Source organism: Cupressus sempervirens, chromosome 6 (genome assembly GCF_028749045.1).
Source record: "Cupressus sempervirens isolate cs-2001-9-10 chromosome 6, ASM2874904v1, whole genome shotgun sequence".
Lineage (NCBI taxonomy): Eukaryota > Viridiplantae > Streptophyta > Pinopsida > Cupressales > Cupressaceae > Cupressus > Cupressus sempervirens.
Genome location: NC_143123.1, coordinates 411,422,987 through 411,495,075, shown reverse-complemented (window position 1 = coordinate 411,495,075; position 72,089 = coordinate 411,422,987).

The window sequence follows — 72,089 nt, the reverse complement described above, 5'->3', positions numbered from 1 at the left end:
GAGAAAGAAAATGAAGAAGTTGCAGTGGAGAAGGAAACACAAACAGGTGATATGGCAATAGCTAAAAAGCAACAACAAGAATAGAGTGTGCAAGACACACAACTACCACCACCTATTACTCCACATGAAAAACCTACATCTACAAAGACAATTATTGTGAAGGATGTTCCTAGCACCTCTGGTTAGAACATTAATCCATTAACTACAGAGGATCTCAAATCACCAAACCACATTACAAGAACAATTGTGTACTAATCTAGTTATGGTGAGTGTATAAGAATTATAGAAGGTAGTAGCTGATATTACCAAGGAGAAGGTGAATCCACAAGAACCACCTTCACAAATTCCAACAGCTACAAGTGGTCGACCACAAGAGCAAGCAGCACAAAATTTATCTGCTAAGGTTGACACTATAGTTATAATGACTTCAACTACTGAGGAACAAGAAAAGGAGCAAATGCGATAGAAGGATGTCTCTAATCCTACAACACAGAGTCAATGTGCACCTCCTCTAATCACTATAATTGACCAAGGTAGAGTTGAAGAGAACAAGGAAGAGGAGAGCCCTATGGGGAAGGAACAAGAGGCAATCCAAACATTAGTCAATTTTCCTACTAAAGGAACTCCTACTGGAACAATGGAGCAGCTAAGCACTGATGCAATACCACTACAAATATCAGCACCAAGCTCAAGTTCTACCAAGGTAGCAAGGGTACTTCACTATGGAGACCCTGGACTTGATGAGGAGATAGTCATACCAAGCTATGACTACAAAGTAATGAACATAGAATAGATCAATGAAGTTAAGAGGCACTAGAGAAGAAGAAAAAGTAGGAGATACTTAGGAATGAGTATAGATAAAGGCAAGCATTAATTGAAATCAAGGACATATTTTTAGATTCTTTAGCTTGCATGTACCTAATGAGACAAAGCCCATCATGGAGCAATTATCCAACATAGTGAGCCAGGTACAAAATGAAGACCTAGACACCAATGTCAAATTACTAGAATGGTCTAAGAAGAAATTTTAGATGAAGGTAAATGAGAAAATATCTGGTGAAATAGCACTCTCTTAAGTGGAACTAGCTAGGAAGATAGAGAAGGTGAAATCAGTACTTGAGAATATATTCTCATTATACTCCAAATTGTATGATTCCTCATACTTCACACAAGAAACAAGCCAGAGGATATTGAGCTTGGAAAGGAGCCTCAAGGTATCTAGAACATAGCTACCAAAGGATCCAACTCAAAGTGAGAAGCATTTTGCTACAATGTTTCACACCCAAAAAGAATTAGTTGTAATCATAGCACATGAGGCTAACACCAAAGCCAAGTTGATACAGATCTAGTCTGCCATAACCCCTCATATGGAAGTTTTTCATAAAGAAATGGCCTATGCAAAGAATTTTTTAAAGAAAGATCTCAATATTTCTATACTAGAAGGCCTTATACACCTTGCAACAAAGACAACCATCCAACTCAAAGCATTGGAAATTACATTAAACAATTGGGATGCTTCTCGAAAGATCATTATGGAGGTAAATAAATCTTTTTTGGCTAAATATTCAATTCATTCATAGGACCCTTTGACATAAGTGTCAAAAAGGGGGAGAAATACAGTTTGAGATACCCAAAAGGGGGAGATACTAAATGAGACCCAAAGGGGGAGATAATAAAATTTTGATTTTTCAAGAGTGACAAGAAAATAAAGCCAAAAAGATACAAAAACTAGAAGGAAGATGTGTGAAAGGGGGAGCAAAAACAGAGCAGATAGAAATAGAGTAGAAAAGGAAAGGAATGAAAAGGCAGAGATAAAGAGTATTAGATTAAGAAGCATCAGAAGGATCCAACATAAGGAATTTTGGATACAAAAAAGGCACATCAGCTCAAGGGGAGTTACAATTTTTTGAAGTTTATAGTCTTCTACAAAATTTTGAACAAGTTTTTGAAGTTTTGTACATATGCTGAACAAGATATATATTGTACTCATAGAGATCATATTCATAATTCTTACTTAAGTTTTTTTGACACTCATGTCAAAGGGGGAGATTGTTGGTCTTAGATTAGTTTTGACAATTGAGTGTCAACACACTTAAGAAATTTCTAAGTTGATGTTGAGTACAATATAGATGTCGAGCTATAGTATGTGCCAAGCCAAAAATTCAACAGGTGTTGACTGAATATTAGGAGCTGAGCAAGTTTCAAGTGCCGAGTGATAAGTGATGCCGAGTCACTATAGGTGCCAAGAAAAGTAGAGATGCTAAGAAGGATAGAGTTACTATAGGAGTCAAGGGAGACAAAAATCCTATATGTGTTGAGCATTAGCAATCAGTAAGTGCTGAGTAACATGGAATCAACATATGAGTTTGTGCCCTCACAAACTTAGATGTAAACCATTTTTGAGCTGACTCAAGGTGAATCTCGAAGGATCTAAAAGATAAGATTGAATCTATTATATTCCCTATGTAATCAACATGCAACCAATTAGAAAAATGGAGAAAGCATGCAATCAATAGGAAAAGTATAAAGATTTCAGTAGGAAAAGATGGATGAATTTTGATCATAGATTCATACCAAACCCTAAGTCTCAAAGCCTTTATAAGAAGGTCAATACCCTATAATTCAAAGAGTTTGAGTCAAGAGGAAGAGTAAGAGATCATGTGGAATGCATAAGAGAATACTAGTGAAGTTTTGAAAGGGGTGAAAAGACTTAGAGGAAGAACAACATTGTAGAATTAGTTGGTCAAGAATAGAATATTAGCACTATGAGTAGAGAGTTATTAGATCAAGAAGGACCAGATCAGATTGGACAGAACAAAGGTCTAAAATTAGCAATTGAAGATTGTAAGTCATCAAATCAATACATTCTACTATACTTTCTAACCATTGTATTAGGAGAATGAAAATCCTATGATGATAGGTTGGTTTAGTAACCATATTGTAGATCCTTGATAAGATTGTAAATCCTTTAATAGGGTAACATTCCAAGTGAGTATTTGTAAATCCTTTAACTAGGTCACTTTTAACAAGGTGTAAAGCCTTTAACAAGGTAGGCCTTTCATAGGACAAACCATTGTTGATGGTCAAACTTTGTAACCTTACTAGTTACATATTGTTGCAATGATAATTTGTGGGTGTCATCCCCACCCCAGTTTTACCTTCTCATTTTGGAGGGTTTCTATGTGACCAAAATCTTGTGTTATCTATTTTCATGCATATCTTTACTTTCATGTTTTTTAGAAGATGTTAGATGCATGTGATTGATATCAATTAAAAATTTTAGAGGATAAAATCTGTTACTTATGATACACCCAACCTCTCAGAAGTAAATCTTCCCACTTGTAAATTCCAACAACTGGTAAAGGCATGTATTATCCTATATTATGTGAATGTCCCTTAGCCACTTGATAGGTTCTACACCTTGCCACATAATTAGTGATGTTATCTTGGGCCAATAATACTTATCTTCAATCAAGTGTAGTGTTTATTCTTTTCAAAAGTGACCAACTAGTCCACCACTATAAAATTTCTCGATAATATTTTCCTGCATAGATCCATCTAGTATACATAATTGTTTACCTTTAAAGAGGTAACTATCCTACATAAAATAGTTACCTTTCACATATCTAACTTACTAGAAATTTAAATCTTTACTATTCTACAATTTCCCAAAAAATTGCACCAGTCTCATATAAAGCCATAATAGAGTCAAAACTAGTAACTTCAGTTTCCATGGTGTTTAATAGTGTAGCACAGCTTCTCAAGGCATCATCAACCTAGTTTTGTTTTCCAGACTTATGTTTAAGAATGAAGGCGTATGCCTATAAAAAAGAGACCCACTTGGCTTGTCATCTATTCAACTTCTTTTGTGTGTTATTATGATTATTAAATAACAAAAACTCTAAAAAAAATACAAATATTATTAAAGAAGCGTTTTAGGGGTGTAAACATATTTTCTAGGATATTAACAATAAATTATGCTAGACACAATGGAGTAGATTTGAATTGGAAGTCCACCAAACTCCTACTAATGAAGCTACTATAAGAAACTAAGAGAAAACCCAAGTCTGAGTCAAAATTTATGACCCTTGGAAGTTGATGCATAAAAAAGAGAGACCTCCTTAAACATAAGAAATATATGTGAACAAAATCTCTTTGAAACTATTTATGATTTCCCCCTTGAAGGCTAAAGAGTACCCTTAACTAGGTAAAGTTTCTTCTCTATAAAATTGGTTGTGGTAGTACACGAATAGCATAAAAACATAACTATAGGCAAGAACTATCAAATTTAGTTTTGAAAGGAAACTAAGGTCTTGAAGTCAACTTAAGGAGATATTAAATAAAGTATCATATTAATATTAAATTAAGGTTCATTATCATAAAAATCAATTATGAGCTCAGTTATGAACTTATACATATGAATTTTCTCTTTACATTTTTTAATGATGGAAATTGAGAAAAATAAAAGTCTTCAAAGAAATTGTGTTAATACATAAGAAAGAAAATTTCAATGGCTTTTACCTTTGGTGAAATGATGGGGCGTCTTGCTTGTTGTGCCTACAATCAAGGTTCAAGTCTCTACAAGGTTGCTCTCTATTGTGGTTCTTAATTGAGAGTTGTTGACTTTGACCCTTGATGAAACACTAGGGCTTCTTTCCCATAGTGCTTACAACCAAGGTTTAAATAACATCATTAGTCTTGGCTTATCACCCTAATTTTTTAAAGGCTTATTCCTTTTGTGAAATGGTGGAGCCTCTCTCCTATATTGCCTACAACCAAGGTTCACGTCTCCACAGGGTTTCTTTCTTAGGATGTGAAATCCCTCCCTCCCATAAAGAGGCATGTAAAATTTTACTCTTGATCAATCAATGATTTGGCTTATCAAAGCTGATCATTTGCAACAACAACACATCGTTTAGCATTTATTGTAAACCTTACTTGGGAGAAATAGATAGCAATAGATTTTATCTTACCAAAGATTTTATCACCCCTCAAGCCCTTCTAAGATCCCTTAATATTCTCCCCCTTTTGGCTCCCCTGATGAATCTATTAGCATGAATGTTTTTGGCATTCCTTTGGAGAAGTATCATAACCATTGAAGAGTTGGTTAGTGTGATTTACATGTTTCATTAATGAGTATATGTGTCATTGATGTCAATGTAGTAATATTTCTATGAAGATTGAAAGAGTAGAAGATAGAGAATGGGGTCATACAAATAGTTGGTTGAAGTTAGATCAAGTACATTTAGGGATATATTCTACATTGTGTCTTGATGAAGTAGACAGGTTTGCATGTAGAGAGTCAAAGATATGTAAGAGTTATGCAAGGATTGCATAGGATAATGTGTAGATAGAGTACCTGACAAGTAGTTTATGATGTTTGGGTTGTATCACTTAACAGTGATAGAATCATGGTGAGAAAAGTTACACAGTGATAATAGACAACCTAATAACGATGTCAAAGAGTGTGCAAGGTCAAAGGTTTCATGTGTAAGAATTTATATAGACTATAAGACAACAATATTTTTTAATGAATTCTAATATTTTAATGAGGTCCTATTATAGTTAATTGGAAAATCCTCAAGACCAACTCAAGGAATTATTTTGAGGATATGGGATAAAGGAAGTTTATTTTTCTTGTGGTGAAGTGTGTAATTCATACAAGTGAAAATTCTATTGTATGTGAGAAAGTGATATGCAAAGTTAGTAAATGTATGTAAGTGATCAAATGAATCAATATAATGCAAGTCCAAAGATCTAGTATTGAGATCAGAAGAGGTTTGGTCCAGTCAAGAAGAAAGAGGAGTTCAAGTTATTAATTTCTATTATTCTACAAGGAATAATGTAGACATCATTTGGATAGTCTGTCCTTCTTCTTGATACAACTCCTAATAGGGATTCCAAGTCTCCTAATGGGGACTAATAATTACTGGATTTACTTCATTGGCTCCTAATAGAGTCAATCCTCTTACAAGACTTTTTTATATTAGTACACCTTTCTATGGGTACCATCCCTACTAAGTTTTTCTCTCTAATCAAGGGTTTCCCTAGTTGAGATATTTGGTATTATTGTGCATTTGTATCTTCTTATGGTTTTGGGTTATATTGCTGACATGGTTAAGGATTAAGAAGGTTGATAAATTTTGTAATAGTTGGATAACATATTCAACCCCACACCACTCCACCCACCCTCCACCCCAACACCCCCCCCCCCCCCCCCCTACACCCAATTATCTTGGTGAACTTTACTTTCTACTATAGTCCCAAATTAATACCCCTTTCATAGGATACTAGCTTGGATCAGAATGTTCACATTGACTAAGAAGAACTAGAGTTATACCCATCCTTGCCTTGTCAAACCTTTTCCCACCTATTGATGAGCCTCTAAAAGGCCATTATTTTGAGATCCTTTTTATCTTGATTTTAGATAATTATCTTGTAGAAACTTTTATGACTCTATGGTTTTAAGTAAATGAACTAATACTTTTAGGAATATGTTATATGTATGTTAAGACATAAATTTGAAGAATAGATAGTTTAGATATGCTATATTTTCTTAGGTTTATGAACTTCTATTGTATAATGAAGGAATGTTGCATGCTAATAAATGTTTCCTCATCCATGCTTAGTTTTGGGTAGATTCCTTCCTATAACTGTAGAATTTTCAAAGAGTTATAGTTTGAACATTATACCTTTTCTAATGTTGATGATGAAATGAATATATGTATGTGTAAGTTGTATACATGTAATGATTTTTAGGTACTTGCAATGCATATTCAAAGTCATCACTTCAATGCTAAGTCAAATCTGACCATATTGTTGAATCATCATAACAAGTACAATATTGTGTGATTTCTATTATGGAAGTGCACAAATATAGCTCCCTGAACCTGCTATATTCTTGGAGGAGTTAATCGCAATTAATGATATTTTTGTTGTAAACTTTATGAACTTGTAATTGTTCGTCATTGATGGATTGATCATATAGTTAGGAAGTTTTTGTATTTTCCCTTTAAATAATGCCCATTGTAGCTTTGAAAGAAGTTTTTGGAGAGAAAAGATAGAATAGATTGATTTCCATAACAATAGTGTGTGATCTTAGTTTTAATCAGATGTAATTTCTTACCATGAATGAATAGAATAAAAATTTTAAGTTTCCATCTTCTATATTGATTGTCTTTTCTATTTACTCATCCAAGGGGGCCCACTTGGTGAGTGAACTGCTTTGTTAGAATAGATTTCATTTCCTTGTTTGTTTCTTCACAAGGAATAATTTTGTTGTTCCCATAATCATTGATAACAAAATAAATGAACTATTCTTATAGCATAGGTGTATATAGAGATTTATTATTTACAACACTACTTTAAACTCTAAGATAGGATGTTGTTTCAATTCCTAGCTTAGTCTCCTTTAGCATTTCCTTTGTTTTAGTTGTAATGACTTAAAGAGGAATTAGAGCATATACTTTGTAGCCACCCTCTGATGCTTACACTCTCAAGTTGAAAAAGGAAAATGAAGTTAATATGTTATCCTTTAGGAAAATACATGATTCTATCTTGATGGGGACACCACCCAAGCACAGAATGGACATAACAGGAAAGGGAAAATTCTATTAACTATGTAAATATGCTATTACATTTAGTACAAAGAAAATAGACTTCAAAACATGCCCTAAGGGCTTACAATAGTATAAGTTTGGAGATAATTTCTCCTTTTAGTACCTCCTCTCAAACTCCACTCCGAACTGCCTTTTACAATGCCAGAAATGTTCTTAAATAGACCTCAGAGGGTTAAGTATTAGGAGTACATTCTAAAAAGTGCTAGTTGGCATCCACCGACCAAATATGAGGCTCCAGAAGCTGCATTAGAAATTGACACAAATCTAGAAGAATCCAAAAATGGTAACCGAACTTTCGAGAGGCATAACTTTTGAACCGTAGCTCCGATTGATGAACCGTTTATAGTTTTGGAAAGCTCTCAAAGTGATCTATAGCCCTATGGACCAGCTTCACTTGTACCCCATTTTTTGGCCCATTTAGAGGTCATTTAATGACCCTAACCTAACTTTGAAGCATTCTTAGGAGGTCTCCAAAAATTGAAAAATTGCAATAACTTTCAAACTGTGGGGCCTTTTGACCTGATTCTTTTTCTAGAATGCTCTAAATTATAATTACATTCATCTAGCCAATTTACACCTTCTAGTTAACCAAAATCATGGCTCAATTACATACTCCTATTTTTTTGGCATTTACACGTATCCCAAGGTGTTCAAATACTCTATCCTAGAACACTGATAGTGGAACTGTGAGAGTTGGAACCTTTATTTGACCCAAATGGGTATCCAAAAATGAAAACATAGTATTGCCCTTATACATCTGGATGCTCCTACATTAAACACCCAGGGTAGATTGAAAAGTGATCCTATCACTTTATGAATGGTATAGGAAATCCCAAATGGGAAACCTCAGCTGTTGATATCCAAGTTGAGTCCTCTATCGGCCGTCCTTTCCACTTGACCAAATACTCTTCATACTGCTTATTTCTGGTACTCCTACCCACATGATGATCTCCTCCTTCTTAGAAGTAGGAATTGGACATGGCTCTAACATCAGCTCCTCATCTGCACCATCATCATGATACTTTGTTAAGTACTGGATGGAAATTTTTCTTTCTGTAAGTGTACCATGACTATATCCCCTACTTGGAATTCCTTATGTCTTCTCCTTTGCTCAGCCCTAGCTTTATAATCTTGATTCATCTTTGTAATGTGTACCTGGACCTCCTAATGTAGAGACTTGATATGTTCAGAAAATTCTTTAGCTTCAACACTTTTCCTTTCTCCTTACTCTATCTTCCTCAACTTTGGTGCAGTCCTTGGGCTACTTCCATATACAATTTGGAATGGTGATCTACTAGTACTCCTATTTATAGAGTTATTGTAAGAAAACTCTACTTGTGGTAGAATCAAATGCCACCCCTTGGGCTTATCCCGAACTAAACATCTCATCAAATTGCCCAGACTTCTGTTTACCACTTCTGTTTGGCCGTCAGTCTGTGGGTGATGTGTGGAACTGAATTTCAAGTCCGTTCTCAACTTCTTCCACAATGTTCTCCTAAAATACCCTACAAATTTAGTATCTCTATCAGAAACTATACTCCTTGGAAGACCATGTAGTCTTACCACCTCTCTGAAAAACAAGTCTCCAATATGAACATCATCATGAGTTTTGTCGCATGGAATGAAATGTGCCATTTTGGAGAACCTATCAACCACCACAAATATTGAGTCATTACCCCTTTGTGTTCTTGGCAATCCAAGAACAAAATCCATACTTATGTCTTCCCATGGCTTTGATGGAATAGGCAATGGCTGATATAGTCCAGTATTGTGACTAAACCCCTTGGCAACTTGACAAATTTGACAACTATGTACAAACTTCTTCACATCCTATGACATTTGAGGCCAAAAATAATGTTCTTTGAGAATGGAAATGGTCTTATCTCAACCAAAATGTCCTTCCATCCCTCCATTGTGTTTCTCCTTAATTAGATTTTCCCTCATGGAACTCGTTGGAATGCATAATTGATTTCCCTTGAATAACATACCATCCTAAATTAGATAGTCTAACCACTTACTTCTGTCTATAGCAATGGGCTCCTTACGAGCTTTCCATGCTTTAGCAAAATTAGGATCATCAGGGTATAGATTCTCGAGTTCATCAAACCCAACTACTTCAACCTACATTACTGTAAGCAACAACTGTCTCCTACTTAGTGCATCTGCAACCCTGTTAGATTTTCCACTTCTATACTTCAACACAAATGTATAGCTCTGCAAGAACTCTACCCACTTCATATGCCTCTGATTCAATTTACCTTGTCTATTTAGGTACTGTAATGCCTAGTGATTAGTATATATAAAAAATTCCTTTGGCAATAAATAATGCCTCCATTTCTTTAAGGCTTGAACTATTGCATAGAACTCTTGATCATAAACAAAATACTTCCTTTTTGCATCATTCAATTTTTCACTAAATTATGCAATAAGCTTACCTTCTTGGCTTAATATAGCCCCAATAGCACTGCCACTTGCATCACAATCCACCTGGAACACCTTTCTAAAATTTGGAAGTGCCAACATAGGTTGTTTTTTTACCTTCTTCTTTAGCAATTCAAAACTTCTGGCAGCTGTTGCAGTCCATTTGAACTTTTTTATATCCCCTCTTATTATGTCAGTCAGGGGTACACATATGCCACTGAAATTCTTAATGAACTTCCTGTAAAAACTAACTAGACCATGAAATGATCTTACCTACCTCAGTAGCAGACCTTGGAGTAGGCCATTCCAAGATGGCTTTTACCTTCTTTGGATCCATTTTGAGACCTTCAGGTGAAATAACAAACCCCAAGTAGACTAACTCCCTTTTTGCAAAGATACACTTCTTCAGATTAATTAACAATTTCGCTTCCCTTAACCTTTCAAGGACATTATGAATATGCAATAAATGTTCTTCCAAAGTCTTGCTGAAAATTAAAATATCGTCCAAATAGACAATAGAAAATTTTTCCAAGAACTTCTCAATACCTCATTCATAAGCCGCATGAAGGTGCTCAGGGTGTTCATCAATCCAAAGGGCATGACTAATCACTCATAAAGACCCTCCTTGGTCTTGAAGGCTATTTTCCACTCATCTCCTTCTTGTATCTATATCTGATGATAGCAACTCTTGAGATCTATCTTTGTGAATTACTGAGGTCCACTCAAGCAGTCCATAAGATCATCCATTCTTGGCAAAGGAAACCAATACTTGATGGTTATCCTATTTATAGCTCGAGAGTCTGTACACATCCTCCACTCTCCGTCCTTCTTTGGTGTGAGTACTGTAGGTACTACACATGGACTCAAGCTCTCCCAAATCAAGCCCTTCCTCAATAGCTCCTAAACCTGTCTATTTAGCTCCTCAATTTCAGTAGGAGTCATCCTGTAAGCAGCCTTGTTAGGAAAACTAGCTCCTAGAATTAAATCTATTTGATGACTGATTTACCTTACTGGTGGTGATCCTTATGGAACATTATCAGAGATAATATCTCCAAACTCACCTAGTAAATCTAAAACTTCAAGTGGTATTTCACTACTACCTTCTTTATCTTTTCGAGGAATCAAAGCATAGCACATATGCTGATGTTTCATGCCATCAAAAAACTTCCTTCCATCAACAAGACAAATCCTAGCATTGCTACATACCTTTTCACCTTCCTTTTTCATGGGCTTCAGTTTGTGGTAAACTCCATCTTTTGTTAGAGAGTATGTGTTTTCATGGCCATCATGTACTGCATGGCTATCAAACTACCACAGTCTTCCCAACAATAGATGGCAAACATCCATTGGAATAACATCACAGAGAACTTTATCATGGTAACTCCCAATTTTGAATTTCACTAAACATTATTCACTTACTAGGACCTTATGATCATCTTTCACCCAAGCAATCTAATAGGGCTAGGGGTGTTTCTCCCTCTTGAGCTTTAGCTTAGAGACCATCTCCTCTAATACCAAGTTATCAATGCTACCACCATCAATGATCACATCACAACATTTATCCTCACACTTGCACCTGGTAAAGAATAAACTCCTCCTTTGTTCAATTTCAATCTCACCACTTAGTAGGACCCTTTCATTTACTAAAGCCTCTCCTCTTCCTGCATCCTCTGAATATGATGATTGTGCATCCTCATCCACATGAGCAACCCTAGCTTGACCCTCAGCTCTCCTATCTGTCCTTCCTTGTCATTGAGGGCATTCAAAGGAATGAGGACCTTCTTCATTGCAATAGAAATAGGCACCATTGAAGCCTCCTCTTCCTTGTCCACATCCTCTACCTCTTCCTCTCTGATTTCCAAAGTCTTGATCTTGGGAGTGGTTGAAACCCTCATTCCTCTGGTTCCTACTAGTACCCACATCTTCATTTTTATTTTGGGTTTCATTTTGGCCTCAAGATGACCTACCACTACCCCTTCCTCCTTGACCACACCCTCTTTGTCTCCCTTCAAACCTCTTATTTAGCTTCTCTTCAACTCATAGGGAAAACTGGTATGCCTCTTCAACGCTAGTCATTCTTACCAGACTTAATTCCTCCTGGATGCTAGGTCACAACCCACTGATATAACGAGCAACCTTCTCCTTATTTTCTTCTGCATGCTCTGCTCTAATCAAAAGTTGGTAAAACTCCTCTATATATTCTTGGACTAATTTTCTTACTTTCTTTAACCCATGCATCTTCTTAAACAAATCAACCTCATAATCAACAGGAATGAATTGCTTCTTCAATTTGTCCACCATACGATCCCACCTTGTGATCTTCTCCTTTCCTCTTCTATTTCTTTCCGATTGAACCTCTTGCCACCAAATTTTGGCATGGCCTTTTAATTTGGCCTTTGCAAACTTAATCCTATCTGGATCCCTGATATCCTCATACTCAAAGTACTCTTCCAGTTCATTGATCCAGTCGATCAACTCATCTAGTTTCAAATTTCCTGAAAATATACCCACATCAATTGTAGGTCTTTTTCCAAACTTAGTAATGGCCCTAAAAAGCCTTTCCTTTGCCTAATTTAGAACTTCTCTATCAAATTCCCCTTCTGTTCCAATTTCTTCTTCTTCATTATCGTCCTCACTTTCGTCGCCTATGGCAACATTTGTTCCTCTACGGAGCTCCTCCTACAATGCTTGTACCTACCTTTGGAGGGCTCTAACCTCCTCAAGATTAATAGCTCTAGCCCTTCCACCATGCTCTCTTTATAGAGGCATCTTCTTAACTCAAACCCACAACCACATAGTCTTGTTCCAAACTACCTCACATTCGGTGCTCTGTCTACACACTCAGGAAAACCAGCTTTGATACCACTTGATGGGGACACCACCCAAGCACAAAATGGACACAACAAGAATGGGAAAATTGTATTAATTGTGTAAATATGCTATTAAATTCAGTATAGAGAAAATAGACTTCAAAACATGCCCTAAGGGCTTACAACAGTATAATTCTGGAGATAATTTCTCCTTTTAGTACCTCCTCTCAAACTCCACTCCGAACTGCCTTTTACAATGCCCAAAATGTTCTTAAATAGACCCCAGAGGGTTAAAGATTAGGAGTACATTCTAGAAAGTGCTAGTTGGCATCCACCAACCAAATAGAAGGCTCCAGAAGCTGCATTAGAAGTTGACACAAATCTAGAAGAATCTAGAAATGGTAACCAAACTTCTGAGAGGCATAACTTTTGAACTGTAGCTCTGATTGATGAACTGTTTACATTTTTGAAAAGCTCTCAAAGTGCTCTATAGCCCCATGGACCAGATTCACTTGTCCCCCATTTTTTGGCCCATTTAGAGGTCATTTAATGCCCCTAACTTGACTTTGAAGCATTCTTAAGAGGTCTCCAAAAATTAAAAATTTGCAATAACTTTCAAACCATGGGGTCTTTTGACCTGATTCTTTTTCTGGAATGCTCTAAATTACAATTACATTCATCTGACCAATTTACACCTTCTAGTTCACCAAAATGATGGCTCAATTACATACTCCTATTTTTTTGGCATTTACACATATCCCAAGGTGTTCAAATACTCTATCCTAGAACACTGATAGTGGAACTGTGAGAGTTGGAACCTTTATTTGACCCAAATGGGTATCCAAAAATGAAAACACATGAAATAAAAACTGAGTCTAAGTACATTTTTTGGTTGACACAGGATTGCCCTTATACCTCTAGATGCTCCTGCATCATATCTAATCATGGAGTCATTGTGAAAGGATTTCCAATCCCTTATTTCTAAGGTACTAAGTTGACTAACCAGTTTTGGCACCATTGCCAGGGAAGATGTTAATCTAATTCAACCTTGACATCATTATGTTAGTTTAGATTTTGCATTATTTTGCAAACATAGAAGAAGAGACCTCCTTGGGAGATTTATTCCCCATAATACTTAGGAAAACATTTTTAATCTTGAACCTAAAGAACTTTATAGTGAGAATGAAGAAGAACCTTTTGAAAATCCATTCACTACTAATTAAGAATGAATACCCTCATCCTCTGATGAATCCTTGCATTTGAATGATCTCTTTGCTAAACCTAAATACCAAGATAATCCACTTGCCCTCGTTATCTATCAACCACCACTACTACTACCTCCTCTAGCAATGGTTCAACCTCAACCTACATTTCCTTTCCCTATCCCTCCTTAGTAGGGTAACCAAAATTTGAAGAACATACCTATTGTTGCAATTCCCAAGTTTTATGGCCTGATCATTGAAGACCCTAAAACCTTTCTCTTTGATTTTGACATACTTTATAGAAGTTATGACTATACAACTGGTGCCCATAAATTGAGGTTGTTTCCTTCTACCCTAAAAGAACCTTCTCTAAGATGGTTCATGGGGTTGGGTGTCAATGTTGTAATAGATTGGCCTACAATGAGAAACTTATTTCTCATGAAGTATAAAGAATACTGCAAGGGTTGAGATTTGAAAGGGGATGACATTTTCAAAATGTCCCAAAAGGATGATGAAGCCTTGGAAGATTATGTTTGTTGATTCTTGTTCAACTTGTAGTATAACACATAATATCAATTGAATGAGGAATCAAAGAAACATATTTTTCTAAGAGGCATGAATAATGGAAGTATTGAAGCTCTAGACCTTATGGCAGGAGGAGATATCACTCAAAAGACTTGGACTAATATACATAATATATGCATGAATTATTCTAGAGCCACTATGAAGAAAGGTAGGGGACTTAGAGATCTACCACACAAGTCCAATGGTAGTTTAGGAGTATCCATGATGAAATTATCTAATTTACTATCAAATTTCAAATAAGATATCATTAATGATGTAGCCACTTAGCTAGACACAATGCAAGCAAGAAGGAAGAAGATGAATTTAATGCCATGTTGATTGAATATTATCCACATTGTAGAGAAAAGAAAAGGCACCATAGATGTAAGTCTATTGCAACTTATTGATTTTATAGTCATTGATAAAAATGGAGAGGTTATTTATGTTTCTCAACAAAGGCCATTGGCTCAAATATAAGGTATGCCACAAGATCCTCTTCAAAGTTACAATAATAGCAATCAATGACAAAATTCTCAAAATACTTGTTTTAGTGGAAACAATAATTGGCAACAACCCTAGTAGAGTTGGCAACAACCTCAGTAGGGTTGGAAGCAATCTCAACAAGGTGACAAAAACCCCAACAAGGTTGGAAACAACCTCAATAGGGTTAGTAGCAACCTTAGTAGGGTTGGCCACAAACTTAGAATTAGAATACCCAACCTAGTCAGCAAATCCTATTGCTACCAACTCAGTAGCAAGCCTTAATGCCTCCTCTTTTAGCCACTAATACTCCTCCCAAGTAGACCCAACTACAAATTCAGCCTAATCCTAATTCAAACAATACTAAAATATAGGCTCAAAAACAAAGTTATGCTATCTCATTAAATGATATTCACTTAAGGCCAGACACCACTCTTCCTACACCTGAAAAGCCTATAATAATTGAGGTTGAAGATCCTTCGACTGAGCTGACAGATGAATCAAATTAGAAGACCTCTCCTATAGCCAAAGAACCTCCATACCCCCATAGGTTGATGGAACAAAGCTATCCCACAAAGAACCATGTAGTCATTGATTTTCTTAATCAGCTAAAGCAGATGATAGTAAAAATACCATTATTGGATACTATTGAGGAAGTCCCTACCTATACTAAAGCTATTAAAGAAGTATGCATCAAACAACTAGGAAGGAAGAGGAAAGATCTAAAAACCATTCATATCCTAGGAGAGTTGTCTAATTTAATGCTAGAGAAATTAACTATACCTAAATACTCTAACCCTGGGAGTCCTATAGTTACACTCACTATCCATGGGATCCAAGTTCAAAATGCTTTAGTTGACATAGGAGCATCTATAAATGTCATTATAAAGGAGGTGTTGTCTAGGCTACATATCATTGGCCTCAGGGAGACCTCCACTATACTTTAGCTTGCTGATAGAAGATGTGTATTCACCTTAAATTCTTAGGATTATCTAGTTGATTTTTTTATTCTCTCCCCTAAGGCTAATATGGGAGGATATCCTATAATTTTAGGAAGACCATAGTTGGCCACTGTAGATGCCTATATAGCTTGCTGATCTAGAAAGATGACAATATCCAATGGTATATATACCAAGAACCTAAATTTATGCTCCCCTACTCAACCATTGTTACTAGATGACCAAGTAATCTGTCTAGACTTGGGTGATGATCTAGAATTTATTTCCATCCATTAGTTGATGATAATAGGTAGATAATCATTCATAGCTTCTCAATAAGAAGATGAAATGATATCACCCATTATTCTGAATAAATATGAAATAGAGTCTCAAGTGTGTCCTCAAGATGAATGTATCTTAGGGACTATATTACCATCCTTGAATTCACCACATTATTTAGAAGCTTCACAATTTTTGCACTCATTATTACCTCATGAGATGGATTATTCTCCTATTGCCGAATTGTTCATGGTAGATAAGGTTATTAAGCTAGAAATTAGTCCAAGAAAAGAATTGAATGTAAACAATGCCTTATCACCCTCCCAATAGAAGATTATATTATAGTTACTAGAGGAGTATCAAGAGCTTTTTCTTGGGATTACATGGACATGAAAGGATTAGATACTATACTTTGCACTCACAAAATTTACAACAGCCCTAATTTCAAACCCGTTTGATAGCCTTAGAGGAGAGTTAACCCTATTTTAAAAGATAGATAAGAATGAATTTTAGTAACTACTAAGTGATGGTTTTATATACCTCCTCTCTAATAATCAACGAGTCTCAACCCTAGTTATAGTACCTAAGATAGGAGGAAAATGGAAAGTTTGTGTAGATTATGGGGAGCTCAATTCAGCCACTAATAAAGACCATTTTCCTTTGCCATTCATAGACCAATTCCTTGACAACCTAGCTGGAAAAAAGTATTTTTCTTTTCTAGATGGCTTCAATAGTTACAATTAGATACAAATAGCCCTTGAGGATCAAGAAAAAATAACTTTTACCTGCTCATGGGGAACATCTTCCTACTCATTTTTTCCTTTTGGCTTGCACAATGTCCCAACCACATTTCAAGGAGCTATCATTAGTATCTTTTCATATATCTCTGCTGACTATATGGATATCTACATGGATGATTTTACTATTTATGGTGCTGCTTTTAAGGAAGCAAAAGAAAACTTAGAAATGGTACTCAAAAAGATGTAAAAACTATAACGTTTCCTTAAATAATGAAATTTTTTTTATGATGATGGAGGAAGGTGTAGTGTTAGGTCATTTCATCTCATCTAAAGGCATATAAGTAGATCAAGCAAAGATTGAAGTTATCAATACCTTGCCTATGCCAAAGAAGTAGAAGGATGTATGAAGTTTTTTGGGATATGTTAGATATTATAGAATATTCATTAAAAAATTTAGTCAACTTGTAACACCCCTCTACAACCTACTCAAGAAGGATTCTAATTTCTTTTCTTTTCTTAGAACTCTTATTGTGCTACATCTTTCCTACAAGTTAAGGAAGTTCTTACCACAACACCTATCCTGAGAGGACCCAATTGGGGACTGCATTTTCACATTGATATAGATGCCTCAAACTATGTTATAGGCATTATTCTAGGACAAAAAGTAGACTCAGTTGAACATGCCATTTATTTCATCAGAAAGAATTTGTAAGGTATAGATTTTAACTACATAGTCACTAAAAAAGAATTACTTGTAATTATTTATGCCCTTAATAAATTCAGGCATTAAATTATTGCCTATGAAATATTTGTCCATACTGACCATTCTACTATAAAATATTTGGTGAACAAGCCTATAATATCAGGAAGATTAGCTCATTGGCTATTACTCATGCAAGAATTTAATATCAATGTACTAGATAAAACTAGAAAGATAATTGTGGTAGATAATTTTCTCTCTTGGTTACATTTCCTTGATGATCCTTTAGCCATCGATGATAGTTTTCTAGATGAACACCTTTTTCTATTATTATCAAAAAATCCATGGTATGTAGACATTGCTAACTTTCACACATAGGTAAAATGCTAGTTCACTTCTCTGCCAAAGCAAGAAAGTTACTAGTAGAGAAGAGCTTTAACTATTTATGGATTTCTAGATTTATGTTCTATAGTAGACCTAATCAAGTCATCTATTAGTGTCTAAGAGAGGATGAAACATATGATGTCTTAAACGAATATCATAATGAGCCCTATGGAGGCCACTTTGTAGCTAAAAGAATCACTTTCAAAATCTTGACAATTGGGTATTATTGGCCAAGTTTGCACAAGGATGCAACTAGATATACAAAAAAATTTGACAAGTGTCAATGAATGGGAAGACCCAATAAATCATATGAAATACCCTTGCAGCCTCAAGTATTTGTTACACACTTTGACAAATGGGGGATTCACTTTGTAGGACCTATTTAACTTTCTTCACAAGGAAAATCCTACATTCTAGTTTGTACTGACTATGTAACCAAAAGGGAAGAGGCTAAACCCATGAAATACCTAAGGGATACCAATGTGGCAAAGTTCTTGTATAAATCCATCGTTACATAGATTGGAGTCCCTAGGGAATTGACATCTGATTAAGGGGCCTAGTATACATCATGTTTGATAACTACTCTTATGAAGGAGTATACTATTAGGCATGGTAAATCATCACCTTATCATCCATAGGCTAATGGTCAAGTAGACATTACTAATAGAGAGCTGGAATCCATCCTTACCATGATAGTAGCACTCCATATGAAGGATTGGGCCACACACCTTCCTGAAGCTCTCTGGGCTTATAGAACCACCTAGAAATCCACAACTGGTTTTACTCCCTTTGATCTTGTCTATGGTAAGTCAATATTAATTCCTATAGAATTTGAATATAAAACATTGAGGACTTCCTTCGAGCTCGGTATGAAACTCACTATTACACAACATGACTGAATCTTGAGTTTAAATGGTCATAATGAATGGAGGAAATCTACATTCAACAACACTAAACTCATTTAGCACCAGAGAAAATAGTGGCATGACAGATTTATTAAAGAGAAAATGTTTAATATAGGATATTGGGCACTCCTTTATGACTCAAAGTACTTGCATAATCTAGGAAAGTTTCAAACAAGTTGGTTAGGACTGTATGAGATTGTTGACATATTTACAAATGTTTTAGTTCAGTTGTCTACCATTGATCCTATCCACTTCAAGTTACTTCTCAATGGGCATTGCCTCAAGCTTTATAATAAACTAGTTAGCTATGAGGATTTCCTGCAACAATTCCAACACAATGAGGATATTCTCATTCCTGTAGCCGAAGAGTCTAGGTCTCCAACCCTAACTCTTGATACTTCTTGACTGTATTCAAGGCATTCATAATAATCACTTTCTTCACCATCCACTCTACTTCACCTTCTCTCTTTCCCATATTACTACTCCATCCCATCACTCTATCAATTCGAATGATCTTTCTAGAACATCATTCCTGTAGCACCCATGCCTTTTCATAGTTTGGGGGAGGGAAATACTTAAGTATTTTTTTTCAAATCTCATGTAACTTTAAAAGTTCATTGAAATAGTTGGAAGTAATTGAATGCTTAATGTCACATGTTGATGACTTGTCCTTCTATGATTTTGTCATTATGAAATTAAGGACATTAAAAGTAGTTACTTAACTTTGAATGATAATTTTCAACATGTTTGGGTAATGAACCTATACATGAGAAGAATTATGAAACTTGGCGCAAAAAAGATATTATGAGATATAGAGCATTAAACTCTCCAAGTACATGCCATTTTTTTTGAGTTTTTCTGAAATAACCAGTGGCATAATATTGCAAACTTTGATTTATCAAGCTCTAAAACATCAAGATTGTTCCAAAATTCTACCAAAGAGAACAATGGGTGGAGGTCTCTAGAGGAATGAGCCAGTTGATCACTAGGTTGTTTCAGGTGATGTAGTCACATGTGAAATGTTTAGAAGAAGGGGATGGTTGGATTATTTTCTTAGTTTAAAAGGATTTGATGAAGAGGTCACTCTTCAATTCATGAGAATCTTAAAGGATGGAATTGTAGTAGTTAAGTGCCTAAGAATTGAGTTCACACAAGACATGATAGCCGAGGTCACTAGGTTACCCCAAGATGGTAAAAATTAGGGAAAAGAGTTTGACTTAAGGATAGCTAGGGAACAATTTAGAGTACACTAGGACCGTCCATTAGAGATTGACGAGAAACAAGGTACTTCTAGATTATCCTTACGAATGGATTTTATTTAGCTAGTAGTGTTTAACATCTAGTGCTTCACATGTGGGGGACATTATAAATATCTACATGCCCTACATTGCAAGATTTTGGCTCACCTACAACATGATTACAGATAGGTAGACCTTCCAAATTTTCTATTTAACATTGTTAAGAAGAAAGCTTCTTTAGTATAGTTAGGAAAGGATCAGTCTGTCTCTCACCATTTCTTAATAAAATTAATCATAGAAAGGGAGTTGAATAAGCAAGAAATTGGGTCATGGGAAGAGTTTTTGTAGTTGAAAATCATCTACTAGTTTCTATAAAGTTGTTCCCAGGGCTGAAAATGTTCTTGAAGCCTCTCCCTCTAGTTCTAGACCAACTAAGAAGAGGATTTACAAAGTTGAACCCTCCATTGCTAGCAAAAAGAGAAGCAAAAATAGAGAAGTTTCTAGTACCCTTGAGACCCCATCGTCTACTAAGAATAGGTCTACCATTAAGAAAGGTAAAGATAGAACTATGGAACCTAAGGTAGAAAGGGTAGAACAACAACAAAATGAGGAGGGTAACATTAATGAAACCTTGCACCCGCAAGAGGAAGAAGATTGAAAAAAACCTTTTGAAGCACCTACAGTGGAAATACCTATAAGAAAGAGGAAATGAAATAATCATCCATGCTTGTCAACACCACCCATGAGGTGAAGTGCCAAGATTTCCAAGGGTAGGGTATTTGAAGCCTCTATTCCCATACTTAACCTTGAGTTTTCTAAAGGTGAAAAGGAGTCCTCTCTAGAGGAAATATTGCAGAAAAATATAGCCGATGAGAATGAGTACCAATCCCATAATTTGCAATTGGAAGTTGAATGTAGTCTTCACTATGTGCTTATTGACATTGATAAAGAGTCTAGTGAGATTGAAGTATCTGAGGAGTTTGAAGAAAGCTCTAATATGCAAGATATTGGTGAAAATATTGTAGAGTTTCCTTCAAAAGACTATCCAAAATTTAGACAATAAGTTGTTGAGGAAGTAATGGAAAAACTTAACCAAGATGGATTAGACACATTAGTTGCAATAGCTACTAAATCCAATAGGGAAGAAAATATGGTGACAATAGTTGTCATAAGGAAAGGAGAATGCTCCACACCATAGAACATGACAAAACTCCCCATTTGGGATTTGAATGGATAGACCTATTTAATCAAGAACCATTTTCACCACCCAATATTTCTACACCTTTGTCTACAAGAATTAATTTATTTGAATAGTTACTATTGGAGAGAGCTCAATGGAAGTTGGAGAAAGAAAAACTAAAACATGTTATTAATGAGTAGAGCTACCAGTTGAAATAGAGGTCAAATAAGAATGAAGTCTTGAAAAGAAGAATTGAGCATATTATAGGATTGATTCTTGAATTAGTAGAATGTAGGTCACCATCACTAGTGTATGCCTTGTTTCATAAAGACAAATTTTCAAATTTTAAATTCACTAGAATTGTGGAAGGTCTTAATCCCTCTATTTCCACCTCATATGAGTTTTATGACCCATATCAATCTATTCCCATTGCTTTGAAATTTTTTTTGTGTGAATTATATCTCCATAATTTAGTAGTACTTAATGACACAGAGTGGAACTCACGCATGTATGTGGGGGATGTGTAGTTAAGAGTACTAATGTCATGGATATGAATGAAATAAGTAGAGAACATCAAGATGCACCTTACAGGGAGAGTGAAATCACACCACCACTATTCATGAGACTGAAAGTTCAACATTCTAGATGGATGTATCTAGATTAGATTTTTATTCTGGGAAATCTTGTAGGATCTAGTAACATCTATTCAATTAGAGAATGAGCCTTTATAGACTAGGAATAATACTCATCTCAAGATGTTGAGAAAATTTTTTTTGCCTCAAGGCAGTGATGGATTAGGATGCCACATGACCTAAAAATAAGAAAGCCCCACTCTCCTTAGAGTTTGACTCTTGCTACTATTAGGGTTCCATGGTATATTGAGTTGAGGAGAAATAAGTGCAAACATTGGTTGTCGTTAAGGTGTCAACCCCCCATTCTCCTACAACCACTATTAGCAGTAAATAACAATGTAGAGGATCATGATATGACAAAAAAAGTATGGCACTGGAGAAGTCTCAAGGTGAATTATGGGTACTTTGACTATGTGAAGAATGAGCCAGGGGAAAGGACACCTAGTTATTGGCAAGTTGGGGCCCAGATCAGGAACTTTATGATTGCTAGGGACCAACAATAGATCATTTGGCAAGAATGATGAGCCTCTAAAAGGCCATTATTTTGAGATCCTTTTTATCTTATTTGTAGACAATTATCTTTAAGTTTTAAGTAAATGAAATTATTTTTTTATGAATACATTATCCATATGTTAAGACATAAAGTTGAAGAATAGATAGTTCAGATATGCTATATTTTCTTGAATCTATGGAATTCTATGGTATAACAAAGGATTGTTATATGTTGATAAATTTTTCCTCATCCATACTATGTTTTGGGTAGATTCTTTCTTGTAGCCATAGGATTTTCAAAGAGTGATAGTTTGAGCATTATACCTTTTCTAACATTGATGATGAAATGAATATATGCATGTGGAAGTTGTAATTATTCAATGTTTTATAGGTACTTGTTGCACATATTCACATTCAACACTTCATGACTAAGTCAAAGATGACTAGATTGTTGAATCACCACAACAAGAAAAATATTGTGTGATTTCTATTATGATAGAAAAAATATAGCTCCCTTAACCTTCTATATTCTTGGAGGAGTTAATTATAGTTAATGATATTTATCTTGTAAACTTTATGAACCTATAATTGATCCTTACTGAAGGAGTGATCGTAGAATTAGGAAGTTTTTGTAGTTTCCCTTTAAATAAGGCCCATTGTATCTTTTAATGAAATTTTTGGACAAAAAAGATAGAATAGATTGATTTTCATAATATTATGTTGCCCCACTTTTCATCCTGTACCCATTATGCAAAGGGAAAAATGGTCTTGTGTCTCAATTACGTTTAGGTATGTCTAAGTCAGTTTCTTTTCCCCAAGTGAAAAGTCTCTCAATCAAATTTTCACCTTCTTCCTTCTCCTACATTACATAACTGGGTGGGTTTCCCTTATTGTCATGAGTTTTGTGGGTAGTCTAAGATCCTTTCCAATGGAGATTCTTATTTTGTATGATGATCTTCACAAAGTCATTTCCAAGAAAGAACTTTCTCATGACTCATTATGTTTACACATAAAGAAAATGAAGCCTATGGAAAACCTAGCATCAACTTCTCCTTCATGGATTTTTGCACCATGTAGGTGATTTTTTGCAGAGGCCAACAAAAGAGGAATACAAGCTAGAACAAGGAGGAAATGAGTCATTTTACGGATGGATTATTCTTACATTGCATTATTATACCTTGGGAGTTACTCAAAAATCATTAGAATGATTAGAATAGCGTCTAGTAGAAAATCCTAAAGTAGCCTCTCCATTGTGGGTTTTCAACTCAAGAAGTCAATTTTTTGACAAAGGTGTTTGTAAGAGAGAAAAGCAAGTAAGCGGTCTCCTTTTTAACTTTCATAGCTCTTTTGAGACTTTTTGAAGTCTAGAGATATATTAACTTAAAAGGTTAAGTGAAAATAAGAACAAGGGCAAAAAAATAGAAGTTGCCTTCTCTGTCGCAGGTTTTCAACCCCTTGAAATGATTTTCCACATCCATTGAAAAATCACTTCTGCAAACATGTTGAGCTCACAGATCAATCACAAGATGCTTAAAAAAGATAATGGAAGCTAGTTGATCACATTTAGGAATGATTCTTGAATAAAATTTGGTTGGGCAGATTTTTCCCCACGGAGTACTCCATTCTTAATTCTCTACAACTTGGTGAAAAATTGGAAAGTAAGTCTATAATAAAGGAAAGTAATCATTGGGCCAATGGGAATAGTGAAATGACATGCAAAAATCTATTAGAAACCCCCACAATTAATGATCTAATGTATTTATCCTTTAATTCACTTGTGTGGTGTAGATCTTGAAGATTAACAGGTGGATTGAGATTTCTATATAAAGATGAACATAACTAATTTTTAAACTATTGCTTTCTTATTTGAACTATTATGCTATCAAATTAGAAAGTGATTTTAAAATTCTCACAATTAGAAGGCCCTACTCTCTGTACTATTTTCAATTTTAAAAGTTATAGTCTGTCTCTGTCTCAGTTAAGATGGTAACAAGATTCACTAGTTTTGATGGACTGGGTGGGATTAAGTCAACATTGCAAAATGTTACAGATACTTCACTCTACCTCTTTGACATGCAAGATTTCCAAACAAGGTTGAAGATGGAACCAATCCACCCAATAATAGAGAAATTCTAAGGAAGAAAGTTAGTGGAAGCAACTGAGTTTCCAATAGCAATTCAAGCCCCTAAGTTGATATAGTTTTAATATCAATTGACCAGCAAACTCTAGTCGATTGCCTCTGGATTCCAGAACAGGAAGAATTTTCTGAATTAACCATGGGAGGAGCCATGTCCAAGTTTTCCTTGAAGAAGATGGTGTGGCAGAAGGAAATCATGAGACCTGGTTCCAAAAACCATGAGGACCAAAGAGTAATGTTCCTAAGACTCTTTTTGGCACTGATCTTAAGCTCAAAATTGTGGACATCCTAGTTCTTTCACATCAGTTGAAAGGTGAGGTAGAAGCACTCAATTTTGTAGAATAATATTTCTTTTTAGTGCAAATCATCTATTTAGACACACATTATGTTGATTGGGCATATGAGGATAGTAAAAATTTGTCCAAAGCTTTGAGTGCTACAAAATTCTACAATGCCTTCTACATGTCCTCTTTCCTAATTTATATGTTGGCTTCTTTAGAAATTGTGGCCAAGCCTCCCCAGAATAGAGGATTTTCTTGATGATGTAAAAAGTTATGAATTTTATCAATGCATGTAGTTACAGCATAGTTATGCAGAATACATCAAGGTTGATGAGTCTTTTACAATGAGGATTTGTAGGGAGCTATAATGATTCCCAGAAAGGAGATTTATCAAAGAATTAATGATAGCAATTAGCTAGTTTAGTAGCTATTTCATTAAACTCTCATCCTTTTCATATTTTCATCTTGCAAATTTTGACACATTTCCTTTAAAGCTACCTAGATACCCAAGTGACATGATCGTTCTCATAGAGATCATAAGACAAGCTATCCAAGTGAATGTGCTAAGTGCTAGTCTAAGGAAGAAGGGATACGAGTTCCTAATGAAGGTTGGGGCTTACAGTTGTGATTCTTGGTCTGAGGCTAAAAACATGCTCAAAGCATTCGAGAGTAAGTAAAAATTGGAGGAATATGAAGTTATGAGGCCCATGTTCAACCCAAATGGATATGCAAGGGAGGTGCTTCAGATTGCAAGTGTGACCAAACATGTCACCACTCTGGAATATTATTGGGTAGATTGCAGAGATGAGTTGGAAATCCATGATCGTGCATTCACCAGACTCATAGTGGAACAAATAAAGACATATGGTGTTGATCTCAACGTAGAGGAATTAGAGGATGATGGTCAAAATATGTATACCAATGCATATCTTACTAAATTAAGAGGAATTCCTATCAGTTCTGAGCCATATGTGGACATGGAGGAGAGTCTATATTTAATGATGGTAAGGATAATCAAAAGAACTGGGAAGTGGGTTGAGTGGATAGCCAAAAAGATTTAGAATAAGGGTGCAGCCACACAAGCCTCTCCAGCAGCTACAATGCCTACTTCATCTTAGAGTGTTATAATGAGTGTGACCATAGCTTGCACCTAAGGACTAGATCAACCTATGGGTGGAGGTGATCAACCCCTAGACAAGAATGTTCCTATAGCCCAAACATGTCATGATGGATCCTTGCCAGTTATAGGAACCCAGACTGGCACTAAAGAGAAGAAAGTAGAAGAAACAAATGGCAGTGCTCCTTCCCCAGTACCTTCCCCACATACTACTCCTATTCCATCTCCTCATACTACCCCTATTCATTTTCTACATATCACTCCAATCCCATTCCATCATCATAGCCCCATGCCATCAGCAAGTGCTCCCTTTTTGAGACTAGGTGGTGCCCCCATATAGATAGTGGACTTAAGGGATGGGAAAAGTAGCACTAGTGAGTCAACAAAATCAGATGAAGAGATGAGGAATATTTTAGAGATGGAGAAAGGCCAAGCTTCTTCTAGACTCATCTCCAAAGATTAAAAGTATCCTTTCTCTTCAACTACTATGGCCATGACTCCAGTGAAGAAGAAGATGTTCAACATCAAATCACTCGAAACAGCTTCCAAGGTGATAGGAACTGACTCTTGGCTAGAAGATACTTTGGAGAGGAAAAGAAAGAGAAAAGATGAGGATGTTTCTACAAAAGACACTATGACCCTCGCAGTTTATTTTGGGACTGTATTGACAAAGGTTAAGAAGCAGAAGACTTTGTCCATACTTGGACAAGATCCAAAAATAGGGCACCTGACAATGGAGATAACAAAGCCGAACAAAGGTGGAACAATTGAGGATATGACTCCTGAGGATTTTACTTTGCATTCAATAGACCTTGGGGAAGCTAGACATGATATAAAGGTTGGCTTATGGAGATCAAACAATGAAGTGATAGAAGGACAATTAGAGAGTCTCAAATTGTGCAAGATCAAGATGAAGGTAGAAATAGAAGATTTGAATAAGTTCATTAGGCAGCTAGACACTCCACTAACAACTATTTTTGGAATGTCTATGACTCAGACTCCTAGTGTAGCCAAAGTGCAAGCTCTCATTTCCCAGCTCCAGGAAGATAGGCACTATGGCCAAATCGAAAGAGAGTGGATTGAGAAACTCAAGTTAGAGGGAGTTTCTCTCATAGATCAAATTGAAAATGTTATCCTCAAATTGGAAATAGAGAAAGATAACATATTATCTAACAGTAACACTCTAGCCAAAGAAATAGTCAGGTGTGATGAATATCTCTCCCTCTTAAAGATGATCATGCAGATGAAATCCATGGAAGCAGTCGAAGCCAAGATTCTAAAAAAGGGTAATGAACCTTTGTGTGAATGGTTCCAAAGTATGCAGTTTAAGCTTGAAATGATTCGAGAAGCTAAGAAAGGGCTCAGAGAGATAGAAGATTAGATAAAAAAAGACCCAAGATAGAGGATTTGAATTGATGAAAGGGCTACACACTGACTCTCAAACTAGTTGTTAAGAAAAAAGACCTCATTATAGTGGAAGTGATGAAAAACAACTTCTCAACCTTTTTGGATAATTTGTCCATAGTGGCATCTAGTAACCAAAACAAAACTAAAGAACTTCAGGCACTTAGTGGATGGATACATGTGGCTATGATGGAGTTTCTAGATCAGTTGAATAGTGTAAAAGATTCGGCAAGGGAACATGGAAAATGGCTTTTGAGATTCACCAATATACACGTGCCCAATCATGAGGAACTAATCCCAGTAATGGTTATTGCCAATTCACATAGAGAGAAAATAGAAAAGGGAAAGAAGCCTACATGATTCATATGATGCCCTCCTTTTGTTTTCTTTCATAATTTTTTAATATGACAAACTAACATCTTGCCATTTGTCACCCTCAGAAGATCAACTGATTAAACTTCCATTGTAACGGTCATCTCAAAAAACTCTATATGTATGAATCGAAAAGATTAATAAAAGGTTGGCATATTTTTGGTGTGAAGTTTTTTTTGTTGCAGAGACAATTGAATGGTATTTTATGTCAATTATTTTCTATTCCATTAGGTATTGTATTTAGTTCATGTTTCTCTTTCCGTTTTACTGGGAATAAAGGAAGAACAGAGCTTCCCCCCTATTTTGAGGGAATGGATGAGTGTGATAAGTATTGTTATAGTTTCATTCGAAAAAGAGATTTTGTTAGTATTCTAGTTTATTAGTTATAGTTTAGGTTTGAATTTTCTTAGTTCAGCATCAGTTGATTATGTGGATGAGATTTACGAACTCATAAGATGTGTGGGTACATGAATCTATTCTAGTGTTGAGAAGTTTTTATTTGTCTGAGTTAAACTTTATTTAGGTCTAGCTCAATCATCCCTCTACTATTCTTGGGTGAAGAACATACCCCAAAGTAGTTTAGGAAGAAAACAAAATTCATTGCAAATTTATTTTAGGGGGCTACACCTACCAATTCAGAAGAAAGCTAGTACATTCACAAAGATCTTTCCAACTATTTGTGATCAGATATTGTTTCGAATTGGGCATTAAAGAGTGATAATCTAAAAGAACAAATCTATTTACCAACATATTTTTGGTGACTCTGCTAGGGAGAATGAACAGTCACTTGATAAAAAAGCCTATGTCATGAGGTAAAATGGTACTACCTCATGAAAATATAATTCCAGTGCTCCAACCTAACCTTGGTTTTTAGGATGACCAAGAGGATATAATTTCATCCCTTGAAAAAATTGTTCGGAGACATAGAAGGAATATTGGACATTACAGGAACACTAGTTTGGTATTATAGGAAGAAGAAAGAAGAGCTAAAGCCTTGGAGAGAGCTATTCAAAGGAGAGATATCTAGAGAGCAAAAAGACAATTGAGACAAGTAGCTCAGAGGTAAACTAGATCTAGCATCTTGGAATAGTTTAGATTCCTTAGAAGTACCAAGGAATGGGGTGTGCAAGATCCTATCTTTGATAAACTCACAGAGCTCAATTTTCCTATTTTAGATGTCCCAAAGTGGAAAGGTGAAGGTAAAAGTTAGAGAAGACCCCCTTCCCCTATTTGAAATCAAGATCCTAGCACTCGACATTCCATGTGTCAAATGTTAGCACCGCATGAAGCAACTGCCCCTCTAGTTGTTAATTTCCTGCCATAAAATGCCAGGACAATCATGGTTGCTCCATGGGCTATGAAAATAGGACCTTTAGCATTAAATGCTTATCATCCACTTTCGGCCAATTCAAGGAATAATTTCCCTAAATTCTTAGGTGATGAGAAAGTCACTATGATGAACACATTAAATATTTCTTTGCAACCACTCATATCTTAGGGGTGGGACTTCAATTAAGAAGCAACCAACTATGAGCATGAGGGATTTCATTTCCAAATTCAATAAGATTATCAGTAGAATTCTAGTTGTTGATAGACCCACACCTAGTAATTTGAAAACTTTCTTTACTAGTGCAATGCCTCTAGATGTCAATTATGATTTAAGGAGGGCACATCCCATAGATCTAGCTAATGCACAAAAGAAGGTGATTGAATGTGAGGATGATTTGATTTCTATGGGAAAATGGCAACAAGAACTTCAAACTAAAGGAAGTTCCAGTAATACCACATCATCAAAGGAGATGATTCAAAAGTTTTCTAATGAGCTAGTAGCAATGAAGAAGCAATTACCCATATTCAATAGCTCTTATCAATAGAACTATCAAAATTCACCAGGAAGAAGCAATGAAAGTAGATTTTCGCAGCTTACAAGTTCACAACCTAGGTTACAAATTGAGGTAGCACCAAAAAAAGGAAATATGCGCATCTTTCATTTGACCATAGATCATGATAGTGAGAGCTGCTCGGAGATAGTCTGCATGTTGCAATTGTCATCCACTAAAAAATTAAACACTAGGTCTCCTTGTTTAGAACAAGATTCCTATCCAAGTGGAAACTTTGGAAATTTATTCTTGGAATACGAATTGGATTCTAAATCAAAAGGTGAGTGTTATGCAACCATTGATGGAACTTCATACACAGTGCTTACCCATGGGGAAAGGTTGAAGAATCAATCCTCTAGTCATATTCACAAAAATGATTCCAGTCCTTTAACAAGTAATACACATACTGATCAAGGAACAACTACTAAACAAATCGAAAAGGATAAGAAATCCTTTGATTTCATTCAATTTTTTGAAGAGTCAAAAATTCAAATTTCCAGTATTGATTATTTAAAGTCACATCCTTTTGGGTTAAAAAGATTGGTAGACTGATGTAGAGGAAGTACATTAGATGCAAATTGCAATGTAATGGTTGAGAAGGAGGATGAAACCTTGACATCTAGTTTGTTTAACCAAGAAGACTCTATAGTTCTAGTGACATCCCCAGGGCAAAAACCTGAGCCTTTTTATATTTCATTGTATATTAATGGATGTAAACTTAGTAATTGTATAATAGATTTAGGTGCATTAGATGATTTTATGCCTTATTCTATAGCCAAAGCCTTGGGTTTCAATCTCACTAAATTTCATGGAAGGTGCTACTCGATGGATGCTAAACAAGTTCCCCTACTTGGGTAGATTAAAGATGCTCAGTTAGCTTTAGCTTATCACCCAAAAAAGAAGCTCCTATTAATAATTCTGGTAGCTGATATTCTAGCCAGTTATGGACTCCTTTTAAGTAGAAGTTTTTTCTAGGACTTGGGGGGAGAAATAAAGCTAGAGTGGTCTTAGGCAGCGATACCTATTGGGAATAAAAAGGTCAAATTAGAACTTGAGGAGAAGGAAAAGTTCATAGTTTTGAAATTAGATGACCCCAAAGCTCAGATTCTCTATCGAGAGCTAGAATTTAGCAACTATATGTTATTTACTAAAGAGAGCCTGGATGGACAATTAGATGAGAGTCAAAGAAAGGAAGTTCTAAAAGGAAATAGAGATGCATTGAGTATATAGACACTTGAATTTGATGGAAGTTGTGCCACCTTTACATCTGGAGCAGGTTTGGTATTGATATCTCTAGAAGGAGAACCTAAGCCTATGGCTTTAAAATTAGAATTTAGGAACAAAAATAACACCTCCGAATATGAGGCCTTATTATTGGGAATAATAATACCAAAAGAAAAAGGGATAAAGGTTTTAAAAGCTCAAGGTGATGTAAAGTTTGTTGTAAAATAGGTAAAAGGATGGTATTTTGTTAAAAATCACAAGCTAAAGAATTACACAAACAGAGTCTGGGATGATATTGAAGGTTTCGATGCCTTCTTTATTGAAGTAGTCTTGAGAGAGAAGAATACCAAAGTTGATTCCTTAGCAGTCTCTGCCACCCTATTACTTCCTCACCCAGATTTCAAAGACAAGAAGTACCAGATTGAAATTGTATATCAATCTGTCATTCCAAATAACACAAAATCATGGCAAGTCTTTAATGATGATAAGAGTTTGTAGATGTTCCTTTAGAATGACAAGTCTAGTTTCAAGCATGAATCAGGCAGAAGTAATCATGAAAATTCTTGTGTAGATAGGGAAAATAATCAAAATGGAGAAGTTCATCTAAAAGGTAACATTATTCCTCCATATTTCATAGCTTTAGAAAAACTATTTAATAGATATGATGCTTACATAAAGCAAAAGAGAGCAGAAAAGGGGCCAACAATGGGTGAATCTAAAGGAGTTAACATTGGAGATATTCATAATCCCAAACTAATTAACATCAAGAAGTGTTGTTTTCCTGAAGAGAAAGAAGCTGCAAAGAATCTATTTATGGAATATAGAGATGTTTTTTCTTGGAGCTATGAAGATTTGAAAAGTTATAGAGATGGGAAGGTAAAACACCAAATCCTACTGAAGCCAAATGCAGTTTCTTTCCTATAGAAACAAAGGAACTACAATCCTAAAGTCACTGATGCCATTTTCTAAGAAGTAGATAAGATGTTAAAAGCAAGAATTATTTATCCCATTCATCATTTCACCTAGATAGCCAATATAGTACCCGTCTAAAAGAAGAATGGAGAAATAAGAATTTATGTTGATTTTTGCAACCTAAATCAAGCATCCCTGAAAGATAACTTTTCCCTTCCTAATATGGATTATTTATTGCAAATAGTGGTAGGATCTGAAATAATGTCTATGCTTGATGGCTTCTTAGGTTATAATAAGGTCAAAGTAGAGGAGAAAGACCAGCATAAGACGATGTTCACTACCCCTTGGGGTACATTTGCATATCGTAGAATGCCTTTTGGACTTATCAACACTAGTGCTACATTCCAAATGTGCATGAATAAGACATTCACTAATTTGAAAGACTAAATCATAGTCATATACCTAGATGACCTCACCATGTTCTCGCGAAAAAGGAAAGATCATATGGAAGATTTAAGGAAAGTTTTGCAAAGATGCTGAGAGCATGGAATTTCTCTCAATCCCAAGAAGTTGATTTTCTATGTAATGGAGGGGAAACTCCTAGGTCATATAGTGTCCTAGGAAGGCATTAGGATCGACCCTGAATGGGTAGAGGCTATTGAAAGATTGAGCTTGCCTTCAAATAAAATCCGAGTTAAATCTTTCTTTGGATAGGTAAATTTCCTCAGAAGGTTTGTGCCTAATTTCATGGAAACAACCAAACACATAGTGGATATGATGAAAAGAAGTTCAAGTTTCAAATGGAATGAGTTAGGAAATTGAGCCTTTCAAGATATAAAGACTGCTATTGCTAATACCCCAATATTATGTCATCCAAATTATAAATGAGATTTCATCATCTATTGTTATGATTCTAAACACACCCTATTAGCCATACTTATGCAAGAAAATAATGAGGGTGTACAAGCCCCAATATCTTTCATGAGCATACCTTTGAAGAATCATGAATTGAAATATTCACAGATTGAAAAGCATGACTTTGTAGTAGTTAAAAGTGATTTTATATCTTGAATTCACATTTTGTGATCTTTGTATTAGATGTAGTAGTGAAGAGTGTATTGACATAGCAAGATGTGGGCTATAATGTCAGAGGAGCATGGGTGGAAAAGATACAGGAGTATGATATAGAAATAAAACCTACTAGAATAATAAGGGGAAATGCTTTGTGCAAAGCAATTGCAGAAAACAAGATAACTAAAGAATCAGAAGAATTGGGGGAGAAGCAGTTGGTGTTGGCTATAGGCCTTTATGATTCATGGTTTGAAAATATTTCTTATCTGTTGACATATGGTGAATGCCCAAAAGGCTTAAATGCAAAACAAAGGCAAGATCTCAAATTGAAAGCAGCTAAGTATGTGATTTGGGATGGTAAGCTATTCAAAAAAGCCATTGATGGAAATTTCCTTAGGTGTGTAGAAAAACAACAACAAGAAAAACTATTGAAAACATTTCATGATGAGGCTTGTGGAGATCATTTCTCATCTTTAGTCACTGATTTTAAGATACTAAGGTAGTGTTATTACTGGCTTAGGATGTTTAAAGATGTATACGCTTGGGTAGCAAAATGCGAGAAGTGCAAGATGTTCTCTAGACGTCCTCAATTAGCCACTCTACCATTGAGACCTATTATCATTGAAGGACCTTTTTAGCAATGGGGTCTCAATTTTATTGGTCTGATTAGTCCTACATCTAGTTCCAGTCACCAATATATGATGACTGTGACTGCCTATTTTACAAAGTGGGTGGAAGCTAAAGCTACTAAGAAAACTACTTCTGAAGTGGTGTGTGAATTCATAAAGGTGAGCATATTGGTCAGATTTGGTGTTCTTATTAAATTGGTGATGGATAATGCATCTTATTTTTCTTTGATTTAAATTACTAACTTCTTCTTTGAGTACAGAATCATCATGTGTCATTCATCTAACTATTTTCCCCAAGGAAATGGCCAAGCTGAGTCAAGTAATAAGAATCTAATGAATATTGTTAAGAAATTGGTTTTAGATAATCAAAAGAATTGGCACAAAAAGATTCATGAGGCATTGTGGGTAGATAGAGTGACACCTAAAAGGGTAATTGGAATATCTCCCTTCAAATTGGTTTATGGAACTGAAGCTAATCTTCCCTTACCTTTAGAATTAGCCATGAATAAACTAAGAACAATGATCAAAGATGATGTTTTCAAGGACAGTTTAGAAAAGAGGATCTTGTACTTGAGTAAACTTGAAAACGAAAGGGAGGAAATTGTAGACCACATCACACAACACTAGATGCAAGTGAAGGATCTCTTTGATCAGAGAACAAGACCATGAAAGTCCATGGTAGGAGATAGTGTGTTGCTCTGGGATAAGCAAAGTGCTCTGAAAGGAATGCATAAGAAGTTTGATGATCTATGGAAAGGTCCATTCAAGAATCATCAAGCATTTGAAAAAAATTCTTTCAAATTGGCATATGAAGATGGCGAAGTACTACCCCTAACCTATAATGGTCAAGATTTGAAGCTTTATCAAATTGCTAACTGAAAATAGGTAACCCTTGTATTTTATATTATATTTAGGCTTAGTATCTCCTTATGTTTCCTAGTTAATCCTTTCCCTTTGCTTTTGTTTTCCTATTCTTTGTTTTGCTATTTTTTGTTGTGTTGCAACATTTTTTTAACCTTTTTTGCGAAACTAGAGATTTTGAGTTTCTTGCTTGGGTATGATCAACCCAAGTACACAGTCAGAGCCAACTGTTGCCCCACTTTTCATCCTGTACCAATTATACAAAGCGAAAAATGTTCTTGTATCTCAATTAGGTTTAGGAATGTCCGAGTCAGTTTCTTTTGCCCAAGTGAAAATACTCTCCATCAAATTTTCACCTTCTTCCTTCTCCCACATTACATAACCAGGTGGGTTTCCCTTGTTGTCATGATTTTTGTGACTAGTCTAAGATACTTTTCGAAGGAGATTCTTAGTTTGTATGATGATCTTCACAAAGTCATTTCCAAGAAATAACTTGCTCACAACTCATTATATTTTACACATAAAGAAAATGAAGTCTGCGAAAAACCTACCATTAGCTTCTCCTTGGCAAATTTTTGCACTACATAGGTGATTTTCCGCAGAGGCCAACAAAAGAGGAACACAAGCTAGAATAAGGAGGAAATGAGTCATTTTATGGATGGATTGTTCTTACATTTTAGTATTATACCATAGGAGTTACTCAAAAATCATTAGAATGTGTAGAATAGCATCTGGCAAAAAAGTCTAAAGCAGCCTCTCGACTGTAGTTTTTTGACCCGAGAAGTCAATTTTTTGACAAAGGTGTTTGCAAGAGAGAAAAGCAAGTAAGTGGTCTCCTTTTTTATTTTTGTAGATCTCTTGAAACTTTTTGAAGTCTAGAGACATATTAACTTAAAAGGCTAAGTGAAAATAAGAATAAGGGAAGAAAAATAGAAGTTGCCTTCTCCACGGTGGGTTTTCAACCCCTTGAAACAATTTTTAGCATCCATTGAAAAATCGCTTCTGCAAACATGTTGAGCTCATAGATCAATCACAAGATGGTTAAAAAATATAATGGAAGCCAGTTGATCACATTTAGGAAGGAATCTTGAGTAAAATCTAGCTGGACAAATTTTTCCCCACGTAGTACTCTATTCTTAATTCTCTACAACTTGGTGAAAAATGGGAAAGTAAGATTGTCATAAAGGAAAGTAACCATTGGGCCAATGGGAACAATAAAATGACATGAAAAAATCTATTAGAAACCCCCACAATTAATGATCTAATGGATTTATCCTTTAATTCAGTCATGTGGATCGAATCTTGAAGATTAACGGGTGGATAGAGATTTCTATATAGAGATGAACATAACTAATTTTTAAACTACCACTTTCTTATTTGAACTATTATGTTGTTGAATTGGAAAGTGATTTTATAATTCTCATAGTTACAAGGCCCTACTCTCTATACTATTTTCAATTTTAAAATTTGTGGTCTGTCTCTATCTCAGTTAAGATGGAAACAAGATTCACTGGTTTTGATGGACTGGGTGGGATTAAGTCAACATTGCAAAATGTTACAGATACTTCACTCTACCTCTTTGACATGAAAGATTTCCAAAGAAGGTTGAAGATGGAGGCAATCCACCCAATAATAGAGAAACTCTGAGGAAGCAGGTTAGTGGAAGCAACCGAGTTTCCAGTAGCAATTCAAGCCCCTGAGCTGATTGTTGAATGCATTAACCATTACAATCTAGATAGTAAACAAATTTTGTTGCTAAATCATATAGTTTTAATCTCTATTGACCATAAAAATATAGTCAATTGCCTCTGGATTCTAGAATGGGAAGAATTTTCCAAATTGACCATGGGAGGAGCCATGTTCGAGTTTTCCTTGAAGAAGATGGTGTGGCAGAAGGAAATCATGAGGTCTTGGTTCCAAAAACCATGAGAACCTAAGAGTAAGGTTCCTAAGACACTTTTTGGCATGGATCTTAAGCCCAAAATTATGGACATCTTGGTTCTTTTACATTGGTTAAAAGGTGAGGTAGAAGCACTCAATTTTGTAGAACAATATTTCATTTTAGTGTAAATCATCTATTCAGACACACATTATGTTGATTGGGCATATAATATTAATGAACATCTATCCAGAGCTTTGAGTGCTACAAAATTCTACAATACCTTCTACATGTCCTCTTTCCTAATTTATATGTTGGCTTCTTTACAATTGTGACCAGACCTCCCTAGAATAGAGGATTTTCTTGATGATGTAAAAAGTTATGAATTTTATCTATGCTTGCAGTTATAGAATAGTTATATAGAATACATCAAGGTTAATGACTCTTTTACAATGAGGATTTGCAAGGAGCTACAAGGATGCTTGAAGAGGAGGTTTAGCCCAAAATCGATGTTAGCCATCAGCTAGTTTGGTAGCTATTTCATTGAATTCTCATCCTTTTCATATTTGTTTCTTGCAACTTTTGACGAATTTCCTCTGAAGCTGCCTAGATACCCAAGCGACATGATCTCGCTCCTACAACTCATAAGACAAGCTATCCAAGTGAATGTGTTGAGCACCACTCTAAGGAAGAAGTGATATGATTTCTCCATGAAGTTTGGGGCTTACAATTGTGATTCTTGCTCTGAGGCTAAAAACATGCTAAAAGCATTCAAGAGTAAGTGCAAATTGGAGGAATATGAAGTTATGAGGCCCATGTTCAACCCAAATTGATATGCAAGGGAGGTGCTTCAGATTGGGAGTGTGATCAAACATATCACCACTCAAGAAGATTATTGGGTAGATTGCAGAGATGAGTTGGAGAGCCATGATCGTGCATTTTCCAAACTCATAGTGGAACAAATAAAGACATATGGTGTTGATCTCAACATAGAGGGATTAGAGGATGATGGTCAAAATATGTATAGCAATACATATCTTAATAAATTAAGAGGAATTCCTATTAGTTTTGAGCCATATGTGAATGTGGAGGAGAGTCTCGATATTATGATGGAAAGGATAATCAAAAGAATTGGGAAGTGGGTTGAGTGGAAAGCCAAAAAGATTCAGAGTAAGGGTACAGCCACTCAAACCTCTCCAGCAGCTGCAACATCTACTTCATCTTAGAGTGTTACATTAGGTGTGACCATAGCTTCCACTTAGGGACCAGCTCAACCTATGGGAAAAGGTGATCAACCCACAGACAAGAATGTTCCTATAGTCCCAACATGTCATGATGGATCCTTGCTAGTTATAGGAACCCATACTTGCATTAAAGAGAAGAAAGCAAAAGAACCAAAGGGTAGTGCTCTTTCCCCAGTAACTTCCCCACATACTACTCCCATTCCATCTCCTCACACTGCCCCTATTCCTTCTCCGTGTACCACTACAATCCCATCCCCTCATCATAGCCCCGTACCATTAGCAAGTGTTCCCCTTTTGAGATCAGGTGGTTCCCTCATATAGATAGTGGACTTAGGGGATGGAAAAAGTAGCACCAATGAGTCAATAGAATTAGATGAAGAGATGAGGAATACTTTAGAGATGGAGAAAGGCCAAGCTTCTTCTAGACTCATCTCCAAGGATTCAAAGAATCCTTTCTCTTCAACTAATATGGCCATGACTCCAATGAAGAAGAAGATGTTTAGCATCAAATCACTCGAAATAGCTTCCAAGGTGATAGGAACTAACTCTTGGCTAGAAGATACTTTGGAGAGGAAAAGAAAGAGAAAAGTTAAGGATGTTTCTACAAAAGAAATTGTGTCCCTCATAGTTCATTCTAGAACTGTATTGACAAAGGTTAAGAAGTAGAAGACTTTGTCCATACTTGGACAAGATCTAGAAATAGGGCACCTGACAATGGAGATAGAAAACCTAAATAAAGGAGGGAGAATTGAGTATATGACTCTTAAGGATTTTACTTTGCATTCAATAGACCTTGGGGAAGCTAGACATGATACAAAGGTTGGCTTTTGGAGATTGAGCAATGAAGTGATAGAAGGAAAATTAGAGAGTCTCAAATTGTGCAAGATCAAGATGAAGGTAGAAATAGAAGAGTTGAATAAGTTCATTAGGCAGCTAGTCACTCCACTGGAAACTATTTTTGGAATGTCTGTGATTCAGACTCCTAGTGCAGCTGAAGTGCAAGCTCTCATTTCCCAGCTCTAGGAAGATAGACACTATGGCCAAATCAAAAGAGAGTGGATTGAGAAACTCAAGTCATAGGGAGCTTCTCTCATAGATGAAATTGGAAATGATATCCTCAAATTGGAAATAGAAAAAGATAACATATTATCTAACAGTAACACTCTGGCTAGAGAAAGAGTCAGGTGTGATGAATTTCTCTCCCTCTTAAAAATGATCATGTAGATGAAAGCCAAGGAAGTAGTCAAAGCCAAGATTCTAAAAAAGGGTATTGAACCTTTGTTTGAATGGTTCCAAAGTATGAAATTTAAGCTTGAAATGATTCAAGAAGTTGAGAAAGGGCTTCGAGAGATAGAAGATAAGATAAAAAAGACCCAAGATAGAGGATTTGAATTGATGACAGGGCTATACACTAACTCTTAAACTAGTGGTCAAGGAAAAGACCTCATTAGAGTGGAATTGATGAAAAGAAACTTCTCAACCTATTTGGATAATTTGTTCACAGTGGCATCTAGTAGCTAGAATAGAATTGGAGAACTCCAGGTGCTTAGCGGATGGATACATGTGGCTATGATGGAGTTTCCAAATTAGTTGAATAGCATAAAAGAGTTGGCAAGGGAACATGTAAAATGGCTTTTGAGATTCACCAATATACATGTGCCCAATCATGAGGAATTGATCCCAGTAATGGTTGCCGCCAAGTCACACAAACCAAAAATAGAAAAGGGGAAGAAGCCTAAATAATTCATATGATGCCCTCTATTTTTTTTCTTTCATAATTTTGTAATATGACAAACTGGCATCTTGCCATTTTTCACCCTCAGAAGATCAACCGATTAAACTTCCATTGCAATGGTCATCTCAAAAAACTATAAATGTATGAATCAAAAACATTAATTAAAGGTCAAAAAAAAATTTGTGTGAAGTACTTTTTGTTGCAGAGACAATTGAATGGTATTTTATGTCAATTATTTTCTGTACCAATAGGTATTGTATTTAGTTCATGTTTCTCTTTCTGTTTTACTAGGAATAAAGGAAGAACAAAGCTTCCCCCCCTATTTTGAGGCAACAGATGAGTGTGATAAGTATTGTTATAGTTTCATTCGTCAAAGAGATTTTGATTGTATTTTTGATTTATTAGTTATAGTTTAGGTTGGAATTTTCTTAGTTCAACATTAGTTGATTATGTAGAAGAGATTTATGGACTCATAAGATGTGTGGGTACATGAATCTACTCTGGTGTTGAGAAGTTTTATCTACCTGAGTTGTATTTTATTTAGGTCTAGCTCAGTTATCCCTCTACTATTCTCGGGTTAAGAACATACCCCAAAGTAGTTTAGGAAGAAAAAAAATTCATTGCAAATTTATTTTAGGGAGTTGTACTTACCAATTCAAAGGAAAGCTAGTACACTCACAAAGAGATTTCCAACTATTTGTGATCAGATATTGTTTTGAATTGGGCATTAAAGAGTGATAATCTAAAAGAACAAATCTATTTACCAACACAGTAGCATGTGATATTTTTTTTAATCAAATGTTCATACCATGAATGAATAGAATACAAAGTTCAAGTTTCCATCTTCTATCTTGATTTTTTTTTCTATTCACTCATCCAAGGTTGCCCAGTTGGTGAGTGAACTACTTTATTAGAATATATTTAATTTCCTTGTTTGTTTCTTCGCAATTTGGAATTTTTCTATTCCTATAACCATTGATAATAGAATCAATGAATTGTCCTGTAGCATATGTGTATAGATAGGTTTACTATTTCTAGCATTACTTTAAACTCTAAGATAAGATGTTTTTTCATTTCTTAGCATAAGTCTCCTTCAAAATTCCCTTTCTTTTAGTTGTAATGACTTAAAAATGAATTAGAGCATATACTTTACAACCACACTCTCAAGCTTATGCTCCTAGGTTGACAAAATAAAATGAAGTCATTATGTTATCATTTAGGAAAACACATTATTCCAATTGTGAAAGGATGTTCAATCCCTTGTTTCTAAGATATTAAGATGACTAGCCACCTAGCCCACCCTCTCCCATACCTACTTGTCAATACATCATTATATCTAATGATACTCAAATTAATGTCTAGAGGTCTCGTGCCCCCTACCCCCTCTGATTGATTTTGATAGAAATAGGGTTTTCATGTCTTCTAATAGTCAGAATCAATGTTTACCATTTATATTGTCCTTGCTAGATATGGAAACAATAAACCCTCCCCATCCCCTCTCTAATAGTTACACCTTATATACCCCCCCTTCCCATTCAAAATCTTCATATAACCTCTAGAGAAGAAGAAAAAATCATTATAAGTTCTCTTGAAACTAAGCTCCACTAGCTTAATGATCTCATGGGAGAATTCACTTTTACTAATGAGGTAATTCAAAAGGAATTACCATACTAGAAATAACTAGAGACACATATCCCCTACTCCTTAACTAATGAATATACAACACAAAAACAATTGAATTATGATTTTGAGAAAACTCCCACAGAACTAGCCTCTCTCTATGATATGATAGGCCTCCACTAGGTCACTAATATGGTCAATGAATCCCCTAGCCTTCCCTCTGCTATCCTACATTTGGAAGATTGTCAACACATATTAGACCAATCCTTAGAATCTAATCATGATATGGAAACAAATGATTCTATGTTACAACCCTCCAATAATTCTTTGGGGATTGCCAATACATTCCAAGGTAATAAATTTCTCAATTATGGAAAAAGCTTTTAGGAAGTGGGAAAAACATTTAAATCCATAAATTCTTAGTCAAGAAGGTAGAGCTGATATTTAGACTAAGATCACCTACATTTTTCAACAATGGGAAGGGGAAGGGCCTACTACCTCCCTCATGAAGATCTCTTCATGGAATGTAAGGGGTAGTAATACCCATACCAAATAGTGTCTTTTAAAGTACTATCTTAAATATTTTGAATCACACCTCATCCCTTTACAAGAAACTAAGATATATGTTGAGGAATTTGTCTACCTTGATAGAAAACTTGGAATTTGGAAAGTATGGGGGTGACCTGTAACATCTACCTCGGGAGAAAAAATGTGAATCTAGAATCCTAAAACCATACAATTGACCCCATACACTAGTTTTTCATAGTAGATATGTGGCTAGATTAAGAGCATAAATTCAAGACTATTCTTTGTTATTATCAATATTGTATGGACCTAAGTCCTCCTTAGAGAAATTGTTTGTATGAAGAGAATTATCTAATTATATTACATCCCATCATTCCAAAAATATTATTATTGGTGGTTATTTTAATGCCATTACCTTCTTGGAAGAAAAGACTAGGGGAGTTAGAACCCTCAACCATGCTTCTAGACATTTTAAGGAGTGAATCTCCTTCAATAACCTAATGGACATTATTCCCACTAATGACTCCTTCACGTGGAGCAATAGGAGAACATGAAATGACCTTATTGCTAAATTATTTGATGGATTTATTTTCCATGGTGGTGTATCATCCTTTCCCTTCTTCAATATTGCTACAAGTATTGAATTAACATCAAGCTCAGATCATTTTCCAATACCCTAGTCATTGAGGATATCTCTAGATCTGGCAGACCTTAATTTAAATTTGAAAAGATGTGGTTTCAAAATAAATACTTTGTTTTCCTCCTAGAAGCTTGGTGGAATAAAGCAATATTTCATGGCTAAAAAATGTTCATCTTTTTCTCCAAACAAAAACATTAGAAATTAAAAATCAAAGATTAGAACAAAAAAATATTTCAATAATATTTTTGAAGATTTTTCAAAGAAGGAACAAGATATCTTAGACTTAAATGAAAAAATCATTATCAATGGTCTAGATAAGGAATCATATTTTCTATGAGAAACTTCTACTAAATAAGCCAGAAGACTTATCAACCAAAGAGAAAAAATTTTGGAGGTAGAAATGAAAGGAATCGTGGCTAAGTGAGGGTGACAAGAATACCAAATGATTTTATAATAGTGTTAGGGCTTGACGCTATGTTAATAGAATCACCAAAGTTAGAGATGATTAATGGAATATGATAGAGGAGTCAGCAATAGTAGTTGAATCCCTATTATCCTACTATACAGATGCTCTCATTAATTGGGACTTCTACAACCGAGTGGCCCAATCCACCCTATTAAACCTTATACTCAAAATTATCACCAAAAAACATAACACAATGTTAAAAAAAATAAAAAATCTAAAGATTAAATTAAGGAAACACTTTTCAAAATGCAATTGGAAAAATCTTGAGGCTTGGATAGCTTCAGGATTTTTTCTTTCAAAAATGCTAGCACTTTTTTAAGGATCAATAATGGAGAGCCTTAGAAGGGAGTGAAAATTCTAGTAATCTTCTTAAGGATATCAATTAGACCTTTCCTACTCTTATCCCTAAGAAACTAGAAGCTACCCATCTAGGTGACTTTAGGCTAATTTCCCTCCATAATACTTTATAACATATTCTCACAAAAACTCTAGCTAATATAATTAAAAAGTTTCTCCCTCTCATCATCTCCAATGAACATGTTAGCTTTATCCTAGGAAGGTCTATTTTAGATGGATTTATAAACTTCAAGAGATAAATTTTTGAAAGAACAAAGCATCATGTATGTTAGTGAAGATAGATATTGAAAAGGCCTATGAAAAAGTGGACTGGAGATTGTTGTGTAAGTTCGTGAAAGCATTTAGTTTTTCTAAGAAATAGATCCATATTATTTTGAGTTTCATCTCATCCCCCAAAATATTCATACTCATAAAAAGAACCCTAGAACATTTTTTTCACATATCAAAGGGTATTAGGTAGGGTGACCTCATTTCCCCTTTCCTACTTTTCATTATGTCTAAAGCATTTTGTAGACATACAAAGTTCTCCCAAGAGAAAGGATATCTCTATTGCATTAAGATCGCAAATGGGATACCAAATAAAACCCATCAACAATTTTTGTATGAAACTATCCTCCCAAGTCAATGTTCATTAGTTTATGCTTCAACTCTCAATGCCAATCTATATTTATATATGGTGGCTTCAAGGTAATTAGTCAATGCTAAGAAATTAGAATTTTCATCAACTTTGATCCTGTCATAGAATTGACGGTATGTCACATCCTCAACTTCATAAAGGGTATTTTCCCATGTAATTACCAATGATTACCACTTAAATGGACTAGAATATCAAGTCTATGGAAAGAAGTCTCTCAAAAAGTTGACTCCAAAATGGAATGCTAAAAACTTAGATGGTTTTCATTTGTAGGTAGGTTAAAAATGATCAAATTTGTTCTCTCTTCCCTACCATCTTATAAAATGTCCTACCTCTCCCCACCTTCCAATGCAAAGTGTTAGAATTGCTTTAGAATAACTAAGGAGTGGGGGGGGGAGGGGGGTGTGAGTCAATTATTCAAGGTCCAGATGTCCCTTGTAAACTTTTCACTGAGTGTGATAAATCCATTCAATCATTCATTCATGCAAACTTTAACTTTTCTAATTAGCAAGTTACTATAAATCAACATGCAAGTACAACACATAGGAAATCAACACATGGCACAATGATTTACGTGGAAACCCAATTTGGGAAAAACCACCAATAACATGCTACGCAATTCTCACCCTTCTGAAGTGATGCCCTGTGAAAGGCCTACCCTGTTAAAGGCTTACAATACACACTATTAAATGTGACCTTATTGGAGGATTTAACCACCCTGTTAGAAGTGGATCTGGTAAAAAGACTTTAGAACATTCACTTGGAATGCCACCCTGTTAAAGGATTTACAAATGGTTGTTAGGCCAACCTAAGTCCATAGGATTTTTAGATCTAATACAATTGCTAGAGAGTATTACAAAAATCTTGACCTGACTACAACATACAACTTATCTTGTAGATTTCAGATCACTTCTCTACTCATATCCTTCTTTGGCCTTTTATCTCTGTAACTCTTAACTGCTTGTCTTTTCTTTCAAGCTTTGTCTTTTTGAGTCTCCATACTCAATGTACCAGTGCAATCATCTCTTCATGACCACTTGTAGAAGCAAAGCCTTTGTGCTCTTCCTTCTTCTAGATGTCTCCTTCTTGACACCCTTTCAATCACTTTGTCAATTTTGGCACTTTTGTAGCAACAGGATCAATAGCTTATTGCTTCTTGGTCTATGACTTCTTAAATAGAAGTCTTGGAGTTCCTTTTCCTGCTTGATTGTTCCATTTTTCAATTTCAATTCACATGGATTAGGTAGGATACATTAGATCTATCCCATATTCTATTTCTTCTAGAAACTTCTTGAATAATCCTTTAGAATTCACTGAAAAATGGTTTACATAAGATTCTGTGCCAACAACTCACCATCTTTATCTTCCAACTTGTTCACAAAATTTAATGCAACCACTATGTCAGCTCAAATTTGGCAAATCTTCATCATTTGAAATAATGTAGTAGCTTAGCACTATTGATATACTGGTGCTCAGCACATACTGTGTTACTCAATATCAACTATTTTTTTCTTGATGTTCGGCACTTGAAGATCACTCAGGACTAACTAAAAATTTATGTTACTCGGTAACTAATCTTTTACTCAACACTTGAAGATCACTCAGCACTAACTAAAAACTTTTGTTACTTGGCTTCTATTAAGAATTTGCTTGGCTTCAACTGACTTGCTTGGCACCTTCTGATGATCAAAGTTAAAGATTTGCAATCAACCATGTTACAAATTCTTCTTCCAATGTATCTAAGTGTGACCAATCTCTATATCTTTGAGTATGTCATCAATACATTACTTAACCATTGTCTTAACTAATTCTTGCACTTCATTACAATATCATAACTCAACCCTTCCTTTAGGTGCTCTTGTTACATCTTGATGATCAAATCCTCTTCATCAATCAACTAAGTGATAGTGCATGAATCTTGTAAGTGAATATCATCCCTACATATAGTAGGTTTGACATCAATCGAAAAACAATGATTGAAAACAATCTTTTACAACAATATCCCTCTTTGATCTTCAACAACAATGAACTTCTCAATCAAATTTCCAACAACAAGAAATAAATTGAAGACATTCTACTAGCAAGGGACTTCCCAACAAAAGAAACTTTATCTTTTTATCTAGGATAGCCTTGGCAAACCCTTATAATTTGGAGGCTTAGATATCATAAATCTCTCATGAAAAGTAAAGGCTTTGGAGCCAAATTGGTATGGAGATTATATAAGTAACATGATAGGAAATGGAAAAAGATCATATATCATAAATACCTCTCCCCATTGACTTTCTTAGCCTATATAGAATACTCCCCCCTAGGAAATCTAGAGTTTGGAGCTTTGTTCTAGACAATATATCTCATAGTATGGATCACCTTTATTAGGATGTGGGTAATGGTCATGAAGTTCTATTTTGGGAAGATTCTTGGGGTGGCTATCCCCCTCTCCATTTATCCATTTCTCTTAATATATGTACCACCCAGAACATTAAGGTGATTTTGTTAGAAAATAAATTAGGTTTCCCAATATCAATCCCCATTTAGGATGGGAATGGAGACCTCTCCATGATTATCCCCTATCCCAAGAAGAAAATCTTGAGATGATCTCCATCCTTCAAGCTTGACAAATCTTCCCTAAAGAAAAAGATGACCTACTAGTCTAGACTTAAAGCCAAGTTAGGTAAGTCTAGTGTTAAAGAAGGATATAATTGCCTTGTGGCCCAACAAAACTAGGTAAATTCTTTTGTCCCATTGACCTCTATTGGAACAAATTGAACCTTCCTAAAGATGGAATGTTTTTATAAGAAACTACCCAAAAGTGAATATTCAATACCTGATGGTTTAAAAAAATTTGCTTATAATGTCCTTGTAGTAGCCTATATAAAAATCACAAAGACATAATGGATCACATATTATTATAGTGCCCTTATGCTAATAAATTCTAGTCTTGGTTTTACAAAAAACTTCTCTTAAACCTAACATTCCCTAACAAATTCCTTGCACATTTAAAATGTTAGCCCTCCAAAGGACCTAAGAGTATTTATGATAATCTAAAGAGCACTATTCTAGCTATCCTTTGTTGGGAGCTATGGAAAGAGTGAAATCAAAGAATTTTTCAAGATTTGGAAATGTCTTAGGAATCCTTATGCAACAAAATTGAAGCAAGTATAGTTGAAAATATCAATAGTAAATTAATGTCTAAATGTCATCTTGAAGAGTTATTCTTAGAATGGGATGTACATATGAAAAAAGAATAGTTTGGCCTGACTAACCTCATCTATGTAGGCTTGAGTGGAAATAGGAATTTTAAAAAAAGATTGCAATGTGCTTGGACCCCTCCCCTTCGCAACTGGCACAAACTAAATTTTGATGGAGCTTCAAGGGGAAGTAAGGGTCATGCTAGCATTGACTATATAATATATGATTAGAATGGGTATATTGTGGTCAAAAAACTATTGGTAAAGAGTTTTCAAGAATGGATGAAAGGCCCAAGTCAAATGTGCATATTATTGTAGTATTTGTCTCCACAATCTTACGTGTGGGTGGGGATAAAAGAGCCATAATGTAATTATGCCAGAGTTTATTTAAGTCTCTTGTAGTGATAGAGCTCAGGGTCATCCTTGATAATATTAATGAAAATATATGTATCCTAAAGAACATTGAATTTGAGGAGGTGGAAAGAGTTGTGGGTGTGAATCCTATTCTGATAACCAAGAACCTAGATGCTTTCAACTCAGGGATCCCATCAATCTGCTTAAATTGGAAATTTCTCCTTGATTTTTTTAGCATCTATAACCCCCTGAATGACATAGAATAACCTATTTCCTACTGCTGGACAACATGGATGACAATGAATATGAAGTCAATTACTTGGATGAGGAATGATGTTGATAGTTACCAGTCTCTTTCTTTTTGTATAAATGGAACTATCTCTATAAAATTTTGAAGGATTTCATAAACTATTAATGGATCTTTCATTTCTAATACTTTATGGTATCCTATTGTATATATTTCTTACTCTGACTCTCTAAATATTATTGATACTTTTAGTTAACATTATGCACTTGGTTTAATGGGACTATCTCTAGTCTACAATTTTGTTAGGATTTGAATGATTATGGAGTAGAATTTATCATTTGAGATTTTCCAATTTGTAGGTGGCATGTTTCCTCTCCCTTTCCCCTTTCGTCACCCTTTCTTTATCCTTTGTATGGTCTTTTCCAATGCAATATTGACAATATTCTTAAGCTTTACGTTTTATTTTCTTTCCCTCTATGCAATATCTAGACTTGAGAGGCCTCTCATCCTCTTATCCCCCCATGTCTAGCCCATTTCAGTATTGAAACATGTTCCCTAACAAATTTTGATCTTTCTCCTAGTCTAGCTAAGCAATGAGAATCTGAGGTTTCAAGTTTGTGACTCATTTCCTTGGAAGATCTTTAACTCTAAGGAGACCCTTTCTAAATTCATATTCAAATTCATTTATTAAAAATGTGTATGGTTTCTCATTTTTATTATTTAATCTATGCTAAATATTACTTTAATATTGACGTTGTTTCTCCTACTCTATGTAGGCTCGTGAGCTCTTAATAGCCAAATTATGGAATTATAGTAAAGAGCCTATTTTTGAGCCCTTTTATTAATGCCGATAGGCATTCTATAATGGTAGAATGGGGGAGTGGGATGGTGTGAGCATGTTAATGTTAACTTTTACTCTTTTAGGTTAAATTTGACAACCATCTACATGTCAAAAGTCTAAATCTTATTATAAATAGAATATACTTTCAAAAATAATTTAATAAATACCACATAAAATATCCATTTAAATTATAATATTTGGAGATACAAATCATCCATTTTTTAAGAAATTAAAATAAAAAACTTAGTAAACAAATAAATAAATGGAGATAAAGAAAATACAAATATTTTTAGATGTAGTAAATTAAATTATAATTATTTTGTAGTGAATATCTATCGGTATTTCTTTAGATAGATTTATTTAAGATATTTATACTAGTAATGGTATATTTTCAACTATGATTGTAGGTCCCTCAATGAAAATGATTATTTAAAGTTTATTTAATATAGCACAGGCTCTAGGCATCATTAATAATCCATCAATGTTTTTTAATATTTTAGTGGTGGGCCTTAAATTCATTGGGAGCCCATGCTTTCTATCTTTTGGCTATGGTTATATTATCTTTAGCTCTAAATAAAATGACTTACTGATTTACATGTTTTAGATTGGTGTGGTATATGCTACCTTAAGATATCTTTGTTTCAATATCTAACCTACAAAGAACTACGAACTAAACTTGGCATGGGTTAAGTAATGAAATTTTACTATGTTTTATGGTTTCTATATTATTTTTGTATGTGGTATTAGATACCCAAAGTGTAGAGAGAATTTTGATTCGCATTTCTCGCAATAATTCCCTATTTGATATGAATGTTGAACTCTTGAAGCATAAGGGTTCCCACTCCCAAATTTTGTTTCCCAATCTCATCCCCTATCAAATTCCTTAGTTGAATGGTAAGGAGAAAGATTTGATCTGTTTATTCCTTTGATGATTTCAAGGTCTCACATCCTAACTCTCTAGTATGATTTGACTTTTCTCCTAAAATGATCCTTGATTCTTTGCCTTCTCTCCAATTATCCATCCTGGGAGTTTGATTGGGTGTCTCTATTTCCTTGTTACTCACCCTTATGCTTGTAAGCCTATGAGTGAGGGAAATCTTTTAGAAATTTATTCTAGATTAACCATGAGTTTATCTGATTGGTGGTGGTCTTTTGTTTGTTAAGGAGCATGTGTCTCCTATCAAGAGAAAACTATTACTATTTTCTCTATAGCCTAAAATCCCATAGTTACCTATTCCTTTAGGATTATTTATATTCTATAGTCTATTTCATGCTCATGAAAATGTTATATTCAAATTAAGTTATACTTTAACTGAATATATATTCATATGGTTGTGCTGGCTGCTTATGGCTCTTCTATAGCTCAACTCAAATTTTGGGGTGAATTATGGATTTGTTTCTCTTTTTTATAGGATAACTTATTACTCTCTTTTCAATTTCTAATTTATTATGGGTCAATTTTATTATTTTTAGTTAATAAATTCACATTTTGAGAAAATTAACACAAAACAACTCTTGACACCAAGATTACAGCGTGATCATCACTAACAATTGGATAAGTTATCAGTGAATCAATAACCTTCCTTTGAATTTTATAGGGTACAACTCCCCAATCAAATATATAATGAATGGAAGAATAATTAAATAGGCTTTTAGCCAAAAAGCATTAAAAAACATTATCACCTACCCATAACCACAAAGTGGATATGAGGGAAACTAAACACACATGTCATTTTCCTTATACTCATGAACAAAGACTAAATAAGAAGAAACCAAGAGTTTATATCTATTTTTAAAGAATGAATATATCAGAAAAAGGCCCAGAATCAACCATCTATCTACATTGACAATGATATCAAAGATAATTACAATGAGGCACAACTCAGCATAATCCACAAAAACAATCTAGAAATTTAAAGAGTCAAGAATATTGATCTATTTATTCAATATTACATGCAAAGCTCAAATGCTCTAAATCCCCCTTACCAATGGAATTCAGAAATGTGTGTGTGTGTGTGTGTGTGTGTGTGTGTGTGCGCGCGCATGCGTGCACACACACACACACACACACACACACACACACACACACATATTATACAATAACAAAAAAGATGAAAATTACCTCTTTTCTATAGCATAAATACTCCCAGAGAAAGGAAACATGGAACCCAGCTCTTTACCCTCTTTTTACAATAAATAGTTCAATAAGATGGTTATTTAGTTTCACAACTAAAACTTGAAAAGATTATATAGTTAATCTATGTCTTTCCTTCTATATTCCAATAAAATTCTCACCCTTATATATTGATATTTTTATAAGGTATTGGTTTAAACATTTATAAAAACATATTTCAGAATATTAAATTATATTTGGACAAGTGGCATATGAATGTATTATTCCAAAATAAAAATAGTCTTGATGTTGGACAAATTTATTTTTTTTGTTGCAACCAAATTGGGTCTGATCATAGGGCATAAATTTTTATTGCACCATTGGATCTTCTTGAGTTTATGATATGTTGTCACAATCTTAGTTGTCTATGTTCCCACTAGAGTAATTTGCAAAAAAAATATTTAATCAAAAATTATTTTCTACTGTGTAAAGGTTTATAAAACTTTCTTTTTGAACTATTAACCTATTGATGTATAAACCTATAGAAATGGTTTCTAGCAGTAGAACTTGTGTGAGCCATATGTAACCAAAATGAAGTTATGAGAGCCTTGTTGAACTTGCCTAAACATGTTTTGAAAAAGTTTGAATCTTTATGAACCTATTGAAAAATTTTGAATCATATTGTACCTTGCTGAACTATTTGAACATGTCTGTACCAGTGACTTGTGCTTCAAACTTGAAGTCTAAACCTCTAAACTTTTGCACTAAACCTATCTATATCTAAACTTGACAAATCATATGGACTACTTTGAACTAATTGAACAATTTTGAACTTGGTTTAATAAGGTTCAAGGCATAAATAGAATTGGGATATAAAGCTGATGTAAGAATTGAGATTGATATGATTTACATTTTTAAAATTTTTAAGGGGGACCATATGTGGGCTAACATTGACTTTACTAGGGAACTACTTTTCTTGAAAAAGTAGAGAGCTACTATCAATATTTGGCTAAAGGATAAGTGCTTAAAGAAATTGGGAAATAGAGTCATAGAGAATTAAATATAGGGATTTTTTTGCATGTGGGTGGAGGGGAGCAAGGATGAACTAACAAGAAAAAACTTGGCAACTAGACTAACTCCTACAAAACATTAAAGTTGAAACTAAAGAAAGGCCCAACTTAGAAAACCAAAAGAATATTTAAAAATATGTACAAGAAGGAAAACCTACATATGAGTGAGTTAGAATGCAACTCACATGAAACCATTTAATGGATGGGAGAAGTATGTGCAACTATGGGAAAAATGTGTTCCTTCACGATACATCCGCATACTTAGGCTTAGTAGGAGAACCACCAAAAGATTGCCACATTCAAGAAATTTAGGAGGATAATTTTTAAATCCATAATTAAATTTCTAGCACATGCTCTTTGTTTATTGTTTACTCCAACTCCACATTTTATTTTACATAAATGTGAGTCATTCATTTGTAGATAGTCTTGTAGTGTAATTTGATCTAGACCAACTTCATCCAAATCAAAATCAAAGAATGAAAGGTGTATTGAATTTTTTGAATATGGAATCATCCTTAAGAAACAAAGGTATTATTTTTTCATGTTTAATCACTCCATCTTGTGAAACTTGGTCTAGATCACCCTAATTTTTAGAAATCATTTCAACTTTTTGATTTATCTCATATGTCTCTAGAATAGTCTCTTCCTTAGACACTAAAAAATAATTTCTCATGGCTTACATGTAAAGATCTTCTTGTATGCTTCCATGAAGACTACCTCTAGCAAGAACAAAAGAAAATGCTTCTTTCATAGGTTTATAATTGCCCCAAGCCTTAGGTTTAACACATACATTTCCCTATCTTGTTTACAACATATCATTTCAACACTATCAACTCATATGAAATTAGTATGAAAGCCACAATTTTCTAACCCTTCCACATATTTATTAGCATGTCACTCAAAGAGAGGGTTATCTTCTATTTCAAAATCTTTATTAAGGTTTTATGGTGAGAAAAGTGGATTAAAAAGATGTTGAATATACCCAATTTTTTAACCTATGATTATGCCATCTTCTAGCTATTCATTTCCACTAAGTCACATACCAATTGCAACCTCAAATATTGATGGAAAAGTGTTCATATCAACACTACTTTCATATTGATCCATACTAATGGGAGATTTTTCCCTTTCAACAACTATAGTATCAATACTTCTACAAGTGGAATCTTTAAAGTTAGAGGCCAAACCCGAAATATGTTTGTCTTCATGAGTGATTTCTCCAATTAACTTTTCTCCTCCATTACTATTCATGACACCAAAAAGTATTGATGATGAGATTAATGGTAAAAAGTTTTGTATTCTTCTTCATCACTTGATCTTTTACTATCATAATTAAAGAAAGATAAATGTTTTGATTCTTTTATAGTGTTCATTCAATAAATTGATCCTATTATCTTGAGAATTCTCTTGACTAAAATTTGTCAGACTTGAACTTACATCTCTATGAGATAAAAATTTAGGACTCTTTAACTAAAGAGGGCAATTACTTGCACCTTCTTTAATGGGTGATTTAGTACCTATCTTTTTCTCAATTAATCTAGGTAACAATAGTGCATCTTCCATTCAAACAACTTCTTGTTTAACAAATTCAAAGTAAAAAACCTTATTCTTGTTAAGATATAATCTAACCTTAGGAAACAGTGCAATAAAGGTTGACAACAAATTAGCTTGGCTAGGCCAATTAACTTGCAAAATGTTTTTGAATGTTTTATTGAATCTATCCACAAACCTTCTCACTCCTCATTCTCCTTTTTATGGATTTGAAGAAACTGACATAAGAGTGAACCCACATTAATTTTTTTTTTGAAGTGAGAAATAAATTTATCCTTTAACACAATCCAACTTATGATATACTCATCTTCCAAATGCTGAAACCAAATAGCAAAATCACCAACAAGGGACTTAACAAACCAAAGAGCATAAATATCTTCTTCCAAAACCTCAAGAAACCATAAGCTATGTTAAATGCTCTGATTTGTCTATCAGGATCTTGGTCACTTTGTTTGGAAAACTTTGTAAAGTATCACTTTGATCTTACGTGCATGGTCGTGTAATGAGGTAGAACAAAATGACCAAATGATGGCTGCCATGATTGAGCTACAATCAAGGCCATTGTTTACAAAAGACTTCTTCCACCAGATAGAGTTAGAGTCACTAATATCCATCCTCAAGGAGACATCTTTTCTTTTTGAGAATGGAATGCACTAGAACTTCTCTTTCAAATCCCTAGTAGAGTCACCAAAAATAAGTTAGTGAACATATTCATGCTTCAAAAGAATTAACACAAAACAACTCCTGACACCCAAATTGAAGTTTGATCATCACTAATAGTTGGATAGGTTATCATTGAATTGATAACCTTCCTCTAAGTTTTACAAGGTACCCAACTCACCTTTGACATTGATATCAAAGGGTCGAGAGTGATGTAGAGAAAATTTTATATGTAAAAGGAAGTATAAGGAAGAGTGTATTCAAAAGGGGGAGTACTATACATATTGTGATAGTGAGATATAAGTATGTAAAGATGGTATACAATAAACATGATCCATATTTTGAAATTTCTTGAATGGCCATGTGAAGAACTTCACAATTTTGAAATTTTGTATTTTGGGACTTAGCCAATTTTCCCATATGTTACCATCAATGCCAAAGGGGGAGATTGTTGGAAATTTGGCTAACATGTAATTATGGATATACATTTATCTGTATAAAGACAATAGATCATGATGACAAAATTTTGTCTAGAAGACTTAGAAAATTGTATGATTATTATAGAGTTTAGCTATCAATCAGACACTATTTTGGCTTGCATAGATGATAGAAAAAAATTTCCACCTACGGACTTGAGGTATGAAAGAACAAGTTATAAGGGTCTTGTATGAAAGATCACAAGTAATTTTGTTTTGTATAAAAAAATATGTTACTGATTTAATAGTTGTAGGTATGCACAAGAAAAATAGGTTAGAGCAAGGAAAATGGTATTTTATGTTAAGGAATTGTTTATTTAGAAAACTAATTACTTAACCAATTAGGCATGACATCCTAGATGTTAACCCTAGGTGAGAAAAGTATAGTTTTGTATTTTGAGACACGTGTGAAGATATAAAGGTTGAGAGAATAGAATTACATGGTATAAAGGACAAAACTTTGGATGCAAAGTTGTGTAATGCTTTTATGATTGTTACGTTATTATTTTGTGATGTAAATTGGATGCTAAATCAAATGAAGATATACATGTAAGCTTCCAATGAGAAATTAGATATAGAAGATATAAACATTATCAAAAAAAAATAGTATAGATTCCATTTGTATAAAAAATATCATTGTAATTGCATATTTGGAGAATGTACACATCTTGCATACATTTTGCAATTATATTAACAACTTATAATGGGATTGAGGCTTCTAACAAGGCCTGGTCCTCTAATAAGGATTGAGACACTATATGGATGTAATGGACTCCTAACATTGTTAATATCTTTCACAAGATACTTTTGATTAGTAGATCATTTTGTGGGTAACATCCCCATAGGCATTTTCCCTTGGTGAGGGTTTTGCTAGTTAAAAATAATGGTGTTATGAGTTGCATTGTGTTATTTCCATGTTTACTTTTTAGTACACTCATATTTGCATGTTATAATATTTTTAATAATATTCATGGTTGGGAAAACATTTTGTGGAGCATTGATTACCTACGGACTTGAAGTATGACAGAACAAGTTATAAGGGTCTTGTATGCAAGACCACAAGTAATTTTGTTTTGTATAAAAATATATATTAATGATTTAACAGTTGTAGGTATGCACAGGAAAAATAGGATAGAGTTAAGGAAATTGGTATTTTAAGTTAAGGAATTGTTTATTTAGAAAACTAATTACTTAACCAATTAGACATGACATCCTAGATGTTAACCCTAAGTGAGAAAAGTATAGTTTTTTATTTTGAGAGATGTGTGAAGATATAAAGGTTGAGAGAATAGAATTACATGGTTTAAAGGACAAAAATTTGGATGTAAAGTTGTGTAATGCTTCTATGATTGTTATGTTATTATTTTGTGATGTAAATTGGATGCTAAATCAAAGAAAGATAAGAGTACGTGAAGATATACATGTAAGCTTCCAATGAGAAATTAGATATAGAAGATATAAATATTGTCAAAAAAAAATTGTATATATTCCTTTTATGTACAAAATATCATTGTAATTGCATTTTTTGATAGTGGACACATCTTGTATATATTTTGCAATTATATTAACAACTCATAATGGGATTGAGGCTTCTAACAAGGCCTAGTCCTCTAACAAGGATTGAGAAACTATATGGATCTAATAGACTCCTAAAATTGTTAATATCTTTCACAAGATACTTTTGATTAGTAGATAATTTTATGGGTAACATCCCCAAAGAGGTTTTCCCTTGGTGAGGGTTTTCCTAGTTAAAAATAATGGTGTTATGAGTTGCATTGTGTTATTTCTATGTTTAATTTTTAGTACACTCACATTTGCATGTTATAATATTTTTAATAATATCCATAGTTGGGAAAAAAATTTGTGGAACATTAATTATCCCTTGCCCCCCCATCCCCCCTCTCAGTATTTACTATTTCTAACATCATTATTTTAAAATCCTCTGGTAGCTTTTAATGGCCTTTTGGGGATTACATGTCGTAGAAATGATATTTCATTTAAATTTGGTATCATGTAGGGATTTCTAAGGAGTGAGGATAACAACCAAGCCTTATTCAAGCATATTCATGTGAATGACAAACTAGGAATGAATTTTTTTAGTTGGTCATTTGGATTTGTGTAAGCTAAGTCACAATAATTTATTTAGCAGACCTAATTGGTAACTAGGACTATCTTGGAAAATTCCATAGGAAAAGTTGTAAAATAAGTTCAAATAAATTTATTTATGGTTGTACTATTGGATACAATCATTTAATTGTATGTTGTATTTGATGTTACACAAATGTCAAGTATATACTAAGCAATCAATGTATATCAAGCTCACTTGGGAGTCAAAGTGAGTTGCAATGTATGACGAGCATCTCAGCCTTAACCAAGTTCAAAGAGAGTGTTAACTAAGCTCACTTGGCTACCAAAGGGAGTTTGCAAGAAGACAGTGTCTACCAAGTTCACTCGGTAGCCAAAGAAAAGTTAGCATATAACCAATGTTAACCAAGCTCACTTGGTCACCAAAGGAAGTTTGAGGGAAAATCATTTTGAGGTTAGTATTCATTAAGTTGGGTCAATAACAAAGGACTTTCCTATATCAATTTTTTTGGTTAGTTCTAGTCGACTCATGGGATGAATTTCATTTATTTGAAATTGTATTCAAGACAAAGTGATAAGGTAGAACATATAAGTATAAGGTCAAGTTGAGGATTGAATTGTAAGAAATATGCATGGAAGAAGCATAGGATTGAAAAGATAAATCAAGCAAGTGAATTAAGAGGAGACCAAGTTGCAAAGAATATTCTAATCAAGAAGGATCCAGTATTCAAGCTAGAATAGAGATCTAAGATCAACAATTAAAGTTGCACAAGCAATTAAGTCATATCATTGTTGCTCTCTAATAATTGTAGTAGTGAATCAAATCTCCTAACAAAGTTAGCAAATTGAAGTGTTTAAAAACCTCTAACAAGGCCACTCCTAACAGAGTGAACTAAATCCTTTCCTAATAGTGTCTTTTGTAACCTTTGAAATTGTTGGTCCTAATAGGGCTCACTTCAAAGGAGTGAAAAACAATAACTAGTTACAATTGATGATTTTTTTGAAATTGGGTTTCCATGTTAAGTATTGGTGTCTCTTGTCTTCATGTTATTTTATTTATGATTCTACAACTAAGTTAATTAAGAATAATCACACCGATTCTACATATTCAGTGTTAATAAAGGAATAGTGTATATATTTAGTATTAACTGAGTGTTTACTGAGTGGTAATGATTGTTAGTGTAAACCTAGTTACTATGTTAACCAAATGTTTCAGTGCTAACTGAGTTACAGTAGTATATTCAACAGAGTTTGATTTATTTTTTCTTGACATCTTAAGGGATCTAAGATTTATTTTTGGGGTAACTAATTCACCCCTCCCCTCTTAGTTACTCCTCTTACATTTCCAACAATTGGTATCAGAGCTTTTGGTACTTGCAAAGAAGGTTTGAAGGACCTAAGCTAAAGATCAAGATCTCTTACAAAAGGGAGATCCCTAAGCTAAACAAAGATAACTTCACTTGGAATGATAAGAACTCATGAGACTACATTTGGAAACCATTGGAGACTCGAGCATAAAGTACCTAGATACCAAGTATGTGGAACCTACTGGAACTATGAATATTGAAGAAATTACATAAAATAGCATTATGATGATTGATATTTCCTCGACTCTTAACTATGCTAAATTTTATGAAGTCAAAGACTATGGTACTACTTATGAGATGTGGACCAAATAGAAAGCTATTTATGTAGGTGATGATAATGTGAGGAGAGGAAAGGTAGAAATTCTTAGAGGTCAATTTGATCAGATGAAGATTAGACAATATGAGAATAATGCACAATACAGTGAGAGAATCAAAGCCAATGTGTGTGCAAGAAAAACCATAAGTGGGAAAAATGGTGATTTAACAGTGGTATGCAAGGTACTTAGAATCCTTCTTCCAACTTATGCAATCAGAGTGTCAATTATTCAAGAAATGAGATGTGATCATAAGAATGATATAACCTTGGATGCACTAGTGGAAAGGTTGAAGAATTGGAGTTAGATAATATTGATAATCTTGTTCCTAACTCTAGTAACCTTGAGTCTTCATTCCAAGCCAAGCTATCACTCAAGAAGTAAGCTACAAAGTCTAAAAGCAAGAAGTTTGATAGTGAAGATGAAGATGGTTCAGATGATGATCTTGAAGTCATTGAATCATTTCTTGCAAGAATATTTCCCAAAAGAAAAGGAAAGTAGATGAATTAGATAATGAGAATGATAGGATGGCCCTTATTTCACAAGTTAGTAAGAATGATACATGGATTATTGATAGTGGTTGTTCTCACCACATGACTAGTGATAAATCTAAATTTGAGCACTTGGAACACTATGATGGTGGGAGTGTTAGATTTGGAAATGATGAACCATGCCATGTGAAGGGAAAAGGTTGTATTACACTAACCAATGATCTTAGATGTGACAATGCTTATTGGGTTGAAGGATTGAAGCATAATGTGCTTAGTGTGGCACAATTGAATAACATTGGATTCAAAGTACAATTCATGAATAGAAAAGCCAAGCTATTGGATGGAGATGGAAATCTAGTTGGGACTGGTAATCAAATAAGAGGTAATCTATTCTACCTAGATCTAATTATAAATTCATGTTCCATAGCTCAAGTAGAAGAAAGATGGTTATGGCATAAAAGGTTGTGTCATATGAAGTCCGATAACCTAGTCAAAATAAGTAAGAACAAAAGGGTTAGAGGCATTCCAAGCCTAAATAAGCCTGATATGGGCATGTGGAAGAATTGTCAAATTGGAAAGATGGGAAAGACAAGTTTTAAAAGAAAAAACTATCATTCTAAAGAAGTCTTGGAGTTGGTTCATCTAGAACTTTTTGGACCTATTGGTATGAAGCCACACTTGAGATAAGAAATTTATTTTGTTCATTGATGATTATTCTAGGATGATGACAATTATGTATTTAAAGGATAAATTAGAAGCTTTTCAAAACTTCAAATGGTATCTAGCTAGAGTTGAGAAGAAAATAGGAAAGAAACTGAAATGTTCAAGATCAGTTAGAGGAGGTGAATTCATCTCAAATGAACTTAATGAATTTTGCAATTAAAGAGGAATTCAAAGATAGATATATACATCTAGTACACCTCAACAGAATGGCATTGCTAAGAGAAGGAATAGATCAATCATGGATTGTGCAAGGACATGGATGATAGAGAAGAATGTTTCTATCAAATACTAGAAATAAGAAATCAACATTGTAGTTCATAGTTTGAACCAAGTTTAGTTGAAGAAGGCCTCAAATCAAACACCTTTTGAAATTATGGTATGGGTATAATCCCAATGTGTGTTATTTCAAAGTATTTGGAAGAAAATGTTATATTTTGAAGGAGTCAAGAAAAGGAAAATTTGATGCGAAAAGTGATGAAGGCATATTCTTTGGATACTCCAATAAGAGTAAAGCATACAAATGTTTGAATCTATCTACTTACAAAGCTATAGAAAGTGCACATGTGAAGATTGATGAGTTTGTAGAAGAGTTTGAAGAACAAAGCAAGAAAGAGCTTGGAGATTACATAAACTTTGTTTACTATGAGCTTGATAGTTTACCTCAAGTTCAAGAAAGTGATAGTCAATAGTATTCACCACCTGAGTCCCCAAAATCCCTAGTTCAACCCAAGTTACAACCAGTGCAACTTGAGCCATAGCTTGAAGGACCCAAGTCATACTTAGAAGGACCCAAGTTTCAACAATTGAAAACTAAGTCATCTGATGGACCTGAGTCATAGATAGTGGGACCCAAGAAATATTTAGAAAATCATGGTGAACCTAGTGAATTCAAAAAGAAAGAGCCTGGACTTGTTGGATATGTTAGAAGGCATAATGCACCTAAGAAAATCATTGGAGATTAGTTAGTTGGTGTAATGACAAGGAACAAATTAAAACGTACATGTTTTATAACTAAATTTGAGCCTAGATCTATCAAAGATGCATTAGAGAAAGAAAGATGGATGTAAGCAATGAATGAAGAGATTGATCAGATAGAAAGGAATAAAACTTGGAACTTGTTACTAGAACCAAGGAAAAGAATGTAATTCACATAAAAAGGGCATTCTAAAATAAGCTAAATGAGAATGAAGAAGTTTCAAGAAACAAGGCAAGATTAGTTTGCAAGGGTTATGTTCAAGAAGAAGGTATTGACTATGGAGAATTTTTTTCTCCTATTGCTATACTTGAAGGTGTTAGAAAACTCCTTGAATATGTAGCACACAAAGGATTCAAAGTATATCAAATGGATGTGAAATCAGCATTACTGAATGGAATCTTAGAAGAGGAATTCTACATAGAGTAACCACAAGGTTTCATTGATCCTAGAAAAAGGGACATGGTTTGTAGACCACACAAAGCTTTGTATGGTCTCAAACAAGCCCTTAAAGCATGGTATGAAACATTACATAATTATCTCATAAATATTGGTTTTTAAAGAACTAATGAGAACAATGTCCTATACATCAAAGAAGGGCCAGATAAGAAGATTGTGTTGGAAAAAATCTTTGTGGATGATACATTATTTACTATCAATGATTATTTGTGTAAATATTTTTCTAAGGAAATGAGTAATGAATTTGAAATATCAGTATTTGGAGAGATCAAATTCTTTGTTGGCTTACAATTTCAATAAATTAAAGATGGTATCTACATTACTCAATCAAAATAAATCAAGGAGATACTAAAGAAATATTGATTGGAGGATTCTAGACCAATTGGAATACCTATGACTACTAGACATAAGCTTTCCAAATATGATGATTCCAAGGAGATATATTAGACTACATATAGATCAATGGTTGGAAAACTTCAGTATGTGGTACACACAAGACTAGATATAACATCAATAGTTGGTATTGTGGCTAGATTCTTTGCTAATCCTAAAGAAAATCATATGATACCAATCAAAAGAATCATGAGATATCTGAAAGGTACTAAAGAGTATGGTTTGTGGTATAAAAAAGGAGGAAACTTTGATTTGAAGGCATTCACTAATGTAGATTGGGAAAGAAGTGTTGATGATACGAAGAGCAGTATTGGAGGAGAACTTTTTCTTGGAAGAAGGCTAGTATCTTGGAAAAGCAAGAAGCAGAACTATATCTCTCACTCTACAATAGAAGCAAAATATGTTGTCGTAGTAGCCAATTGTTCCAACATTGGGTGGTTCAAGCAACTATTGTCAGGTATGAAGGAGGAGATCAAGGACCAAATTTCTATATTCTGTGATAACACCAATGCAATCAACATATCTAATAATCTACTGATGCAAACCAAAACCAAGTATATTGCAATAAACTATCATTTCTTGAGAGAATTGGTACAACACAAAGAGGTGAGGTTGGAATATGTGAATACAGAAAAATAGATTGCATACATATTCACGAAGTCATTTCCTAAGGATGTATTTTTGTATCTAAGAGGTAATATAGGGATGATTCCCATGTCTAAAGCTCACTAATTATATTTTAGTGATGCATCAACCAAGCATGTTGAAGATTAGACAAGTTGATGAAATATTGTTAGAGCAGATTGCATATCAATCTGTACATCAAGGTACATGTAGACTACATTGATTGTTGTCTTTGGCATACGATGTCAAAGAGGTGGAATTTTTTGTCATACATCAGAGAAATTTTATGTCTGATATGGAGTTGTTGTTTTTATATCATAGAAATTTTAATATATATTGGAGATGTCAAAGAGGGAGAATAAATTTGGTTGATATCAAAGAGGAAGAGTTTGATATTGTAGTAATTGCAATTAGAGATTGATGATAGAGGGAGTTCACACTAATAGAGGGAGTTCTCATGGATAAGAATTAGAATAAAAGTAAGGATATTATCCTTACACATATTATCCTTAATTATAAGGGTCGAATGGGATTACGGGCTAGCCTATAACCCCCTTTGACCAATTTCATTGTAACATGTGTTTGTAGTAGTCCCAAGACCCCTAGAGACATATAATAATCTGTCATGTGGGTTGAATGGGGTCGTAGGCTAACATACGACCCCTTTGACCCATTCCTTTGCTACTTGTGTTCATTAGGGGTCCTAGGACCCCTTCGGACATATGGTGATCAATCATATGGATTAAATGGATTCAAATACTAACCTACAACCCCTTTTGAGCAATTTCATCATGACATGTGTCCCTATGGGTCTTAGGACCCCTAGGGACATATAGTGATTGATGAAATGGATCGAACAGGGTCATAGGCTAACCAACAACCCTCTTCGACCCATTTCATCATGACATGTGTGCCTAGGGGCCTTAGGACCCCTAGGGACATATCATAATCCATCTTAAGGTTCAAAGGGGGTCATAGGCTAACCTAAAATCCTGTTTGACCCATTTCATTGTGACATGTGCCCCTAGGGGTCCTAGCACCCCTAGGGATATATGGTAATTGATCATGTGGGTCAAAAGTGGTTGTAGGCTAACCTATGTCCTTTTTGACCCATTTTATCATGACATGTGTCTCTAGGGGTCTTAAGACTCATAGGAACATATGGTAATCAATCATATGGGTCGAATGGAGTTATAGGCTAACCCACCATCCCCTTCACCAATTTCATCATGACATGTGTCCCTAGGGGTCCTAGAACCCTTAGCTAACCTACGACACCCTTTGACCAATTTCATCATGACATGTTTCCCTAGGGGTTCTAGGGCCCCTAGGGGCATATCATAATCAATCATATTATAATTTAATTAACTATATAATACTATGTTAAAATATATATTATAGTAGTATATGTAACAATATATATTTAATATTATATATAATAATATATAGATAATATTTATCATATTATATATAATATAGAATACTATACAATAATATATAATAATATGATCCTAATATACTATCTAATCATATTTAATAACATACATAATATTATAATAATAAAAAAATTATATAAACAATAATAATAAATAAATAAATAATAATATTCAGATATCATTATATCTTAAATGTAAAAAAATATTTAAATATGTTTGTATGCCTTTTGGCCTAAAATGTACAATTGGTTCCCACTATCTCAAATTTAAATTTTTTTGTTTTGCCACCACATGACATTTAGACTTTAACTGGCCATCTAACAATATTGTTTTCATCCAAATTCAATGAAATAAAAAAGGTTTTTTGAGAACACTCTCAAGATTCCATTGATATAACTATTGTCAAATAATGAGTTTGATAAGTGTTTATTAATTAATTTCTAATGAAGATGTTTGTGAACTGCTAATTGGCATACTGATTGAAAAATATCTATAACTTTCGAAAGGTATAATATTTTTTAAATCCAAAAGTGGCATCTAATCCAAATTATATAGAAGATCAAATGTTTGAAACTATTTTTAACAATATTTACCTAAGACTATTCTAAACTAGGTGTTTAATTACCCCATCTCGTCAGGTTCATAGCTTTTAAGACTAATGAGGGATTGTATGAGCGGTTGGTTATGCCTTATGGCTTAACTAATGCACCTAGTACTTTTATGAGGTTGATGAATGAAGTTTTAAAAAGATTATTGGATAAGTTTTTTATTGTATACCTTGATGAAGTTCTTTATCTAGTAAGAGTAAAGAAGAGAACCTTGAACATATTAGACAATTATTACAAAGATTTAAGGAGGAAAAGTTGTTGATTAACCTAAAGAGATGTCTATTTATGAAAGAGGATATTGTGTACCTTGTTTTTTTAAATTTTATCTTATGGTTTGAAGATGGATCTTGAAAAGGTGAGAGTAATTCTTGATTTTCCTACACCGGATAATGTTGGAGAGGTGAGATCATTTGATGGATTGGCTAGCTTTTATAGCAACTTTATCAAAAAATTTAGTTCTATTTGTAATGCTATGACTAATACTATTGAAGGAGATAATAGGGATTTCAAATGGACAAATGGAGTACAGAAGATTTTTGAAACATTTAAAGAAAAGATTACAAAACTAACTACACTTGCCTTGCTTGATTTAAGTAATTTTTTTCAAGTTGAATGTAATGCTATTGGAATTGCAATTGGAGATATTTTCAATCAAGAATGAAAACATGTAACTTTATTTGGTAAGAAATTTAATGATGCTAAGAGAAAAAATTTAGTTTATGATTAGGAATTCTATGCTATTATTCAAGTTTTAAAAAGTAGAGACATTATTTGATGCTTAAGGATTTTGTATTGAACATTGACCAAAAAGATTTTCTATATGTGGGAAGTTAGAATAAGTTGAATGAAGAATAAGTTGAATGAGAGACATATGAATTGGGTTGAGTTCTTCTAGAATTTTTCATTTTTATTCAACAATAAAATTTTATAGTTGAATGAAGTTTACGATGCCTTAAGCTAAAGAAGAAATTTGATGATAGTGATGAGAGTTGAGGTACTTGGTTTTGATTACTTGAAGTGTTTGTATGAGACTAATTTGGATTTTTCCAAACCTTGGAAAGTTTGTAAAGAATAGATAGTGAGTGAGAAGTAGACTAGTGGACTTGATAGACATTTTGGGATTGATAAGACTATGAAACATATTTATAGAGATGTGTAGAGAATTGTTAGAGGTTTTATAATTTGTCAAATAGAAAAAGGAACTATTCAAAATGTAAGACTGCACTCACCTTTACATGTACCTAATAAACCTTTGAAATATGTGAGTATGGATTTTTTTCTTGGATTGCCTAGAACTTAGAGAGGTAATGATTATATTTTGGTAGTGGTTGACCAAATATTCAAAGATAGCTCATTTGATACCTTGTCATAAGATCTATGATGCATAACACATAGCTAAGTTAGTTTTCAAGAAAGTGGTATGGTTTCATGGTTTTCCTAGGACTATTTTTTTAGATAGAGATACTATGTTTATGGGTTACTTTTGCAAAACACTTTGGAAGAAGTTGGAAACAAAGTTGAATTGTAGTTATACATTTTACCCTTAGATGGATGGAAAAACTAAAGTGGTGAACATAAGATTGGGTTACTAAGATGTTGTTGTTTGATGGAAGTATAAACATGATAACAAGGTGCTAAGAGAAGGGGGGAGGGGCTGAATCAGGATCTTAAGCACTTTTACTTATCATAGATTCATTCACAAATTCACTAGTTAACTTATGCATGTAAATCTTATAAAAATAAACTTTTTGTAACATGTGATTATGATCTATCAAATGAAAGAAAATTTAACACATAAAACAATATTTGTTACCCAAGAACCCTTCAAGGTGAAGGTAAAACTAGGCTTGGGATGACACCCACGAATCTTCACTACCATAGTAATAATATTGACCTATTATGATTATAATGTTTGATCATAATATATGATCTACCCTATGAGGGGTATGCCTTATTAAAATATTAAGATACTCCTAGGTCTCACCTTGTTAGAGGATTTAACACTTACAATAATGTAAGGAATCTTTTAGGAGATTTACAAATATCTATTAAAACCACTCTATTAAGAGATTTACCTTTGTTTAAGTTGGTTAGAACAGATTCAGTACCTGACTATCAATATTCTATGTAAGCTGATTTTGAGTCTTCTCCTTACTAACTAATCCTCTCCTCTGATCTCATAATACTTTTCTTCCCCTTCACTACTCTGATTGTTGGAATAATCAAATGGGAAGTATACTTCTGAGAAGGGGGGTGAATCAAAAGTATCACACTTTTAACCTTAAAAATGTTTAACTAAAAATAAAATAAAATGCATGTAAACATATCAAACAACCATAAAGTAAACACATGCATCACAACACATAACTGGGGTAAAACTGGGGTGGGGATGATACCCACAAAATCATTGCAACAATAATGTGTGACCACTTCTAATGGTTTGACCTATGAAAGGCATGCCCTATTAAAGGCTTTACATTGTATACATAGTGACTAGTTTGAAGGATTTACAAACACTTTACATGAAGTGTCACCCTATTAAAGGATTTTATTACCTCTTCAAAAGATCTACAACCTAGCTGTTAATCTAACCTATCAACATAGGATTTTCCTTTTTAATACAATTGCTAGAGAGCATTAAACTAATAAATTTGATAGCTTACAATCCTTGATTGTTGAATTTAGGCACTTGATCTGCTCTCTCTGATCTTGATCCTTTGAGATCTAATATTTTTTTGACTCCCTTGCACTATTTTGATCAACTGGATATGCAATGTTTCTTTGTTCCTCTAAGTCTTTTCACACTTTCTACTGAATTTCACTCCTTACACTACTCTCTTCTACATATACAATGGGTTTTTGTCCTCCTTTTAAAGATATCAAAGACTTAAGGTTAGGTATGGGTCTATGATCCACATTGAATCTTTAATTCCCACTCATTCCTTGTACTTTTCTTATTTGTTGCATGCCTTCTCCATTTTTCTTATTGTTTGCATATTGATTGCATAGGAATTATAAAAGATTTGATCTTATCTTTTAATCCCTTCGAGATTCTCTTATGTCAGCTCAAAAAGTAGTTTACATCTAAGTTTGTGAAAGCACAAACTCATATGCTAATTCTATGTTACTTGGCACATCCTAGATTACTAGTGCTCGGCACATGTAGTATTTTGTCTTGTTCAGCACCTACTGCATTCTGGCTTGCTTGGAATAAACTATGACTTGGCACCTACATATCACATGACTCATGTGGTTCACTTAGCACCTAAAGTCACTCAGCACTTGATCTTCACTCAACACCAAAAGATTTCTCAACACTTATAGAAATTCTAGCTTAGCACATAATGTAGCTCAGCATATATAGTGTACTCAGCTTCTATATGAGAATTGGTTAAGTGTGTTGACACTCAATTTTCAAAACCAATCTGAGACCAACAATCTCCCCCTTTGAAATAAGTGTCAAAAACACTTAACTAAGCATTATTTATCTGACCTTATCAATACATTATCCATTCTATTTGACATATATATAAAATTTCAAAAACCATTCAAAATTTTGTTAGGAACAATATACCTTAAAATTCTTATAACTACCCCTGAGCCGATTGTGCCATTTCATTCTTGTAACCAAAATTCTTGTGCTGATGTATCTGATACTCTTTGCCTTTGCCCTATTTCTATTTCCTTTGCCTGCTTGCTAACATGTTCTATGTGTTCTGTTTTCACTTGTTCTACACTTGCAAAATTTTATTCATATCTCCATGAAAAAATGTAAATACTTAGTATTCTTTCCCTTTTTGACACTAATGTCAAAGGGTGCTACGGGTTAAGACCATAATTCACCAAAAATGTACTATTTACCTCCATAATCATTTTAAGAGATGCATCCCAATTCACCAAAGCAATTTCTAATGACTTGTGTTGGATGGCTGTCTCTGCAAAAAGATGTACAAGCCCTTCCATAGTAGAAAGATTAGGATCTTTCTTGATAACATTCTCTGCACAGGCTTCTTCTTTATGAATTACTTACAAGTGTGGTGTTATGGAAGACTATATCTACATTAGTTTGGCCTTAATGTTGGCCTCTTCAGTTGTGAGTGCAACTAGTTCCTTCTGTGTGTGAAGCATTTGAGCAAAATGCTTCTCACTCTGAGCTGGGTCTTTTGGGAGTTGAGTGCTAGAAATCTTTAAGTTCCTCTCTAAGCTCAAGATTCTTTGACTTGTCTCCTATGTGAAGTATGAAAATTCACACAACTTTCTGTACAATGAGAATTTATTCTCAAGTATCTTTTTCACTTTGTCTATTTTCTTTTCCAATTCAACTTGAGATTTTTCTATTTCACTAGCTATTTTCTCATTGACTTTTCCTTGGAATTTCTTCTTAGACCATTCCATAAGTTTCAAATTTGTCTCTTGGTCTTCACTTGTCACATCGTCAACAATATCTAACAATTGTTCCATTATAGACTTTGTCTCATCTAGTGACTACAAGCTAAAGGCATCCATAAAGATGTCTGTAATCTCATGCAACAACTTATATTTATACTCCTTCCTAAGTATTTATTGCCTCTTTCTCATATTCAATGTATCCTACATCTCTGTTATTTTCTCAATGCTTATTGTCTTTGATTCATAGCTAGGTATGACAATTTCTTCATCTAATTCAAGGTCTCCATAGTGAAGTACCCTAGTCACTTTGGTTGAACTCAAGCCTAATGTAGAGATTCGCAAAGGTATTGCCTCAGTGCTTGGCTACTGAAGATTTTTTTTAGGAGTGCCTATTTTTGGTAACTCTACCAATGTTTGTATTGCAGCCTACTCCTCTTCTTTTGATTTGTCCTCTTTTTACTCATCTGTTCTCCCCTAATCAATCACAATAATCTAAGGTGTACTATTGAATGTACTATAGGATTAGATGTAGCAATCTATCCTATTTTCTCTATGTGTTTCACTACCTCTATACTCAGCTTCTACACTATGGTATCCACTATTCTAGGTGTATCAACTATTGCAATTGGTGGTGGAAGCATTAAAATTTGAGTACTAGTAGTTGTAGAGATGGAAGGTGGTTCTTGTGGTTTCACCTTGTCTTTAATTGGTTTTTCTATTGCCTTTTTCAACTCATCCACAGTCACCAATAAAGGATTTGTGCATAATTGTGCTTGTAGAATTGATTGGTGAAGGATCTTCTTGAGATCCTTTATAGTCAATGGATTGATGTTCTAACATGATTTTTCAGTAACATCATTTGTAGTTATAGTGTCTGTAGGTGTGATGGTTACATGAGGAGGGCTAGGAGGTGGCAATTGTGTGTCTTGCACACTCTAATCTTGTTACTACTCATGCTCGACTATTGCCATTTGATCTCCTTTTTGTGTCTCCTCCTCCTCACTTTTTCTTTGTCCTCTTCCTCTTTCTTCTCTTCTTCTTCATTCTTCTCATCTTTTTCCTTCTCTTCTTCTCTCTTCTCTTCCTCTACTTCTATTTTGTCTTCTTTCTCCTTCTGACTAGCCCTAGCATTATTTGCTTCTACATCCTACTCTTCTTGTCCATCCTTGTCATCTATTATGTTGTATATTGATTTCCACACTCTTATTGATTTTTGGAAAACTTCTTCAATTTTGTTTTGTGGGATGCTAAAGGCTCTATACTTTGGTGCAAATTTTCCACCATGTTTCTTATTAGCCTTAGTTATTTGACCTTTAGTCAAATCAAGCATCACTTGTGCCACTGTTGATTCTCTTATTTCCTTCTCCATTTTTAAACAATAATGTCATTTATTTTCAATAATCTCATATAACTTCCTAGGCATAGTATTGTCTAACTCAAGAGGTGTATTCTTAAATTCTACCATCATGGCATACATTGACTCTTCTATCTTGTTTTGATCCTCTCTGCTTAACTTATTGAAATTAATTTTTTCAAATCAGTAAAATTTGTATTCTTAATATTTTCACAAATTTTATCTATATTTGACTTAGGAGGATGACTTACCACTCTAAACTGGCTGATATACTCTGATTGTGTTCTTTCCTCATCATCAGACTCTACTTGTGCAATGTATTTCCTCCTTTGCTTCTTCCGCACTAGACCACTCTCCTCAATAGCCTTCTTCTTTTCTTTCACTTGCTCCTTGGCCTTTTGAGTAGAGGCCCTTAGGGTACCTCTTGTTGCAGGTTCTTGCTTGGCTTGTGTAGGCTTTGTAGCCTTCTTAGCTTTGGGCTGGGCTGGAGGCTATGCTTTTCCCTTTCTTTTCTTTGACTCAACTTGTGTTGGTGCTTCCTCAGCTTCTTCTTCCTCTGCACCTTCCTCCTTATCTTCTCATAAGCCTTGAGATAATTCTATTAGGCCTTTCCCTTGTTCTTCTTCTTCACTCTCATCTTCTTCTTCTTCTTCCTCTTCAGCACCTTCTACACCTGCTACCCCTTCAATTCCTTCTCCAAATTTCTTCTTTATCTTCTTCACTAGTTTATCTTTCTTCTTTAAGGTGGAAGCTATTTTCAGCTCCATATCTACCTTGGAACATACAACATCATATGTTCCAAAGTGAGGTGCCTCCTTATCAATCTCTTTTGCAAGCAATGTTGTGATTGCTACTGAGGCTTCATCAATGTTTATCTCATAACCCAATGGCTTTAGCCATCTCACCCTTGGAGCTATTGCTTGGATGTAGGTGTAATCAATATCAACTAAGAAGAAAATGTCACCAATGTGTTATTCCACTAGGGAAACTGGTATACTTAGTCTTTGTTTGATGGATTTCTTAAAATCCTCAAAATAGCTTGTCATAAGAGAGTCAAAGTTGTCTCCCATTTGCTCAATATACTCATTAATTTGAGTACTGACTGACTTATCTAATCTCCAGTTAACTTTACCAAAAGATGGGAAACCTTCCAAAACATTGAAAAATATGCAAACAAGGACTGAACCAAAATTACATTGAGCACCTTTGGATCTTCTTATTGCTCCAAGATTCTCCATGATTTGTTGTAACATCAATTCTAATAGATCATGTGTATGATCTTTCATGACAAGTTTATATGCCACATCTACAACAATACATGTTATGTTATTATATCTACTAGATTGATAGAACTTGTGAGAAATGATTCTCACTGCAAAATCCAGAAGGGGATATGTGATTGTGTTAATGGTCATGCCCCTCTTATTCCATTTTACCCCAGTGTTCTTTTCAATGACTTCTTTGGAATCACTACATGGGGTCTTGTGCCGATCTAGGGTTGGAAAGCTCATAACCCTATGCACTATCCTCTTCATTATTTTGATGGGTCCTCCTTCTAGCCATAAATAACCATCGTGTATTTTGCTAAGAACAATTCTTATCCATTCAGTTTTAAAACCTGTGGGGTAAACTAAGGCATGGATTAAACCCTTTTCCTCAATGATTTGGAATTCATCCTTCAATATTCTATTATCACATAGTTTATCATATTCTTGAAAATTTTCCAAGTCTCCTATTGCACCCATCTTGTAGTTGTAGCATTTCCTCACATCCTACACCATAACAACTTTGGGTGGAATAATGGAGAGTGTGCTAACAGGGTCATTTTTATAGGCAACTTCTAGGATTGGCTTGAACTTGGGTTTTTTGACCTCATTACTGACCAATTGAACCTTGTGACCTTCCTTATCTTTTGGGTTCTTAGAACTAGAAGCCATTTCATTGATCTATGGTTTTAAAAGATTTAAACTTGAACACTATGCAACTTGGCACTTGAAGAATACCTTAGATCAACAAAATTTGTGCTTGATCACTGTTAAACTCTATGCAAATGGCTTCAATGTTTTTCTTTGATCTCTTTTGTGATTTTCTCATCTTTTCTCTACATTTGAATGGCATAAAATGATAAAAAATTGACCTTATACCTTTCAAAACCTAGCATTAAATGCTTAGTGCATACAGTTGTACACTTGGCTCTTGAAGATTCCAACATGACTCAACTTCCATTGGTTTTCCATTACTTGGCTCCAACTAGATTTTTTCTTCACTTAGCTTCCATTGTAATTCCCCAACTCGGCATCAATTATAACCTTGGTTGCTACTAGCAGCTCGGCATTTAAGCACAACTCAGTAGTGTTTGCAAAAACTTCAAGTTTTGACTTGGCATCTTTTTTTAAGTTGTTTACTTCTTTGTAGTGCTTTTTTGTCTTGGGACTGATGCTTGATATAGCTTTGTATATCAGCCCCATATGCCTTCTTTTGCTTAGTTGGATGAGATGTGACTGCTTGACCTATTAGGTGAAGTGATCTCTTCATTTGATGAGGTACATTCATCTTTCTTCTTCCAAGTCTTGTTCATTTGTTCTCTGATGTGTTCAACATCAACCTTCTCTTTTCCTTTGTTGACTTTTGACATGCATGCCTTTGACTTTTTTGGGAAATTCCTATTGATGTTACCAGTCTTCAAGCAACTGAAACATGTGGTTTGACTTAACCACCTACTATAGTTCCCTCTAAAATGTGTCCTTATGCAATTTTCAAGAATGTGTCCATATTCTTGATAGTAGTGACAGCTATACCTA